At 36.4% G+C, this 72,089-nt stretch overlaps 1 protein-coding gene across 1 annotated transcript; it reads right to left on the bottom strand.

Moving 5' to 3' along the window:
• Positions 1-27,732: 27,732 nt before the first annotated feature.
• LOC308654920 (histone-binding protein RBBP4-like) lies at positions 27,733-36,099 on the bottom strand (the record flags this gene model as incomplete). Its single annotated transcript, XM_081304669.1, has 2 exons — positions 34,868-36,099; positions 27,733-27,797 (listed from the first exon to the last, which is right to left on the bottom strand). Exons 1-2 carry the CDS (start codon positions 36,090-36,092, stop codon positions 27,733-27,735), a joined length of 1,290 nt encoding a protein of 429 aa, XP_081160795.1. The 5' UTR covers positions 36,093-36,099.
• Between the last annotated feature and the right edge of the window lie 35,990 nt (positions 36,100-72,089).

Below are 72,089 nucleotides of genomic sequence, written 5' to 3' on the forward strand. Positions count from 1 at the left end.
GGTTGGTTCCATAGTTTAGCTATTGTAAATTGAGCTGCTATAAACATTGATTATGTATTTCTTCTTCTGTGAAGTGCCTGTTCAGTTCCTTTGTACATTTATTGATTGGGTTATTGGGGTTTTTGTATATAATCTTTTTTAAACTCCACTGTTGACAGTGACATGAAACTGCTGATCATGGTTTTTGAAAGGGATCTTATGTGCCATTGTCCAACCCAACTACATATCCAATTTTTAAACTGATCAATGTTTTTCACATATGACTGAATTCCGTTGAGAGTGAACACAATTTCCAAACCAATATTTTCTGACTTCAGAGAGCTCGGAGTATAAGAATTCCTCCAATATTAGTCTCACAGAAGCTTCTAGAAATTATTTCCCATCTTCTCAGTAAAGCTATTCAAAACAAGTGCAGTATAAAAATTAAAGAAGAAAAAAGTAAAGGAAAAGAAGTGAGACAAGACAGACCCTCGATGCAACAACCCTCAAACAACTGGATGTTAATGACCATGTGATCTTGGAAGAAAATTTTCCTAGTCAAAACTCTGATGAAACCATAGCTCACTGACCCCTTGATTTATGCCTTGGAGAGATGAACAGCTAAGCCATGCCCAGACTTCTGATTCATAGAAACTATAGAACCAAATCACCTAAGAAGTTTGATAAGTAAATATACACATTTCCACCTCAGACTATTTCTATCCTCTAAGACCTTTTTACTTTCCTAAAGCAACTCAATAAGACACTGCAGCACTTTAAAATCCACAGGAGAGCACGTCACCTTTTTCTCTCTATTAAGAGGCTACAACCCTAAGTAAAAGGAACGGACAGAGGAAAAGATAAAGAGCTAAATTTACTGCCTTAGACCTACCTTGTTTTGAGCCAGAGAGAGCCTGTCTAGTTCCACAAATAGAATGCCTCCAAAGGGGACAAAAAATGACATTATTCCTAGGGTTTAAACAAATGACTTTGCTACCATAACCCCCTCACTTTCTAGTGATTAAGAAAACTGTTTTACATTCTCAGACTTATCAGGAAATAAGTAGACTCAAAGGCCTTTGCATATCAGTCTTCCAGTCACACAAAACTAAAAACACTATGAAAACAAGACTGATGGTTGAAGTCACATAAACCATGGTACATCCAAACAATGGAATATTATTCAGTGCAAAACAGAAATGGTATTAAGCTATGAAAAGACATGGGGAAAACTTAAGTGCATATTATTAAGGCCAATCTGAAAAGATTACATACTATGAATTTCAACCAGATGACATTCTGAAAAATGTGAAACTACAGAAAAAGTACAAACTCAGTAGTTGCTATGGATTAGGAGAAAAAGAGAGATGAGTGGGGGAAGGGTATTCCAAGGATTTTTAAGACAATGGAAATATTACAGGTCAAGGACTGGGGATGTAGCTCAGCAGTAGAGCACTTGCCTAGGACACGTGAGGTACTGGTTTTGATTCCTAGCAACACTATAAAAAAATACTATTTTTATATCACAATGGTACATACCTGTCATTATACATGTGTTCAAACCCATAGAATATACAACACTAAAACCCAATCCTAATGCACACTATGGTCTTTGTGTGACGAGGATGAATCAATGTAGGTAACAAATGTACCAGTCTTGATGGGGAGGTTGATAGTTAAAGAGGCTGAACATCTGTGGGGCAGAGGACATACAGAACATCCTCACATCTTTTTCTCCAATTTTTACATACTGCTCTAACAAAATAAAGTATTAAGACAACGATAACAAAAAGGACTGGTCGGAGGAGTTGGACCAAGGACAAGTAACCTGGAAGTCTTTTTCCCAGGAAGCCAAGCCTCTCATTTTCCTCTTCTTGGGATATTCCTGTGGTCTGAAGCCTGCAGCAGAGAAAGCAGAGGAACAGCTAAGACTGCCTGGCTGTCCACTGAAGACATTATGAAAAACGATATTCTTGTTGGTACAATTTCTCCCTTTGGCTTAAAAAATTATTAAATCTCTTATTTAAATGACAATGGATAGAAATTGTTAATTTGTTTTTTGAGAATACCATGTGGATTGGAAAGGAGGGAGTAAATCGAATCTAAGATCATAACCTGATCCCTGCAAGAAACCAGGGCAGCCAGCACTGCCTGGTACATAAGATCCTCTAAACAACCAGAAAGGGCAGAAGAAATGCTGATTCCAGAAATGCCCACAGAGAATGTTCAGAGTGTGATCTAATCCCAACCAGCTGCACATTCTGCTTTCACCTCTCCCTAAAGAAACCTTCAGCAGGTATTGTGCAAGTATACCTATCTGTATTCCACTGACAGACACATGTCTCCACATTTTTCTGCTATTTTGTTCACATTTATCTTAAGAATCTTGGTCTCCCAGGGCCATCTGTGACCTCTTGGTCTTGATTCCAGCACTACCTTTCTTATCTGAGATTATAGATTTTGAGTGTATCTAGGTCATCCCTCCTTATCATATAATATCCTTGCCTCTGGCATGCACCTGCCTTTCTTGTAAAACAATCTTTCCTGCACCTTCTCTTAGGTCCTTTTCATATGCCCCCATTTTTAAATACATTCATGGCACGCATGTTAACTCCCTCTCCCTACCTCAATGCACACCCTTCAATGAACACTGTGAAAAAGCTCTTTTCTTACCTTGAAGCAAGAGCCTCAGAAGTTACACTGAGAAAAATTTCTGTTATATCAGTGTCTATTGCTGCAGGGATGTATATTCTTCAACTAATCTCTCTGATATCTGTTCTCTCAGCTAGCCCCAAAGAGATAAGCTGCTCTATTAACAACCAGGGCAGACTGTGTCCTCTTAGCCTTTTCCAAGCTGAATTATGTTCCCACTAATTAAATTGGGTTTCCTTTATTGGAGAACCTAAACTTGAACTTGAGACTACCTTCTAAACTTAAAATCATTCTTTTCCTTGAAAGCCATCAATCAGCTGGCCTTAAAACTAAAATGTCCCCCTCAGGCACCCACTTTTCCTCTTTAGCCCAAGGCTTACATGTGCCCCTAAGTCCTAATGGGAACCAAGTTTTTCTCTTGGAGGATTCCTCCAATGTAACATCATCTTTTCTCAGATGTTTCTGACAGTTCTTCAAATAGCCATTTGAAAACATTTCTAACTCTCCTCTATGTCTCCATTCTTACTAAGAAAGAAAAACTGCTTTGTGCTACTAATGCTCTAAAAAAGTATTAATTACTTATTAAAAATAGTCATGTACAGCCACATAAAATATTTTAAAACAACATACCAGATTAAACGTATAAAAATTATCTTTCAATAGGTAAAAGCAATAGACTTAGGTAAGATTATTGTTTCAAATAAGATCACTGAACAGTTCAAAGCCTTCTGGTCCAAGGCCACAGACAATATAAAGTATAAATTATCTAGTGAATGAAGACACCATGTACCAATACAGGTGTAAAAAAGCACTTATACCACTAGCCTGTCCATTGACCCAGCCTCTGCTGAAAATACCATGCAGTGAGAATAAGTTGGAACATGAAAATGTGCACCCCTGGCTGTATCCCTCGGGTGACCCCAAGGGTCACATCTCTGATAGCATTTCCTTCAAGATAAGACAGCTTCTGCTTTGTGAATGTGGAACACATGGAGAAAGTTAGAGATATGCACCCTAATAATAAAACAAATCCAATTATGTACCAGCAATTTTAATGCCTTTCCAAGATTGAAGCAGCTTGCTAAACCTCAGACAGTAAAGATCCAGGGAGCATGTTTATTTATTTATACCATGCCTCCCTCCAAATAGGATTTGAGGCAGCTCAGTGAGCATGTTAATAATGCTTATTCTCAAGACCCTATTTACTGTGTTGTGCTGCAGCAGATATCATTACCCCAGCTTGCTCTTAGAAAATCAGACTTTTGGGAGGGTTGTTTGTTTGTCTGTGGAATTTTCTGAAATTCATGAGGGACTTTTGAGGGCTGACATCCTCTTCTCCCACAGGACATGTGGAATCAGGAGAAGGAAAGAGCCCAAATGTTGGGTTAACACCACCCTGAAGGCTGAGGGCAAGATGGAACACACAAGGCTCTGGGATCCCCAGGGTAGTGGTGATGGCAGAAGTTCGTGCACTATGGAGGTCCTGGTCTGGAAATAGGGCATTGAGAATTATTGAGTTATTGTGCTCCTGAATCACAGAATGATGTCTGCCTGTTGAATTATGAAAGTTTTTTTCTGGATATTTGTGATTATGGCACTGTGGAGTTTGGAAACCTCTATTGTCTAGAAATAAATATTCACCATGCTTATGGGTGGAAATTCAGGTCAAGAGAAAAAAAAAAGCATTACTGAGGGCTCACTAGGTATCAAGCACTGTGCTAGGCATTTTGCATTTTAAAAAAATTCATATTTTTATTTACATAAAAACCTCTGTAAAAAATCTAAGATTGTAGTTATTTGTTCCCCTTTCATAGAGGAGGAAACTGATACAGAGAAGATAAGCTAATATCTCAAAGAAGAGGCAGCAGGAAGTAAAGCCTGCATCTATTTATGACCTTCATAGTCTTATATTTGTGCTGAAGAAGTTTCTGATCCCATACACTGTACTTAGCATATGAGGCACAGGGCACAAAGCTAATGTTTGCTTGCAAAAATGACACAAATATGTAAAACAACCAATTCATTAGATATTGACTGAGTGCCTACTATGTGCCAAATACCATAAATCAACCTAGGATAAATTCTACATTAAAATTACAATTAGAATGTAAATCAGCTTTAATCTATGAAAATGAAATTAGGCCAGCAGGGAGTCCATAAAATGAGCCTATTAAAATACATCCCATAAGAGGAAGAGCAAGCAGGAAAAATGAGGTGAAGGGACGATGAGATAATGTAATTTTAAAATTGGTTCCTGTTCTCCTGAAATACTTTTAAGATTTTATTGCAAAATTACCCAGTCATCAGGAATATGCCATTTTTTAAAGACTTTCCTCACTTGGGTCAGTGCATAAATAATAATACACGTTTAAAAATGCATGACTATTCATTAAACCATTGACCACTTCCAGCCTATTGAGTACATAAGTATTTTAAAAATTACTTTAATACATATTTACTCAATAGACCAGAAAAGTTCCTTTGGTACATGATGCGCATTTTAAAAGCTGCCTACATAAGAAGTTATCAGATCTGAGCCAGAGTCTGCTGCCAGCTACATAATACACATTTTAAAGAACAACCTAATTATGTGCTTACCCAAGAGAACAAAGTTAATACCAAGGGTCAATAATTACTACCTTTCTTTACTACCTTTTATTCTTCTCTGTCAAACAAAATTGGAGGGGAAAAGTTTATGTCTGCCCTCTCACCTATTTTCTCTTGACAACTAGTGTCCCAATGTTTTCCTTACCCACACCTTTAAAAAAAACAGAAGGAAAGAAAAAGAAAGCACAAGAGAGAGAATGTGGGGTAAGGAAGGAAGGACGAGGAAAGGCAAAATAAGAACACTATATGTAATCAAGTGCCTGGTTTATAGCAAACGTGGACAATCAAAGATCCATCCTTCTTCCTTCATGTGTACTGATAATTCAACCTATATACTCCCAAGTTTTGAAATTTTCTAGCCTCTTCTGTTTACCTTCCTTTTATAGAAAAATTATTTTCTTTCCTCTTTCGTCTTGGTAAAATATAATGGTACAGGTTCTTGCACAAAAACATAAATAACGTTTTATTAAGTCATTGAGTCTGTTTCCATTGAGAAGATGCAGGGTTTCTCAGCAGAATGTCCCTTCCTGTTCACACAAATATAAAATTTAAAAAAGCAGAATTTTCACCAGGGGCGGAGCTTGACTCACTAGTTTCTCTGCTCACTGTCCTCATATTGTTGCACCATCATTAGTGAAACACCTGGTAGGTGTACCGGATAGACCAAATGAACAATGTCCTCAGTTTCTCCGTAGGAATGCCTTTCTTCCTTAACTTCTGATGCTGAATAACTTCTTATTTAACTAAAATGAATATAGCCCATGGGAATTCCACTTAGTTTATGAGTATTATATGTCAACAGTATTACATGTTTGTCAGTACAGTTGGCTGCCATATACTCTGCTCATCAGCATTATCCTCTGTCACTCATATTAGTGATAGTAGACTTAATGGTGATGTATATTTTATTTCTAAAAATTCCTTTACTTCCTCATTTCTCCCTCATTACTTACTCCATTACATTCCATCAACAACAAAAACTTTATACATAAATCCTTTACAAGTTCTAATTAAGTTTTATGAATTGTTCTGTTATTCTAAATGTGCTTATTTCAGTCTAGTGAGATAAATTCACATTTGTTAAGGATGAATTATTAATACCAGAATCAAGTTTTTTTTTTAATTCATCACAGTAACTTCGTTCATCCTTTCTTCTTTTCATCATTTTAGTCATTTTTTCACACCTGAAGGATGCCCCATGGACTCAAAATCTGGTGGGAATTTCTTAAACATAATTGGCAGTTTTACTGAGGAGAAGTCTAGAAGAAGCTAAATAGGCAACAATGAAAGCAAAGTTTATTTACTATTAGCATGGTAATTTACATATAATTTTAAAAAACAATTCTAATACTAAACCTGTATGTCTAAACTCCCCTGTGAATATACTAATGAGGTATGTGACTCAACTTTGTGTACTCAAGTTTCTTTCTATCCCGTCGACAAGAATAACAAGTATAATTGAAAACAGGTTGTAGGTACAAAATCATTGTTATTGTAGGTATTGGTATAGACATAGCAACAAACTAGATATAACTAAAAACTAAGAACCACCATCATAAATCTAAACCAGCAAGATTCTGATGCCACACCTTTTCTTGCATTAGTTGTTTTGCTTTAGACGGATAGAAAACTCTACTAGAGAGTCAGGTCCATTTTCTCACTTAGTAATAGATCTAACATATAGATTAAAGGTTAGGACAAACTGGAAGGAAACTTTAAAGTCTCCAAGTTGTTTGATGTGTTGGCTATTTTTATAAGCTTCTGGGAAATACACCAATATCTGCTGGGGCAAGGGCATGCTTTTTTTGTTTTTTCCTGATAACTTAAAATTTTTTCACTTTTATCAAATTAACTTTGGCCATAATTTGATGCAGTTAAAAAAAGAAAACACACCAGACGAATTTTCTGTCACCATCTGAGTTGAGTTGATATTGTGACAGACTTTCCTGACTTCTACACCTAAAAATGCCTTCAAGAATAAGACAAAACTGAGTTGCAAACATATTTAAAAACACATAATCCACTCTCTGATTCTCTGCTTGCCTTCTCTACACAGGCTAGCTACCTGTAAAAAATGGTAATGGTACTAGATATCCTTGTCAATTTGGTCAGACTGATTTTAAGCTGGTCTCAAAGGTGAAGACCAGATGAAGATGCAAAGTTCAATATGTGTGGTTACAACTTCCCCAGGCAAATGACCTATTGACTAATTCACCAGTAAATTCCTATCAATAGTTCCAAATTCCACATAATCTCAAAGGACATTAAATTTATTCACTTCTGTTTTGCTTAACATCCACAGTAGATGAAGCAAAATTTCAAAACTTGATTAAATGAATAGTGATTGGTTGTAGAACCAACTCTTTTTTTTTTTGGTAAAATTTGTACAACACATTAAGTTCTGGAATTAATAGAATCATGTATGGCAATTTGCAAAGTTCAGAGGATTCTTTTGGGTCACGAAATGGTTAAAATTATTTGATTAAAATATTCCATAGGCTTGTATATACAGCTTCTAAAACAAAAGCTACTTCTCTATATATGTAGCATCTACTACTGTTTATTCATTGTTTTACATTCATTATTCCAAATCAGAACCTGTCAGAAAATGAGGACAAAGCCAGGCACTGTGGCCCAGGACTGTAACCCCAGCAATCTCGGCAGAGGCAGGAGATCACAAGTTCAAGAGCAGCCTCAGCAACTTAGCAAGACCCTAAGCAACTTAGTGAGACCCTGTTCTTAAAATTTTAAATATATTTTTTAAATGTCTGGAGGTGTAGCTTAGTGGTACTGGGTTAAATCCCCAGTACCAAAAGAAAATGAGAACAATAAGATTTTGAGATTTTACTGGAAGAAAGTAGAGATGACTGATTATGGGTTAATTGCCTCTGAGGATTTCTGGAGTTGCCACTTGTACATTTTCTTACTGCTGACAGGATCCCCAATACTGACAACTGGAATTGTCTTAAGCAAGATCATGCAATTTAGCTTTGCATCTTTTCTTCTAGACCCATAAGCATGGTCGTAATTGATTATCTTTTGCACAATTCTTAGGGTAGAATTTATAGATTAGTGGTCTGGGTTTCAAAGTCTCACAATGGGGTGGGAGGAATGGAAACTAAAGAGCAATTCAATTTGTTTTATGTCAAAGAAACTCTGAAAGAAATAGTAAAATGAAGAAAAAAATTCCCAGCTCATACTCCAAAATAGGGAAGGAGGGTGAATACATTAAGATTCAAAGGCTTGACATCAACCTCCTCCTCTGGCAGTCTAATAATGGGAAGGGCTCTGGTCTATAAATTATAATCCTATCTCCACCTCCATCCGGCTGTGTGATCTTAGGGCTAGGCTTTGCAACCTCCAAAATGATGGTTTGAAGTACTTGATCTATAAGGGGCATTTCAACTGTAAAATTCACTACTGTGACCCAAAAGAGGTGACTCAATCAAATTGTGAAGTAGGTAAAGGATCTGGCCTACAACCTCCCTACCAGTCTAGTTTCCTTCCTTTTAGCACATTTCCCCATGAAGCCTCTCCAATCTCCAGGTCTTGTCCTGGGTGAATATTTTCTCCACTGGAGCAGTCAAACTGTCTGGTAATTAATACAACATAGTTGACTAATAATAAAGATGTTAGCTGATAATGGCTAAATGAATGACCTTTCACAAGTAATAGCACTTTAAACATAAATGGATTCTCAAAGACTAAAAAATATCATGACCCAAAAGACTAAAATCATAATGATAGAATGAGAGGAAGTAGAGATAATCTTTAGTACATAAGTAATCATCTACCCTGCTCATCATAAAACTGTCCCGGTTGATTGTCCAGAGTGAGAAGTTCAAGGTAGAAAGAGTTCAAACAATATCATACCATAGTGGTTATTAGCACAGACTGAAAGCAGACAGATTTGGATTTAAGTTCCTGCTCTATCATTTTATAGCTCTTTGACTTTGGGCAGTTACAAACCTATCCAATCTAAAGTTTTCTTATCTATAAAATAGAATTCATAATGCCTATGTCCCAGGATTATTTTAAAGAAGACAGTATATCTAGCACATAGAATGCCCATAACAACTTCTAATTCTTTTCTGAGGATAGTGGTTTAAAAATAAAATAATATTTTTCTACTCCCATATAGAGACCCATAAAAGGATTTACTACTTTATAAAAATGAATATACAATATAAGAATTCTGAGTATAAAATAACACTAGCTCAATTTAAGAAAATCATTCTGATTATTTTGTAGAAACATTTAAATAATTGATTGAATGCTGCTTTATCTTGTAAAATCCATCCCTTCTACTGCTTCATTAATGATGAATACTTTTCCTAAGTCTTCAAAATTATCTGTGCTATCTAGATAATCTTTAAATAATGGAAATATATTTAATCAAAATGGAAAAGAGTGACCCCGGGCTATGAATCAAATAAATACAAATGAGAAACTAGTCCAAAACAGGAGCTCTCTCAATCTGTATACTTCATGAGCCCTTGGACCCTGTATTTTTTGAGTATCCTGTATCACTATTGTAATAATAATTTTCTATTTAAGTCTTTTAATGTTCTATTCCAATTTATAGCTTTTATTTTTAGTTTTTTAGATCTTGTCCTTGATGAAACATTGAGTAACTATGGGGCAATGGTCTAGGGAGAGTGCCTTCTACCAATAGGAGCCTAAAGAAAGGATCACACAGGGAGATCTGAGTGTGCATGGTAAGAGGGCTCTCTGCCCACCTCCAACTTTTCATCCTCAGGGTCTAGAGGGACCCCCACATAGTAACCCTAAGAAATAAGCCTAACCCTCTCTTCAGCTCCATGGCCAAGTGAGAATACTAAAACAGCAACTCTGTGTAAGACTGCCATTCCTTTCTTCTGCCTCAATGCTGACCATCCAGCACTCAAGACTATCCTGCCTTTTTATTAATGTTTATGTCTTCATCACAGGAACCCAGGATTTCCTGGTCATCCTTCCTATTTCTCCTAAGAAAAAAATGAAACACTCAAAGAATGACTTTCTCGTTCTTTAATACTCTACTCACCCACCAACCCACCTATTTTCTCTTTTTCTTCCTTCTTTGTCATTACTATGAATTAACTGTCCATGTTCCTAGCTAAGGTGAATATCTCTACTTTTCAAAATCTACCATCATCACTTGCCTGCTTGAGAAAATCAGTCTAGCTGATGTCACTTCTTGCTTTCTTTCACTATCAAGGTTAGTTTTACCAATGTATCTTTTCTTGGCCTCCACCACCCAACTGAAACTCCTCCCTTATTATCAACATGACTTCATCATTATTAAAACGAACAGTCAATTCACAAACTTCATCCCATTTAATGTCTCAGCAACATTTGATACATTTGGTCATTTTTTTCCTCCTTGAAATGGTTTCTAAAACTCCACACTCGCCTAACTTTCTCCCAGCTCACCAGGTCCTTCTGTCTGCCTGTGTGCTAGTTTCTTCACACCTTGACCAACCTCTTAATGACAGAGAAATCCCAGGGCTCAATCCATGGACCTCATCTTTCTCCTCTTTACTCCTACTTTATTGGTGATCTTATCCATTCCAATGCTTTAAAAGTGCACCTAGGCTGGTGACTTCCAAATTTGATCTCTAGCTAGACCTATCCTCTCAACTTCAAACTGCCACTCAATGTCTCCACGTGCATGTCTAACAGGCATCACAAGCATAACATATAACCCAACTGAACAGGAACTGATCCTTTTCCCCAAACCTTCTTCAACAGTTTTTCTTAATGGAAAGCACCTTCATTCTTCTAGTTGCTCAGGCCCAAAACCTTGAAGTAACATTTGACTCCTCTATTTCATTCTCACATATACACTAACATCTCGTCCTATCCAGAAACAAATTCTACCATCTCTATTTTCAAACTATACCCAGAGTCCAACCACTTCTCAAGACTCCCACTACTACCATTCTGGCCTGAGTCATCATTATATCTTGCCTAGATAATTGCAATAGCAAGGGGTCTTCTTGCTTCTTTGGGGAAATTATCACAGGGTTCCTAGGAAAACTTACAAGTTAGATCAATATCGTTTTTCTCAAGACTTTCCATATCTTCCATCTTACTCAATGTAAAAGCCAATGTTTTACAATGGTCTCCCTGGCCCTCTAGGATCTGGTTCTCTCTGAACTCTCTTACATTCTCTTCTCCTATAAATGTACTCCCCCATTCTCATGGTTTGCTGGAGATCTTGCTCCTCAGATTTTCCAGGTTCTCTTCCACACTAGTGTTTTCATTTGCTCCCTTCATGATCAGGAAAGTTCTACCCCAGATTTCCACATGATTATTTCCCTTCACCCTTTATACTCTGTCTTTTTTTCAGATGTTCTCTTCTCATAATATTTATCCTGTTCACCTTAAATTAAAATACAAAACGTGGCCTGGCACAAGCCTGTAATCCCAGCAGCTTGGGAGGCTGAGGCAGGATGATCATGAGTTCAAAGCCAGCCTCAGCAATTTAGCAAGGCCCTGAGCAACTCAGGGAGACCCTGTCTCTAAATAAAATACAAAATAGGTCTGGGGGTGTGTCTCAGTGGTTGAGTGCCCCTGAGTTCAATTCATGATTAAAAAAAAAATTAGAAACCTCAAACTTGCTTTTTTCTCTACTATCTCAGGTGCCTAAAGCAAATAAATTTTAAAAACTGAATAATTTGTAGACATTTAGAGAATAGCATATTCAATTATAGTATTCTTATAATAACAATGAATTCTATAATGCTTACCCATGTGCAAGCACTGTTTTAGTAACTGTATATATCTATTCATATAATTAATTTATTTATTTAATCTTCACAGTGAACTTGTAAAATAGGAAAGTCTAATGTCCACATTTCATAGATGAAGAAAATTTGAGCCCAGAGATGTTAATGATAGGGTTCAAGACACCCTACCTTGGCATTTGAGAAAACATCAGAAGACCATAGCTTCTCTCTCAACTTCCCATCACCCCTTATTGCCTAAAATTGGACATAAAACTTAGAATTCTCTGAATTTCCTCCCTGAAGCATGCCATAAAACCTATTTGGTCCTCCTTTCAGGGTGGGACCAAGACCATGAGAGGAGTCCACCCTACGCTCAGAAGAAAAGAGTCGTGGATACTGAGAAGAATCTGAACAAACAGACCTTGCTAAGATGCCCTTCGTTTATGAACCTTAGCTCATTCTTTCTTTGTTCCCTCATAATTCTCCACCTATCACCTGTTTCATCAAACAGCACAAAAAATACTCAGGTTTCCCTGTTTCTTTGGTTCTTTACTTCTGAAGGCCTCCATGTCATATAAAACTTACATTTAATAAAGTTTATATGCTTTTCTCTTGTAAATCTGTCTTTTGTTATACAGACTTCAACTATGAACTGAGTGATGAGAAAGATATTCTTTTTTCCCTGTAATAAAAGAAACTCTCAAGAGTACACTGAGAGTGTATAGGGAATCAACATTTGAACCTGGAATTCACACTAAATTGGAATTTATTCTCTAGGTTCTCTTTCTTCTGTCAAATTTGGTAAATAGGATCTTCTTGGCAAGAAAGTAACAGGAATTACAGATAATATATGCAAAGTATAAGAATGTTATGGTTTGTATCTTATATGTCCCCCAAAGGCCCATGTGTTGGAATGCCCAACCCAGGGCACTATTGGAAAGTAGTGGAATTTTTAGGAGGTGGGGACTAATGGAAGGAAGCTAGATCATTGGGGGTGTGCCCTTGAGAGGGATATTGGGACCTCAGTACTTCCTCCCTTACTTTCTCTCTCTAACCTTACTTCCTAGACACTGTGAGGTGATCATTTTTCCGCCATCATGTGTTTATCACCATCATTTTCTGATTTACCACAGGTCCAAAAGCAATGAGGCCCAACATGGACTGAAACCTCTGAAATCATGAGCCAAATCAATATTCCCCCTTTGACTTACCTCAGATATTTTTGTCATAACAATGGTAAATGAACACAAAGAACAACAGCACAGTATTTTAACCCTGGCCCATCAATACATGGAGGCAATAATTATCCAGCAACTGCTGAACATACAGAGTAAGATTTGGTACAAAGACTCTGAAAACACCTTTCTAAATAGAAGTGCTTCTTATTCAATCTCTCAATTGGTGCTTTGTTTGGCAGCATCATATTTAAAAGACTCCCTCAAAACAGTACAAATGACAATTAGTCTTTCCTGTCTGGAAGAAAAATTATTTGGCGTTTTTGTCTTGGTTGTTGTTTTCTTAGCTTAGCTTCTATATTGTGCGAACCTGTTTCAATGTACTCATGGACAAACAATGCAGGCATATTTGCTTTTCAAATCAAAGAGGGAAATCTTGATAAGCCACTCAGTATTTGTTTTATTTGTCCAAGACTCTAACCTTCTCTTCGTTTAAGCTTATAGAGCTCCAGTATGAAGAAATCTTTAAACCCCAGGCCTGCTGACTGGCATGAGCTCTGTTCTGCTTCCACAGAGGAGCCAGCAATAAAACTCCATACAGGGGCTCCGCAATGAAGTGGGTAGATTGATGTCCCTATTTTTGTTCCAGTGCCCCAAAATACTATCACAGCATGTGCAACCGTGTGGGAGTTCTACTGAATTTGTATTCTGGAAACAAACTAAAAGGTCAACATGCATGTATATTTATAATGGAACTTGTATTTGCTAATCGATGAGGGGAAATGTTTCTTCCTTTGTAGCAACTTCTCAAACTTTTATGCAGAAAGCCTGCAATCAGCCTTAGAAAGCTCTTGAAAATTATACTTGAATGTTTTCTAAGATGCTTAGAACAAAGGGTAGTCAAAGTAATAGTCTATTGACTTTACAATTTTAATACTAAGATTAAGATACAATATCCAAGTAGTAAGTTTTTCCTACATATTAAAGGGGAAATTTTTATCATGTAACTAGAGTAGAAAGCATTAAAAAGAATACTTGTTCTGAAACTATACTGTGACATAAATTCCTTAGATTGGCAAATGTTCTTTAGCTATATTTGGTCATGAACCGTGAGTGGAGTATGTCAGTTTTACAGGTGACAATAACTGTCAACCACATTTATCAGAATAGAAATGACACCTTTATACAATTTTCTCTATAAATAAGAATGGACAAAGTGGTCCTTGACCTCCAGCCCCTAATTCTATAGACTTTAAACTTATTATTTATTTTATCCTTGGCAAATTAGTTCTGAAAACATATGTTTGCATGACTCATACAGATATATAGAAAATTGTATTGATAATAAAAGCATTATTTTGTAATATAAAATGAGAGTTGCCCTCAAAACATCCATTTCATTTTTCAGGCTGTCATCTGATGATGATAGCTCCAGAATCCACATCCTTCATATCAAGTTAACCAAACAAAGCACCTGCCCCTGACACGGTTATGAAAATGCTGGACACACACCTTCTCTGCCTCTGTTCAATACACCACCCAGTTTGCTGTGTCCGTTACATCATCTTTCTTTCTCAGTCAACCCACTCTCATAGCCCTTTAAAAGTCTCACATTTAGAGTCTATTTTGCAGAGTTTAACTCTAATTTTCTGAATCTTCACAACACAGAACAGAATCCCTTAATGTCATTAATCACATAATCCTAGCCACACTCCCACTCCCAGGAACATCTGATTACCTTCATGATTTATGTCTTCTTGCAGAGCATAACCACAGAGTCGGCACTTCCTGTCCTGGCCTCAACCCCCTGCTATTTATTTTTTTCCTCAAATAGTACATTCAGTATTCAATATCATCAACTACTTACAAATAGTGCTCAGTAACTATGATTTGGAGTATACTAGGTTTTATTCTTTTCCTTATTACTGTTTTAGTTACTTTGGATTATAAATTCATGTCTCAGTTTAAAACGGGCTTTAGTTTCATACATTATTGCCTTGAAAATTCATTAGTGGTATAAAGTAACAACATATGAAGTTGGTGAAGAAAAATCAGAATGGGTGAATAGGAGGTAAAAATGAAAAGGTGATAGGAACAGCTCCAGTTAAGATAATGATAATACTAGAATGAATTTGAGAGACTTGACTTCAAACAAATATAACAAGAACAATGCTTAGCTTGCATGTATGTGTAAATATGAACAACCATGGACAAGGGGTACTGGGCAGAACAATAGGAACAGGAGGAGACTAAGCATGGGTGAAAGATAAATCAGAAAATGGGATTATTTTGAGGTCATACTTGCCAGGCACAATGATACTTTATCATGAGGAAAACATGATAAGTTTAAAGATTTTTCACTCAATAAGATGTTCTTTTTTATAGTGTAGCAAAAACACTTTGTTGTACCAAATGATGGGTTACTATTCAGAGAATGATACTTGAAATAACTTTTTGATAATGTATCAATATATATTGATTGCCCTAATTCTGTAGTTTCACCGAGTTGTTTTGGATAAATGAAAGAATTATTGATTCCAACTATTAAGTTGACAAAAATTACAAAAATACAAAAAAAAATGAGAAATTTTACTAACAGCATTTTCAGTGATTAGATAATTTAGGTACATTATTATTAGAATCCAGTTGGGAGACAGATTTATATAGTTTTTAAAAGGTTAGATCTTGCCATTCAACTAACCTGAGTCACAATTATTGTTCTGCCATTCATTAGCTGTGTGCCTTTGGCACCTCCCTGGGCCTCACTTTTCTCATCTGTAAAATGAGGATATCACCTATGCTACAGAGTTATTTTTTAAAGTTAATTGATGTGGTGCATGTAAAGTAGCTGTTACAAAAGTTAAATTATTAGTGATAATAGAAAGGTGGTAAAAATATCATATTTTAAGAGTAAGCCAGCAGAGCCATCCTCTAATTTGTACAGAGGGAAAGTTCCCAACAGGAAATATGGGCAGGGTCTTTATATAGAGGCATTCAGGGAGTATGCTACTCAAAATCACCACTTTCCATGTATCTTAAACTTCTGCTAATTTACATGAGGAACTGAAAGCAGGAGTGGAGATCCTGAGTGCCACAGTCTGGCTGGGCACAAAATCACGAGCCACCACACACCTTGCAGATTCAAACAGCAACTCTTTATTCTCGAACTGTCACCGGCACTCTACAAACAAGTTCTGGGGAAATCCACGCTTTGGGCAAAATTCACACACTCCACCAGGCTCTGAATCCCAAATACTCTCTGAATCCCTCTGGAACTCAAAGAGAACTCAACGGGAACTCAAGGAGCGGGCACACCTGAGGCAGCAGGATACGCCCTATTCCCAGCAGGGTACACCTTAAACCTGGAACTGCCCTAAACCCAAGGAGCCGGATACTCCCTAATCCCAGCAGGATACACCCTAAACCTGGATCCGCCCTGGTCCTTGAGCAAGGTCACCTTACTCAAGCATACATGCAATGTCACTGCAAATGACCTGGGTCCAAAGGAAAGCCCATTTCCACAATGGAGAGTCCTTCCTCTAAGCAACATGGAGTAGGCTGACAAAGAAATTGCCATGCGTCATTACTACTTGGCAATGGCTCTCAGCACCTGAGGTTTCAAATAATTCCTGAGAAGAAGAAAAGAAACCACTTATCATGAGCACTGACCTATGGGCAGTATACACATTTGAAATCACACACAGTCACATGCATGCATATCCATACATATATGTTCATATCTCAAAGCCCAATACCTACCCTCCATTGGAAGAACTAGGAACAGAGTTTTCCTGGGTAACTGCCACCTGGCAGAGGGGCAGCAAGAATGTGTGCATTAGCACTAGCATGTTAGTGACAGGGATGTGGGGAGGCAGGAGCATGTGAGTGTGCACATAGCATCACAGAGGTCTACAGATTGTACAATAATAGAAAGAAAAATTGGCTTCAGGAATCTTTTCTAATTCAAACAAAGGTCATATGGGTTAATGGTGAGTCTACTCTTGAGGCTAAATCTAGAATATGACACATACATGTACACGCAGAAGTGCGTGCGCGCGCGCGCGCACACACACACACACACACACACAGGAAGAAGAAGAACAGATTACAAGAAAAGCAATCAAATCAAGTACCAGCTGGCAAAATGGACTCAGTCTAGCATAAATGAAAGAAAGGGTGAAAGTAGAGCTGGCAAACTGGAAGCAAGAAACAAGGAGCAGAGAAGGAATGCTTGGGTGCCTCTGAAGAATACTGTGTCCTGCTGCTGCTTTCCTTGACTGCCCATGTCAAATCCCTGGGCAGCTGCTTACTACAAGATGACCCCAGACAAGCTGCTTAAACTGCAAGTGCCTTAACTTCCTCATCTGCAAAATGGAGAACAGGACACTACATTTGTCATAAGGTCTATGTGAATGCATGCATTAAATTAATACATGTGAAACACGTAAGGATCCTGAAGATTCAAGAAATGCTATTATCATCAGTGTTATTCACAAATGTTATAGACTCTCAAATCTATGGATTGCTCTCTATCAAAGCTGGTCCTCCTCTCTGGCTGATTTCTATGACATGAAAAATCAGTAAAAGCACCACCACATCCCTTCCAAATCTGTATGAACTAGGGGATCTTTAAGAAGGACCAGAGAGCACTGAAGAAGGACAGAGCCCAAGAGAATACTAGGTCCAACAGAATACTAGTGTCCAGCAACAACAACAACAACAACAAAACACTCCTGGCATTTTTCTTCTCTCCCATTTTCCAAGTCAGCAGGCAAAGGACCTTCTCCAAAACCATGAAGTCACTATCTAGGAATGTGGCCAGGTACAAAAAGGTGAGCACATGGTATGCAATTAAGAGTTGAATACAATATTATGAAATACTAATTAAGTATTAATACCAGAATGAATTAAGGAAATTGTCCATACCACCTAACATTTTCATTAAAATACAGTGCAAAATATTGCTCCTAAATTCTGCTTCTGGAACAGAACATTTTCTAGTAGTACTGTGATTAATTTTCTTAAAAGAAATAAAGGCCTTTGTTTGTTAAGGAGCATATATGGTCGTATTAATATATCCTACACTAAACCTAAACCAACATTTCCTAGTTCCTATTTAAGAAATCTGAAGCTATCCTAAATAACACAAGAAGTTTGTAGAACTCCTCCAAGCTATAATAAGCCTAAAATAGAAGCACAAGATTATGAGTAATAAACAAGTTTATTAGGACAAATGTGATTCACACCATAGCAAAAGCCCCATGATATCAAAAATAATGATGAGGCACCAAATATTTGAGTGGGGGTGCTGCAGCAGCTGTCACAGCAGCATGGGGTATCAATGCAAGCCACGGAGAAATCCTGTTTAAGTATAGTCACCGGGCCCACTGTGTACCTATGAGCTATGGCAGACACTTCAGAGAGCATCTTTAATGACTATTCAAATGAAGGTAGGATGATTAATTATATTATTTCTCATTTTTAAGTACCAAATATGAAGCCAATTCTACATAAATTCCTTTACCTTGCAGACTGAACAACAATCGCTCTTTATAATATACTCCTATAAATTATATAGGATTTCACCATAGAAACAGCATGGCTGTGCCTCTAATTTTGTTGTTCTTTCTTTGAGAGAGAGAGAGAGAGAGAGAGAGAGAGAGAGAGAGAAAGAAACAGGGCTAATACTACCATATGAAATCCTTCTAAGTAAAAGTGATGGGTGTCATAAGTGCTCAATGATTTTTTTTTTGTTTAGAAACAAATGTAGTATTCATAGGCTAGCAAAATGTTTAGCACAGAGTAGTTTTTCAATAAATATTTGTATGAGAAAATGAGAAGGAAGATAAAAAGAGTAGAAAAAGTTAAGGAAGATGAAAAGAAAAGGGAAAAGAGAAATCCAAAATGTTTCAGATTGGATTGCACTGGCTAGCAGAAAGTCCAGCTCTGTGTGTGTGTGTGTGTGTGTGTGTGTGTGAGAGAGAGAGAGAGAGAGAGAGAGAGAGAGAGAGAGAGAGAGAGAGAGAGAGATATGGAGAGGAAGAACAAGGTGTGTTGATGGAAAGGCCATAGTTGCTACTACATGATTCCTGTGAAAGAGGAAGATCCAGTAGTCCCCTAACTGGTTAGTTGCACAGTATCCTAGCTCCTGCTTTGTAATACTTAAGTGAAAGTTTGTGCATTATATGCTGATTCTTTTCCAAAAACCTTTCGCCAATTTGAAGCAGCATGTGGGTAAGATCCCAGATGTCAGTTCCAATTGTTTCCATTAGGCACTCATATTGACTTGATTTTACACCCAGGAAAAAATGAACAATTTCTGTCTCTTCAGTTAATTTCTACCATTTTAATTCTTACAATTTAAGAAACTTTCTGAATGCACAGACTTCAAGCTCTTGGGTAAGAAATATCTCTATATTTCTGTAAGATCTACTTTACCAATCTGCCTGTATTCTCCACTTCATTGTTTGCCACTAATCATAATGTTATTCCCAATCAGCATGTGTGTGTCCTTAATGTGCTGAACACTTGGGGTGACTGATATGGGTTATAGAATAGTGTACTAAAGTGAATATAGAAAAAAAAATGAGTGTCATAAGTCATTTGCTTCCATTATTCTAATGGCTTTTAAAACAATGAAATTATTTTTGATCAATGTATATTGAAAGTTTGTACAGTTTAGGAGCCATTTGATTTTCACATACTCTATATTTTAACATTTAACAATGTGACAGTCTTGAAATGGCACATTGTCAAGTTGAAAATCACTTTAGATATTCTGAGGTACTGAAATAAGTGTAGGGTAGACCATATACAATTATCTTTAGAATTATAGGGCAATGTTGGATCTCAAGGACTTAGATGACAATATCATGATCATATGACCCATATAACTTTTACATTACTTTTCTTAAAGTGTAAACTTTTCATGAAATGTATTTCATTCAAGCAATAAGTATGCAGATTAAATTGTTTAAAAATAATAAGATCCTGTAATCTAATTCCTTAGTATTTAGCCATCTTACACAACTCAAGTCTTTTAATTTTAATATGTCATTTCAAAGTGAGACTTGCCAACACACATCACTTTTTATGAATCCAAGAAATGAAATTTCCTGGGTTCACTAGTAAAGGGAACAAAAGACCTTCTTCTAGGAGGCAAAGCAAAGCAATATAAAGAAAACCTGTAAGAAAAGATCCAATAAGAGGATAGAGGAAAACTTAAGGTATGAGAAAGAATGGTGAAAGATTGAATTTGAAAATAATAAGGTCAAAATAAATGGAAGTATGTTATAAAATATATATGCACAGGTGACTTAGAAAAAAGTATAAGAACAAATGACTGCTAATCTACCAGTTTTATCTTCTGTGAACCACAGTGAAAACTTCTCATGCTGAACTCTGTGCATTACATTTGATATGCATCTGTCCAACCCTCAGAACGTCTCACAGCAAACTTAGTGCACACATATGAGAAGCCAGAACATTAGATCATTGGCAAACTGATCTTAATCTCATCCTCTCTTGCCCACAATTTCTGTATTCTTAAGCTAACATCTAATACAGATATTCCTCAACTTAAAAATGATCAAACATACAATGTTTTAATTTGATGAAGGTGAGAAAGTGAAGAGCTTTAAGAAGACTCTATACTTCTGGTTTTGAATTTTGATCATTTCCCAGGCTAGTAATATGCAGTGCAATTCTTTGATGCTGAATGGCAGCAGCAACAAGATGCAGCTCCCAGGCAACTGTGAATGTAAACAACAGAGACTCTATAGTGTACTGTGTTGCTAAGATATGATGTTTGGTAGGCAAGGTATATTTAGTGCATTTCACCTTGCAGTGTTTTCAATTTACAATAGGTTTATTGAGATGCAATTCTATCAAAAGTCAAATAGAATTTTTATAAGCCCCGTCAACATATATATTCCCCATACATTAGGATGAATTAATTCTGATAGGTATTTGTCACTTATGACACAGTCTTTCAATACTCCTCTTCAATCCCATCACATACCCTAAGAATGACTTCTTTTTTAAACTCCTTTGTATAGCCCTAAGACAAAGATGCTGTTGATTCAGTATCATAACATCCTGTCCTGTCCAATGTGCTCCTGCATGGCATCTCTCACTGAGTACCTGAAAAGGCAGTGTGTTCATTCATTCATTCATACCTAACTCAGAATCTGGATCCTAGGTCGAGCATCTCCTCTCTTCTCTTCATAGACAATTACTCATTTAAACATCATGTCATTTAAATGATATGAAACCTAGAACTTTTTCTTCTTTTACATGACCTAAAATCAACCTAGGTACATTTAATGTTTAGGGGTCTGATCAGTTCACCAACATATCCAACAGTTACTTCACTATCTCACCTCAAAAATCTTAACATCAATTCAACCATATATACCATAAGCATATATGCTTATTTTATAACATTAGTTTCTCTTCTGAAATGTGGTATTTCCTTGCTGCAGTCTGGCTGGGCACAATTCAGGAGCCACTTGTCAAAAGAAACTAACTTTATTTTTAGAACTAAAAACACCAAACAAAACTGCTCCTCAGGAAAAACCCCTCAGAGCCCAACTGCCACCACCGGCTTCCCACAAGCCTCTCACCCCCACACAACCCTCACCACCTCCCACAATCCTCCTGTTCTTGAGGCGGATTGGCTGGGTCGTGTGGGCGGAGCCAAAGAAGTCCCCCAATGAGCAGCTCCGTGGAGGAGCCAATCAGCTAGATGTTGCTGGGGCGCTGTGAGCCAATCATCAGCTGGTAGTCTGAAGGGCAGGGAAACAGCCCAATGAACATCACCGCAGAGGAGCCAATCAGCTAGATGTTGCTGGGGCTGCTGTGAGCCAATCATCAGCCGCAGCTGGAAGTTTGCTGGCAGCTGGAAGTTTGCTGGGGCCCCTTTGGCTGTGGCTCTCAACATTTCCTCATCTCTCCTCCTGAACATAGCCTGTTATCCTTTACTGTGTACCCTTACAATTTTCCATTATATTGATTCTCCAATCTCATCAGGTTCCAAAAGATATTGGCCCTTCTACTTTATAATTTTTTAAAGTTATAACTTTTAAAAGTTTTTTTTTTTAAATTTATCCCTTGACTTTTTATCATTGCAGATTTTACATCTCATGATTCTGTGCCCTGTTATCAGTATTCTCAGTATTTTGTCTTCACTTTCCTTTCCTAAATCCAACAAGACCCAACTTTGGGTGAACAAAAATGTATGCTTTCTTGGCAACTTCAATTCATAAAATATTCTACAACTAGGTAACCTATACAATTGAACTACAAATTTATGTTCATGAGTATAAGCTGAATACCCCTATAGTTCTTGAAAACACTAATAGTTCTTAACTCACTCTCATTTTTTACAAAAGATTCTTGTGGCCCTGAAATCTCAACTTGACCCATTCTTTCTGCCTGATTTCTTTTTCATAGAAATGATAAGAAAGGAATCCATCCCCCGCCCTCGAATTCTCAACCACAAAACCTGCAAAGCTACAAGCATCAAGAGCCATTCTTTTGTTTGTCTTCTATTTAACTCTCTTGATTTTATCTACTCTTCCTGTATTTCCAAACTTCTTTTCTAATTTTTTCTCATGAGCATTTACCCATATGTTTTAGTCAAGTCAGCTTTTTCATTACTGTGACAAAGGACCTGACTGGAACAACTGTAGAGGAGAAAAAGTTTCTTTAATGGCTCACAGTTTCAGAGTTCTCAATCCATAAAGAGAAGGCTCCATTCCTCAGGGCTCAAGGTAAGGTAGGACATCATAGTGGAAGAGTGTGGCTAAAGAGAAGCAGCTTACATGATGATCAGAAAACAGAGAGAGAAAGACTCCACTCTCTGGATACAAAATATATGCCCCCACAGCCACACCCCAAATGAACCACCTCCTCCAGCCACACATCACCTGCCTCGTTACCACTCAGTTAATCTCATCAGGGACTAATCCATTTATTAGGTTGAAGCCCAGGTATAATATAAGCCAATCATTTCTCCTCCAAACCTTCCTGTATTGTCACATGTGAGCTTTTGGGGATACCACATCTAAACCATAACTCCATAATCCTGATCCTTCCTTATTTTGTGATTACCAACCACTAAAATTATACCTTAGAATTCCACCAAAAATACTTTGATCATGTTCAGTGATGACTTATGTCATGTTAATGAACTTACATTCTTTCTCTTCTTCCATCATGTAATAATTCCCTCATACAGATGGCCACATTCTACTTTTGGCTTTTGTTGGCTTGTAATTTTTCAATTTTCCATTTTTAATCCTCACTGCATAATCTCAACCTAATTTACCAAATCCTTTTCTACCTCCAGTTCCTTAACCATCAGTATTCATTTCGCTATCGAACCTTGGTTCCCAATTTCTCTTCTCTTCTACACACTCATCCTGAGTGATCACATGTACACTTATGACCTCTACTATCTAGATGGGCTACATAATAATGATTAACAAATGTTTACCTAGAGGAAAGACATCACTATTGAACTCCTATTATAGCTATTTCTTGTACCTATTACTATAGATGTAGATGTCTCATAGGAATCTCATATATAACTTTCCCAAACTAAAATTTTGGAATAAAACAAAAATAAGTCAAGAAACAAAGAATAGATCATAGAGGCACAAGGAATTTCCAGACTGATGGTCAAAGAAATTTCTAGGATGAATCCAAGTGACAGATATGGAAAGCACAATTCTCATTCTAAATAAAAAGAAAAGAAGGCCCCTAACATTAAAATAAAGCTAGTAAAATTATAATGTGTTCAAAGAAACTTGGAAAAGTTCTCTTTGAGTAGAAATTAATTAACAATAGGTATATAGAAAACAAAAGAAAATGTCAATATTAGGCAAAATTTTGAATAAAAATGAATTGTAATCATAAAACATTCTTTGAGTCACATATGAATAATGGCCATGTTATAAAATATAAATATTTAATTCTGAAATAAGCAAAAACTGTAATATAGTTATGTTGAAAAATAATAAGAGGAACAGGACACCAGAAAATAATATATAAACTGAAAAATCAAGAAATAGTAGTATTAAAAGAATCAATCAACTACAAAGATGTGGACATGATTACTTCAAGCTACAGATACCTTTGTTTAAAGGATGGGGCAGGTGATTGCTATTTTAAAATATTAGCCTACTAACACTATTTTACTTTTTAAATAAATTTGTACTATTTTATTTTGATAAAATTTAAAATATTAATAAAAACTTTAAAATATATGTATTTTACTTTTGACTAGGTGCTAGAGGTGTAAGATGCAAACCATTGGCTTATAAGAAAAACTAAACTACCAGGAAAAGAAAGGAGTGATTGGTAAATAGAAGATGTAGTACATTGGTTCACATAAACAGAGTTGTTAGTTATCTGGATAGTTAGGAAAACTAGGATACATGAAAAAAGAATAAATGCTAACATTTTGAAGGTAGGTACCATGTATAATTTGCTTTAGTAATAGTAGTCTAAAATATTATGGAAAGAAATACTTTAGCAAAATACATGCAAGCTGATGAAAGAATCTTTAGAACAAACCTTAATGATGATGATGTAACCTCTAAAACAGTAAGTTACAACTTACTTTCTGATTATGCTCTGAAAGTGTCAGGATGAAGGATAAACTAAGAATGCCACATAAAATGCCCATTAAAGTTTAATTTAACTTGGAATCCTGCATTTTTGTTTGCTAAAGCTGACAACCCAAGAATAAGCCAATTGTTAAAGATCAGATGAACAAATACAAATGCAAACATTCCAATTAAAAGAAATAATAATAGCTGAAGATTTTTAATTCATTAAGAACCTGAAATTAAAATCAGAGTAACAAAAGTTCTAATATTAAAACCACGACATAAAAGATCCCCTTATCCTTCTTAAACAAAAATAATTGTTTGTTTTTGTAAAATAAATAATGTTAACATTTCTAACTGGATAAATACAATCATGAGACTACCTTCCTGACCCATATGCAAAGGAAATCAACCATCCTCCTGACAGACCTATCTAAGTTCCCAGTCAAGAGCAATTTATATCAGGAAGGAAACTATTATTCCCAAGCTAATTAAATGCTAAAACAGGGGTGAATAAATGATGGCCTACTGGCCTATTTTTGTTTTGTAGCAAGTTTTATTAGAACATAGCCATCCCCATTCCTTTATTTTCTTTGTCTGCTTTCATACTACAATGACAGAGTTGAATAAATGAAAAAGAATTGAAACCAAAAATGAAACCAAAAATGTTTACTAGCTGGTCCTTCACAGAAAACATTTACCAACCACTATTCTAAAAGTGACCTTGACCAGCAGGACCCAGCACAATCAGGCATGCAGAAATCCTAAATCCTAACACTAAGCCACTTTTTTAACAGGAACAACTTCAACCTGAATTTGTATCATACTGAAGTGACATCGGCGTTTCATTTAGTTAAGCAGTAATTAATAAGAACCATTTCTAGAAGAAGATATGTAGAAGATGGCAAAAGTGAGGTATGAAGTAAGTCCCATCCTCCTCACAACAAAGAAAGGAAGCAGCAAAAGAAAAGCAAACTTGGGAAGCTGGTGACAAAATAAATTCTCTAAGACTCAATAATACAAAGTCTGAGACCTGAAAAGACTAGAAGACAAGCTACAAGAATAGAAAATAAACTCAGTGTCCCCTAATACCAAACCTGAACCTAAGTGCTAGAAGGAAGAAGGGGCAACAGAGAAAGAGTGGAGGTGGAGCAGAAATTCTCTAAAATTCACCTACTATAAGATTTGGAAAGGAAGATAAAATTTAAAATGTGACAGTAATAGCAGGGTCTTTAAAATAGAGCAAACAGCTTAAAATCAAATCAATGAAAGAAAACTGAGCCAGAGGTCCACAGCCATCTGTGGAGCCCCCCCGCCAACCCAGTGGACCCCCACAAATCAGCAGAAAGTCTTCCCACACTCAGACAACTGCAAATCAAACTAGAAGGGCATTCTCTAGAGTTAGACCTCAAAAATCTGACCAGAAAGAATTTCTAGAAGAATCATTACTAGCTGAAAATGCTAAACCCCCCATTCTTCCCCATTACTGTAAACAAGGGGAATAGAATGCTGGTGTGGACCTGTACCAGAATGTGCACCTAACCCTGGCAGCCTCTGTGACCCAGGCAAGGGCAGAAAGCTCTGCATAGCGTCTGCTGACTTGACTCAAACAGAAACACAAGCAGCTTTGGCCCCAAATAGGAAAGCAGATTCACCAGGTCCTGACCATGGACATTGGGGGAAGACCCCACGAGAAAACTAGGGACAGTCTATAGGATCATGGGGCTGAACCACAGAGAAGCTGCCTAAATATCCAATGACACAGACCCACTGGATTGATCATTCAAATATAAACCAAGTAAAGATTCTTTAGTCATAAAAAAATTAATAACATGGACCTAAAAGACATCTATAGAATAGTTCATTCATCAGTGACTGGATTCACTTTCTTCCCAGCAACACATAGAGCATTTATCTAAAATAGACCATATTTTAGGAAATAAAGCAAATTTTAGTAAACACAAAAAAAGAGAGATAATACCTTGCATTCTATCACATCATAATGAAATAATATTAGAAATCAAAGATAAAATTCAAAAAACACTCTAATACATGGATATTAAATAATACACTTTTTTCGGGCTATGTAGAAAAGCAATTTATTTCATTATAAGCACTTACACAGTTAGTCATGGGAGTAATAGGCCTGCTGGTAAAACAGGTCACCCAAAATGCAGATGGTATCAAACTAGTGGTCAAGGACCAACTCCTTAAAAAAAAAAAAACTCTTATCAAGGATTAATTTAATTTTAAAAACATACAAGCTATCAATTCACTCTTCTCAACTTGACAGTATACCCGTGATACAACTGTTAGGTAAAAACATACATCTTTACAACTTGGTGGTCCCAACTTAAAAAAAAAATTCACATAAAGGTAAGGAATAATATGAAAACAGCTCAAGAAATACACTTGCAAAAATATATGGGAAAGGAGGAACATGTAGTTTTGACTTAACTGTAGAAATCAAGAGGAGACTGGTCTACATAGGAAAATGTGCATCCTGGAAAGTCAGGTGTGAAGATTTTAGAGTAGGAATCTATATGACTTGAATCTCCCCTAATTCATGAATAAAAATGACATCTTGTGGTATTTATACTTCATGGCTCAGACACCTACCTCCCTTGGCTCTATTCCTTACTCACTCTAGCTTTTACTTAAATGAGTCCAAAAAACTTGGGGATATAGCATAAGAAGAAAAATAACCACACATAATATTCCCCTTTCTGTAGCTACTTTAGACCCAGGTTTGTTACTAGAAAATTCCTGAAGAAAATTTAAATAAGTCTGGCTTTGCTGAATAAAGTATCCCAGTTGATATTTAAAAAACGCCCTCTATTGGGCTAATAGCAATTGTTGGTGGTACTTATATAGAGGGATAGCTGAACAAAGTCTGTGTCTCAAAACCAATGTTAAATCAATCAGGGTTGAGAGGGAAAAAAGGGGAGTCTAAAATCACAAGTGCAGACACATCTAGGATCCTTGTCCTTCAGGATCCACACTTCCTTCAGGATCTTCATCATTATAGATGTTCTCTGCTGCTAGGAGCCACAAGCATATATACGATGTATGGCACCTTTGGTTGTAAAGTGACGCCAGCTAGCCACTGAGATGATTATGTTAAAATTTACATTCATATGCAAACTGGACTCCCGCTGTTCACCTTGGCCTGCTACTGGACTCAAGTTACGGGACTTTACGGGACTGCTGGAGAGTTCCCATTGGTTGGGGAAGGATAGTAGGAGGGAATTCCGGAGGAGGTGGGAGGAGACGGGGGGTTCCGGTCGGCGCGCGGTTCCGGTCGGACACCCTCGTGGGAGGACCGGTTTTTGACTTGCTGGCGCTGAGAGTGTTAGCGGCTTTTTCAAAATAAAGTTTTGTTCCTGCTTGATTGGCTCGTGATTCTGTGCCCAGCCAAGACTGCGGCATTTGGCGGCCCGTGCGGGGAACGCCTGAAGCTTAGAGGTGAGTAAATTGCTCGCCCCTGAGGGAAGGCGACAGGATGGATGACCTTCTCAGAAAACAATGTGTTCTTGTTTTGATTTATTTTGTTTTCATTTCGAGCTCCCTAGCCCTAGAATTTTCTCAGGCGAACTGGAAAAAATGGTTGGCTCAAGGTTTGAAGTTATTCAGCCCTGAGAAAGAGAAAATTGATACAACCATTGTCTGCTCCGTCTTTGTTTCATTCTGCTTCGGCTTTGTTTTATCCTACCTTATTGGGTTAGGTTATAGTAGATTAGAATCCAATAAAAAACAAACCGAAAAACTGTTAAGTAAATTGTTAGAGGTCCAGACTATGGTAGAAAAAACGCTAGGTCAAGCAAAAGAGAAGGTCTCTCAAGCTAGTCAGACAGAGGAGAATTTAAAGAAAGCAAGCTTAGAGGACAAGCAGCCATCAGGTGGAGAATTACAACAGGAGGTTGCTACCAACTCCGTTCTATCACCAGAGGGCGTAACTCAGCCAACAGCTCCATCTACCGCTGAGCGGCCCTCAACTACCGTAGTTGATGGACGGAATTCTGAGGCAGGACCCCAAAGATTAGCATGCCCTGTACTTGAGCAGGCAGGAGGGCAACGAATTCACCGTGCTTTAGATTTCAAAACAATAAAGCAATTAAAGGAGGCTGTAACGACCTATGGGCCGCAAGCTCCCTTCACAATAAGCATGGTTGAATCTGTTACCAACTTGGACATGACACCAGCAGATTGGGCTAACATGTGTCGATCTGTGCTAAACGGAGGACAATATTTGTTATGGAAGGTTGCCAATGAGGAATTTTGCATGGAGACAGCTAGGCGAAATGCAGAAGCTGGGTACCCTCAAAGAAATATGGACATGCTTTTGGGGAAGGGACCTTATGAGGGTCAAAGACAACAAATTGAATATGACCCTGGTGTGTACGCACAAATTGCTGTAGATGCAGTTAGGGCATGGAAAACTTTACAGGGGCATGGAGACTTACAAGGTCAATTATCTAAGGTAATACAAGGAACTAATGAACCTTATGCTGAATTTGTAGATAGACTTATTCAGTCAGCCTCTAGGATATTTGGAAATACAGAACAGGTAATGCCATTTATAAAACAACTGGCTTATGACCAAGCAAATCGTTGCTGCAGAGAGGTCATTAGACCATGGAGACATGAGGATTTAAACACATATATTAAATTATGTAGAGACATTAATGAACAGGGGCAAGTCTTAGCAGCAGTACAACAGGCTTTAGATGCCAGGCCAAGAACATGCTATAATTGTAATCAAACAGGACATTTTAAAAGGAGTTGCCCCATAAGAGGAGGGTTTAACAAAGCTGGATATCAAAGGAATAGAATACCAGGTATTTGCCCACGATGCCGTAGAGGGAGACATTGGGCTAATGAATGCCGTTCTCAAACCACCATAGAGGGTATTCCGTTATCAAAAAACGGACAAGGACCAAGTGTTTACCCACGATATCGTGGAGAAAGGTATCAAGCTCCATTGCCAAAAAACGGACTAGAGGGCCCAATGCCCCGGGGCCCCAAACCACAAGTATATGGGGCAATGGAGGAACCCAACAGCCCCATCAAGGTAGTGCCCAGGACGCATTATCCATTAAATCCCTCATCAGACAAACTAGAGGGAGCGCAGGGCTGGACATCTGCGCCTCTGCCAGAGCAGTACTAACCCCAGAGATGGGAATTCAAATCATTCCCACAGGAGTAAAAGGACCTCTTCCCCAGGGAACAGTAGGCTTATTATTGGGACGCAGTTCTTCTACACTAAAAGGACTTATGATAAGTCCTGGGGTAATTGATCCCGATTATGAAGGTGAAATAAAAATTATAGCTAGTTCTCCAAGAGGTATATCAGTAATTTCACCAGGAGATAGAATAGCACAGTTATTAATAATACCCAGCCTGCATGATAAATTTTCCAGTTGTAATGTAGAAAGAGGTTCCAAGGGATTAGGCTCCACAGGTGTAGATTGGGCTATGCTGTCTTTAAATTTAGATTCTCGCCCAATGCTAAAATTAAAAATTCAAGGACATGACTTTAATGGGCTGCTGGACACAGGAGCTGACCTCAGCATCATATCTCGTCAAGAATGGCCAAAACATTGGCCATTACAACAAGCCACTCAAACGCTTCGAGGCCTAGGAGTGGCAACAAATCCCCATAGAAGTGCTATGGTATTAGATTGGAGGGATCCTGAAGGATGTGAAGGAACTATACAGCCCTATGTATTGGATCATCTTCCTGTAAATTTATGGGGACGAGATGTCCTAGATCAATTAGGATTGACATTAACAAATAACATCAATCCTAACGCGCCCACTACTAGGGCTAAACAAGGCTTTAGGAAAGAAAAAAGATTAAGAGAACAAGAACAAGGTATGACAGCACCTATTCAAATAGATCAAGAAATAAATAGACATGAATTGGGTTTTCAGAAAGGGCCACTGAGACAATCAAAATTACTTGGAAATCAGAAAGACCAGTGTGGGTTCCTCAGTGGCCCTTGACTAAAGAAAAGATACAAGTAGCCCATGACTTGGTCAGACAACAGTTAGCGGAAGGACATATACAACCTTCCGTATCCCCCTATAATACTCCCATTTTTGTCATTAAAAAGAAATCTGGTAAATGGAGATTATTACAAGATTTAAGAGCCATTAATAATGAGATGGTTATTATGGGACCTGCTCAATCAGGGATTCCTCAATTGTCTGCTTTACCAAAAACCTGGCATGTTTTAGTTATAGATATTAAAGATTGTTTCTTTTCAATTCCAATTCATCCCGAGGATAGTCCACATTTTGCATTTACTATCCCTGCACTGAATCATGAAGGTCCTGATCAGAGATATGAATGGAAAGTACTCCCTCAAGGGATGGCTAACAGCCCAACTATGTGTCAAATTTATGTTAATAAAGCAATCCAGCCACTTAGAAACCAAAATCCTGAACTACAAATATTTCACTATATGGATGATGTGTTACTGGCACATAAAGATAAAAACACATTACTAGAATGTTATGCCACACTTACAAATTTATTGAAAAATTATAATCTAGAGATAGCAATAGATAAAGTACAATTAAATCTTCCAATTAATTATTTAGGAGTTCTATTATCCTCAACCATGGTCCGTCCACCAAAAATTCAAATACGAGTAGATCAACTCAAATCACTTAATGACTTTCAAAAGTTATTGGGAGACATAAATTGGATAAGGCCTTATCTAGGCATACCAACAGGAGAGTTAGGACCTTTATTTGATATTCTAAAAGGTCCATCAGATCCAAATTCACCCCGCATGTTAACGCCTGAAGCAAGAAAAGTATTAAAAATCATTGAAACATATATGGAAAATATGCATTTGGATAGAATTGATATAAGTTTGCCTTTATTATTTATTGTACTACCAACAAAAAATATTCCTACAGGAGTATTTTGGCAAGAAGGTCCATTATTGTGGATACATTTATCTTATTCCCCTAACACTATTCTTACTAGATATCCTGAGGCTGTAGGACAATTAATACTCAAAGGAATAAAAGCAGCTAAGGGAGTGTTTGGGATTTCTCCCAATAAAATTATTACTCCATATACTATGGATCAAATTGATGAGTTAGCTAATGAGTTAAATACTTGGGCAATAATCCTGTGTAAAACTAGTGTTTCATTTGATAATCACTTACCATCTAATCCTTTGTTGTCTTTTTGGTCTAAGCATCCTGTAGTTTTTCCAAAAATGACAAGAAAAACCCCTATCATAAATGCTCCAAATATATTCACTGATGGGTCAAACAATGGTACAGCAGCAGTAGTTACTCCTGATCAAACTTTTACATTTTTAGTACCCAAACAATCAGCTCAAAAGGTAGAGCTTAATGCAGTATTACAAGCTTTTATGATGTTTAAAGATTCTGTATTTAATTTATTTTCTGATAGTCAGTATGTAGTTAATGCTATTAATTCCCTTGAAGATGCTGGTAGGATTTCCCCTTCCTCTACTGTTTTCTCTTTGTTTTCCGCTATACAAAGTCTAATCTGGGACCGAAAAGATCCATTCTTCATAGGTCATATCAGGGCACATACAGGATTGCCTGGAGCCCTTAGTATGGGCAATGAACTAGCAGATAAATCTACACATGACATACATATTTTCTCCACAATAGAAGAAGCTATAAATTTTCATAAAAGGTTCCATGTCAATGCTAATACTTTACAAAAGCGTTTTAAAATAACTAAAGAACAGGCCAGACATATAATAAAACAATGTCAAAATTGTGTGACATTTTTACCACAAGTTAATCTTGGAGTCAATCCTAGAGGACTAATACCTAACCATATTTGGCAGATGGACGTCACACACTTGCCAGAATTTGGAAAATTAAAATATTTACATGTTACAGTTGATACCTCTTCCGGATTTTTGATGGGCTCCCTTCATGCCGGAGAAAAAACTAAAGATGTTATAGCTCATTGCTTACAAAATTTTGCCACTGTGGGCGTTCCAAAACAGTTAAAAACGGACAACGGTCCTGGTTATACTTCCTCCTCTTTTAAACAATTTTGCTCATCATTTGGTATTACTCACATAACAGGAATTCCATACAATCCACAAGGACAAGGCATAGTTGAAAGAGCTCATCAAACTATTAAAATGTACTTATTAAAACAAAAGGAGGGAATTGGAAAGGGGTATATATCCCCCAAAGATAAACTTAAAATAACCCTTTTTACTCTAAACTTTTTAAATTTAGATTCATCGGGACTTAGTGCTGCGGAAAGACATTTGTACCCCAAAAATGTACATAAGCCTAAGGTACTTTGGAAAGATATTCTAACAGGACAATGGAAAGGCCCGGATCCAGTGATAGTCTGGAATCGGGGCGCTGTCTGTGTTTTCCCACAGGATGAACAGCAACCGATTTGGATTCCAGAGAGATTAACTAAAACAATTTCTACAGAAAAAGAAGATGATTTGACTCAAATCCATAACAGCTGACATCCAGAGCTCCAGCTTGGCTATTCTTACATCTGCGACAGTGATTAACCAAGGTTTTTTTTTTTCAGTATCTATTTTATTATTGCATTTTTCCACATCATAAAGTTCTATTTTATTTTTGAGCTCATACAAACCTAGGTTAATGTTTTTCTGATCAGTTTTATTTTTTGACTGTGTTTTATTTTTTATTTATTTATTTATTTATTTATTTATTTTTTTTTTTTTTTTGACTGTGGAGTTTTTAAACATTGCAATGGAGATTTCACCTAAGTATAGTTACAAGGCCTTTATTTACTATTGTCTTATGTGTTGTATGTTGTGTGCACACTTCTGTTTTGTGTTGTATGTCTGTATGTGTGTATGTCCATATTTCTTATATGAGGAGCGCTCATGAAAAAATGGATCCGAATTTTTTCTTTATTCACGTGATTTATATGGTTTAATTTAAATTAGGTGAACAGCTGTTTATGATTGTTGTTAAAGATGGTTAACAGATCTGTTTGTTTACTAATTTAAATTTGGTAAACGGCTGTTAAGGATTGTTTTTAAAGGAGTTTAACAGATCTGTTTGTTTACTTTCACCTTTTCTTTTTATTATATTTAATAATTCTGTTCAGGATAATGTCTCTTTACCATCATTGCCAGAATTTCCATCTCCATCCCAATTCCAGTGAAGACTGAGATAAAATCATCTGGTGCACCGAATTGTGGTACTGCTGGCATATTTTTGCTGATGGTGTCACCAGTGATGCAATTTCCTTGCCAGCTCACCCCATGTTTATTGTGGTAATACTGGCATATCTTTGCTGATGGTGTCACCAGTGACGCAATTTTTCCAAAGGAGCCGTCAATTGGCTTGGTGTCGTGGCATTTCTGTATCCTCCTCCCTTCTACTAGTGATGGTCTAAATTTGGGGGCCAACAGAGGTGAGGCAAAGAACCTCACCCCCCCACTGGCACCAAGGCTAAATTTGGGGGCCAACAGAGGTGAGGCAAGAACCTCACCCCCCCACTGGTGCATAGGCCTATCCACAAGCATGGCTGAATGCTGGACCGGTAGTCAGCGACGGGTTGCTCTGATTACAGTGGATTCAACCTAAGACAGGAAGCTGACGCCTAAAGGTCAGTTCTCCCATGACGGGTAAGAACCATATGTTAAATTGGACAACCTACCAGGCACGGTCCCTAGCCACATTGCTTGTTGCTTAATTAAACAGAAGGGGGCAGATGCTAGGAGCCACAAGCATATATACGATGTATGGCACCTTTGGTTGTAAAGTGACGCCAGCTAGCCACTGAGATGATTATGTTAAAATTTACATTCATATGCAAACTGGACTCCCGCTGTTCACCTTGGCCTGCTACTGGACTCAAGTTACGGGACTTTACGGGACTGCTGGAGAGTTCCCATTGGTTGGGGAAGGATAGTAGGAGGGAATTCCGGAGGAGGTGGGAGGAGACGGGGGGGTTCCGGTCGGCGCGCGGTTCCGGTCGGACACCCTCGTGGGAGGACCGGTTTTTGACTTGCTGGCGCTGAGAGTGTTAGCGGCTTTTTCAAAATAAAGTTTTGTTCCTGCTTGATTGGCTCGTGATTCTGTGCCCAGCCAAGACTGCGGCACTCTGCCATCTGCCACACTTGCATGATATTGTCTTCTGATACAGAACAAATCACCCAATGTTCATTGGGATTCCAGGAGAAATCAGATATCTTGGCAGTGTGATCACCATGAATAAACAATACTTCTGGTGGGCCATCTTCTGCATCTTCTGGGGATTGTTCTTCTCCAATTTTACTTAAATCCCAGACATTCAGTCTACAATCAGTACCACTAGAAGCCAGAATAGTCTCATTGTGAGGTGACCATTGAACCTGAAATATTTCATCCTTATGTGATTCAAAGGAATGCAACTTAAGTTTCAGACTTCTCAGATCCCACAAGGCAACAGTCTTATCAGCTGATCCTGTGGCAAGTATGAACTCACTATAAGGATTGAAAGAGAGGCAGTTCACTTCAGCAGTGTGAGCATCTACTGAGTGGCTTGGTTTAGAAGTATTGTTTGAACGAATATCCCAAATCATAAGTTTCTGATCATCAGCAACTGACCCAAACAGGGACTTGTGGAGCAGATGCCAGGAAACATCTTCTACTTCTGCTGTATGCCCTATAAAGATGGTCTTCGCATCAACCACTTTTCCTTCCTTTGGGATGACACTGATATCCCATAGGCAGATGGTATGGTCATCTAAAGCACTAAGTAAGTGCCCACTGAGATTTGGGTTCCAAGAAAGCCCATACCCTTCCTTCTGATGTCCACGGAGAGGCAAGTCTGGGTTGCACTCTCCAGAAGCGTCTGGTTTAGAAGGATGTTTTGTATAGTCAAAAACAAGAACATCACTGGATGGAGTCTTTATTGCAATGATGCAAGGGTTCTGGGGCATATAACGAGCCCTATTTACTTCTCCTTCATGGTTGATCTTGATTTCTATTTCAATTTTCCCACTAACTGAGCCAAAACCTCCTAATTCTCCTTTCTCACCGTCGTAGTGTGATACATCAAATTGAGCGTCATCATTAGGGAGCTGTACACTGGCTATCACAAGGTGGTTTTGCTCATCTGATGTGGGTGTCCCCAGGACAAGTCGATGAATGCTGAAATCTTTTCCTTCTGGTCTGGTTACATCTGGAAGCCACTGTGCTGTTAGGCTGGGCCACTCCAGAGCATGGGTCATCAACAAATCATAAAGAAAAAGGGTGTTCTTTTTCCATATTTTGTACTCCTCATTGATCACACGTTCTTCCACTGCATCGTCAAAGGCTGCTTCCTTGTCAGCCATGGCGGCAGGAGAGTAAATAATACACTTTTAAATGATGCATGGATAGCAGAAGAAATCAGTGAGAATTTAAAAAAAAAATTCATAGAAATTAATAATAATAGTGATACAACATACCAAAATCTTGATCAGTATAAAGGCAGATTGAAGAGGAAGGTTTATAATATTGAGCTTATATATTAAAAGAATAGGATACCAAATAAATAATCTAACATTACACCTTAAGTCTCTAAATAAAGAAGAACAACTTAATACCAAAATTAACAGAAAAAAATAATTAAAAACAGAGCTAAACTTAATGAACTTGAGATTTAAAAAATAACACAAAAGATCAATGGAACAAAGAGTGGAAAAAAATTGATAAAATTTTATACAAGGTAAACAAAAGAAAGAGGGGAGAAAATTCAAACAAAATCTGAGATGAAAAAGGAAATACCACCACATACACTACTTAAATCCAAGGGATCATGAAACTATTTTGAAAATTAATACTTAAATAAACAAGAAAATCTTGAAAATCTTGACAAATTCCTAGAGACATATGACCTACCCAATTAGAACCATAAAGGTATAGAAAATTTAAACAAATCAATATCAAGTAATGAAAATGAAGCAGCTTTCAAAAGCCTCCCAACAAAGAAAATCCAAGTACCAGATGAATTCTCAATCAAGTTCTACCAGACATTCAAAGGAGAACTAATGTCAATCCTCCTCAAATTACTCATAAAATATAAAAGAGGGTAACTTAACCAAACTCATTCTATGAAGCCAGTATCACCCTGATACTAAAATCAGACAAGACATATCAAGGAAATAAAATTTATGATCAATATCCTTGATGAAAATAGATGCAAAAATTCTTAATAAAATATTGGAAAACCACATGCAAAAACACATTTAAAAGATACTGAACCATGATCAACTGGGTTTTATCCCAGGGATGTAAGGTTGTTTTACATAGAAATCAATAAATGTGATTCATCACATAAATATACTTAAGGATGAATTACATGATTATCTTAATAGATACAGAAAAAGCATTTGACAAATACAGTATGAAGCATCATGTTTAAAACATGTTTAGAACACCAGAAAATCTAAGGATAGAAGGAAATTACCTCAATATTGTAAAAGCAAATGACATATCCAAAGCCAACATCATTCTCAGTGGAAAAAAAAACTTTTCACTCCTGTCCAAAATAGTCCTTGAAACTCTAAGGAGAGCAATCAGGCAAGTTAATGAAATTAAACAGATATGAATAGGAAAAAATCTCAAATTATCTCTGTTTGCTGATGACATAATCTTATATTTAGAAGACACAAAAAACTCAACCAGACATCTCTAGAGCTCATGTGTGAATTCAGCAAAATAGCAGGAGAGAAGATCAACACTCATAAATCAATCACATTTCTGTATTCCAATGATAAATCAGCTGAAAAATAAATTAGGCTAACTATCCCATTCACAAAAAATCTCCAAAAAATAAAATAAAATACTTTAGAATCGATCTAACAAAAGTGATGGAGGATCTCTACAATGAAAACTATAGAACACTAAAGAAAGAAACTGAAGAAGACTGAAAAGATGGAAAGATCTTTCATGTTCTTGGATAGGCGGAATTAATATTATCAAAATGGCCATCCTACCAAAAGTGCTATACTGATTCAACACAATTCCCATCAAAATTTCAATAATGTTCTCCACAGAAAGAAATAGAAAAATCAGTTATGAAATCCATTTGGAAAAATAATAGTCCCAGAAGAGCCAATGCAACCCTCAGCAAGAAAATCAAAGCAGGAAGCATCACAATACCAGCCCTCAAATTATGCTTCAGAGCTATAGTAACAAAACCATTATGGTATTGGCACCAAAACTGGCATGAAGACCAATGGAATAGAAGACACAGAGACAAACCCACATACCCACATAAATACAGTTATCTCATACTAGACGATGGTGCCCAAAACATATGTTGAAGAAAAGATAGCTTTTTTTTTTTTTTTTGGTAGAAGGGATTGAACTAAGGGGCACTTGACCACTGAGCCACATTCCCAGCCCTATTTTGTATTTTATTTAGACACAGAGTCTCACTGAGTTGCTTAGTGCCTCACTTTTGCTGAGGCTGACTTTGAACTCAAGATTCTCCTGCCTCCTCCCAAGCAACTGGGATTACAGGTGTGCCCCACTGCATCCAGCTAAAAGATAGCCCTTTTATCAGATGGTTCTGGGAAAAGTGGAAATTCATATTTAGTGAAATTTAACTCCTATCTCTCATCTTGCACAAAACTCAGCTCAAAGTGGATCAAAGACCTGACAATTAGACCATAAACCCTGCAAATGCTAGAAGAAAATTTAGGCCCAACACTCCAACATGTTTGCATAAAAACTGAGTCCCTTAACAAGACTTCTAAAGAACAAGAAATAAAATTTTAAAAATCAGTAAGTGAAATGGCATCAAATTAAAAAGCCTCTTTACAAAAAAGTATACAATCAAGAGCATGAAAAGAGACTACAAAATGGGAAAAAAATTGCCATCTTCATTTCAAATAAGGTATTATTTCCAGGATATACAAAGAACTCAAAATCTTCACACACACACACACACACACACACACACACACACACACTAAAAAAAAACAATAACTTAGTCAATAAATGTGCAAAGGAATTGAACAGACACTTCTCAAATGAAGAAATATGAACAGCCAACAAATATATGAAAAAATATTCAATATCACTAGCAATTAGGGAAATGAAAATTAAAACTACATTGAGATTTCATCTCACTCCAGTCAGAATAGCAATTATCAAGAATACAAGTAACAAGGGCTGGGGATGTGGCTCAAGCATTAGTGTGCTCGCCTGGCATGCGTGCGGCCCGGGTTCGATCCTCAGCACCACATACCAACAAAGATGTTGTGTCTGCTGAGAACTAAAAAAAATAAATAAATTTTAAAAAAAAATTCTCTCTCTCTCTCCCCTCTCACTCTCTAAAAAAAAATAATAATAATACAAGTAACAATAAAGGTTGGGAAACGTGGGGAAAATGTACCCTCATACATTGTTGATGGTACTGCAAATTGAAGCAACCACTATGGAAAGCAGTATGGAGATTTCTCAAAAAACTAAAAATAGAGCCATCATATGACCCAGATACCCCACTCCTCAGTATATATCCAAAGGTTTTAAAATCAGCGTACTACAGTGACACAGCCACATCAATGTTTATGGCAGCACAATATACTGCTATGGAGCCAAACTAGGTAACCTTCAACAGAAAAAATGGATAAAGAAAATGTGGTTTATATACACAATAGAGTATTACTCAGCCATAAAGAAAAATGATTTTATGTCATTTGCCAGTAAAGGAATGGAACTGGTGACTCTCATGTAAAATAAGTTAGTCTCAAAAAGCCAAAGGTTGAATGTCTTCTCTGATATGCAGAAACTAATGCAAAATAAGATAGGGGGACATATAAAATAAAAGAATGATCAGTGGAGTAGCCAAAGGAGAATGAAGGGAAGGGAGGGATGAGGGTAGGGAAAGACAGTGGAATGAATCTGACCTAACTTTCCTTTGTACATATATGAATATACCACAGTGAATCTTACCATTGTGTATATCCACAAGACTCTAAAAATAATTTTTAAAACTATAAGTAACTAGGAAAACGATCAATAAAGTAGAGGGAAGGGAACAGGGGGAGGGAAGAGGGAATGGAAAGGGAAAGTATGGGGACTGAATTAGAGCAAATTATAGTCCATGATTTTATAATTATGTCAAAATGAATCCTAATGTTATATATAACTAAAAAGAATGAGTAAAAAAATAAATAAAATATTTTTTTAAATGTAAGTTGGCTAGATCGTGACAGATGCGGGTAGGAAGAGTGACCTAGCTGCTTTCTGATTTTGGTGGAGAAGTGTGTTGATTCCACCAATAATATGATTGGAACTGCTTATCCACAGATCAATTTCTATTTGTTAAAATAAATAAAAGTACTTCTACAAAAAAATAAATTAACAAATAAAAATAAAGACCATTTCCAGGCTGAAGGTAGTTAATATTTAGATCATTTTTTCTTCAAACACTGTTTTTTCTTATTGTTAATGTCCCCCATTTAAGTGTTAGGTTTTTATTCAAAATGTAATCAACTGGATCATATGTATTCTCCTCAAGTCTTCAATTGGTCTCACTTGGGAAAAAAACCCTGCTTGTTCAATTTATGCTTATTTCACTCATCTGGACATACAGCTGATGCAGAAATGTGCATATTTTGGACTGATGTGGCTCAGTGGTAGAGCATGAATGAGGCACTGGTTTCAATTTTCAGCATTGCATATAAATAAATAAAGTTCATTGACAACTAAAAAATATTATTAAAAAAAGAAATATGCATATTTGGTCTTAAAATGAAAACTAGAGATAAGATTTGGGAAATTAACTTTGTAAATTCAACATATTTCAATAACAGTAAGTATCTTATTATATCAAAGTTTTTGTAATTTATATTTTTAGCTTTTTGGTTTATTGAACTTTTCTGAAAAAGTTAACCTTGAAACTAAAAGTTATAAAGCTTCTTATAGGATAAAAATTACTCATCTTTTCAAAAATAATGTTTTAAAAGTCTGTTCATTAAAATGTCATAGGTAATGAAATCTGTTTTATACCAAGTAGCACAGATGCAGATGCTTTTTAAATTTTTCTATACAATAAAGATGGATTTTTTTAACATATAGTTAACATGGGCTTACTTCCTTATTAAAATATGCTGAGAGAATCTGTTAAGCTTAAAACTAACTTCTTTAAGTTTAATAGTTCAGTCACTTAAAATTATTTTATGGAGACAAACCTTTTTTGAGAAAACGAAATGTACCTAACTTTTCTCCCTGTAAATAAGATACATACACTTGTCAAAAATGTATTAATATTAAAAACTTGTGTTTTAAATAAACTTGTTTTAAAATGTTAATGTTTTACTCGTATAAAAATCTATAAGATATATTCAGCAGCAAAGTGTACAATTCAATGTTTTTTCCTATATTCTCAGCATTATGCATTAATTGCCACAATCTAATTTGAGAACATTTTTATCCCCCTCCTCAACATATTCACATAGTCACACACCTATTGGCAGTTATTCCTTGGTCCTCTCCATCCCCTGCCTTAGGCAAGCACTAATCTGACTTTCAATATCTACATATTTACCTCATCTTGATATTTTAAATAAATGGAAATACACAATATATTTCCTTTTGTGTCTATCTCTTAGCAAGTTTCATCCATTTTGTAAGATGTATCAGTATCATTCTTTTGGCTGAAAAATATCCCCTCCAGCAACATATGAGGGTTCCACGTTCTCCACAATACTTCTCTGTTTCATTATAGACGTCTTTGGAAATAGAGCCCTATGTATTGCATCTTGATGTGCATTTTTCTAACGACTAATTTTTATTTAGATCCTATACCCATATTTTACTTGGGTTTTGGGCTCTTTTTGAGTTATATGACAAGTGTCTTATCAGAGAGAACATGCAAAGATTTTTCTCCCATCTTTTGGATTGTCTTCATTTAATGTAGTTAAATTATATGTTTTCGTTTTTCTTTGCTTTATCAGTGTGCCTTTGGTACTAATAAACCAGTGCCTAGTCCAAGGTCATGAAGATTTACTCTTAGTTTTTCTTCTAATATTTTTATATCTTTAGTTCTTGTAGTTAGTTCTATAATGCATTTTGTGTTATTGTATATGGTGTGAGATAGGAGTCCATCTTTATTCTTCTGCATGTGTATATCCAGTATTAAAGCACTATTTGCTTAATGATTATACTCATCCCCATTGAATTGTCCTGAAACCCTTGTCAAAAATCAATTGACCAGCCAGGCACAGTGGTGCACTCTTTTAATCCCAGCAGCTCAGGAGGCTAAGACAGAAATATTGCAAGTTCAAAGCCAACCTCAGCAACTTAGCGAGACCTGTTTCAAAATAAAAAATAAAAGGGGGCTAGGGATGTGGTTAAGTGGTTAAGCAGTTAAACATCTCTAGGTTTGATCCCCAGTACAATAAACAAAATAATCAATTGATCAATTCACCATAAATAGGAGGGTTTATTTCTGGGATCATTGAATTTTATTAAATGTCTACTCTTAACATCTTTACCACAATGTCTTGTTCAGAATAGTTTTGTTTTGGGCTAAGTTTTGAAATCAGAAGTATGAATACTCCCATTTTATATTGTTGTTTTGCCTATTCTAGGTTCTCTTTCATTTTAATAAGAATGTTAGGTTCATGTTGGAGTACAGCTTTCATTCTACATTTAGTGACTGGGAGGGATAAAGGAGATCATTATGGTTTGGATAAGTGTCACCCAATGTTCCATGTGCAGAAGGGCACATGTGGGCAGCTTCCTCCACATACACTCCGAGTGTCTTGTCCTTACTGCCTTGCCACAGGCCCTTAGGTAAATGACCATCCACTGAAATCTCTGAAGCTGTGAGCCAAAATAAACTTTATCTCCTAATAAGCTATTTCAGGGTTTTGTCCTAGCAATGCAAAGCTGACAAACACAAAGACTGAATACTGTCTATGTCATTACTATTGTAACTTGGGGCTGGGAAGGTTGAGAAATTGCAGCCATCCCCTCCAGAGGGGAAACCATAGCACCTGATTAGGAGCTGAAGAAAAAGAAAACCTCACCCCAGCAAGGTGGCTCATGCCTGTAATCCCAGCAGCTCTGGAGGAGGAGGCAGGAGGATCAGGAGTTCAAAGCCAGTGTCAGCAAAAACAAGGTGCTGAGCAATTTGGTGAGACCCTGTCTCTAAAATAAAATACAAAATAGGTTTGGGTATGTAGCTCATGGTTGAGTGCCTAAGTTCAATCCCTCGATAACAGCTTCAGCATCACAGGGCTGGGGTGAATGTGGAGAGTGGTACAAAGGAATGAATCATAAGTCAAAAGTCAACTACTTCTGATCTAATTGAGACTTAGCAGCTTTCCTTGATGTTTTTCTTCATTCTCTGTATGCCTCAGGACAATGTAAAGATTTTACATGTTTATATCTTTAATTCTCACCAGTTAACTTATTGTTTCCTAATGACAGAGAGTCCTGCTAAGTTCTTTACTTCACCCTTCTAGAAGTTCCTGTCTCACTTTGCACAAACTTTTTAAAATCTACTCATTATACACCACTGAGTTGAAGAGTAGCAGATTTTCCCCCCATTTTTCAAATAAGGTGAGAGGTTAAATATAGAAATGGAAATGGCACACCTGAAAATATAACATATGTCTCCCAATCAACTGATTTTATCAGTTTAAACTGCCTCTGCATTGTAATCGTCTGAAGAAGAAGTTCACAGAACTTAATTTGTCTTCTAAAATACACTGATTCCACAATCCTTTCTTTGTTTTGTCATATCAGTCTTCAGGAGGCTTAAAAAGACTGCTGACCTCATCAGGTAAAAATTTTATAAAATGTTAGTAAGCTCTAATACTTAACTATCTTTAGGGAGACTCATTCTTTTTTTAATTTTTATTCTAATTTGTTATATATGACAGCAGAATACTTTGCTATTCATATTACACATATAGAGCACAATTTTTCATATCTCTGCTTATATACAAAGAATATTCACACCATTTGTATCTTCTCTATACATGTACTTAAGGTAGTGATGTCCATCTCATCCCACCACCTTTTTTTTAACCCCCTTGCCTTTTCCCTCCCCTTCCCTCCCTTTTGCCCTATCTAGAGTTCCCATGCTCCCCCTTCCAACCTCACTATGAATCAATCTCCTTATAGTAGAGAAAACATTTGGCATTTGGTTTTTTGGGATTGGGTAACTTAGCGTTATATTCTCCAACTCCATCCATTTACCTGCAAAGTCCATGATTTTATACTCTTTTATTGCTGAGTAATATTCCATTGTGTATATATAACACATTTTCTTTATCCATTTATCAAAAAAAAAAAAAAAAGTTCATCCATTGAAGGGCATCTAGGTTGGTTCCGCAGTTTAGCTATTGTGAATTGTGCTGCAATAAACAATGATGTAGCTGTGTCCCTGTAGTATACTGTTTTTAAGTCCTTTGTGTATACACCAAAGAGTGGGATAGCTGTTCCATTCCCAGTTTTCCAAGGAAACTCCATACTGCTTTCCATATTGGCTGCACCATTTTGCAGTCCCACCGGCAATATATGGGCCAACACTTACCGTTGTTTGTATTCTGAATAGCTGCCATTCTGACTAGAGATGAAATCTTAGTGTATTTTTTATTGCATTTCTCAATAGCTAGAGACGATGAACAATTTTTCATATATTTGTTGATTGATTGTGTATCACCTTATATACAAAGAATATTCACACTATTCATATCTGAGAAGTGTCTGTTCAGTTCCTTGGCCCATTTATCACTATTTGTTATTTTGGTGTTAAGCTTTTTGAGTTTTATATATATATACACCCTAGAGATTAGTGCTCTGATGTGCGAGTGGTAAAGATTTGCTCCCAAGCTGTAGGCTCTCTATTCACCTCACTGATTGTTTCTCTTGCTTAAAAGAAGCTTTTTAAGTTGAATCAATCCCATTTATTAATTCTTGATTTTAATTCTGTGTTATAGGAGTCTTGTTAACAAAGTAGGGGCCTAATCAGATGATGGAGATTTGGGCCTACTTTTTCTCCTGTTAGTTGCAGTGTCTCTGGTTTAATTCCTAGGTCCTTGACCCACTTTGAGTTTTTTACATGATGAGAGATAGGGTTTTAATTTCACTCTCTTGCATATGGATTTCCAGTTTTCCCAGCACCATTTGTTGAAGAGGTTATCTTTTCTCCAGTGCATGTTTTTGACAGTTTTGTCTAATATAAGATAACTGTAATTATGTGGGTTAGTCTCTGTGTCCTCTATTCTGTATCATTGGCCTACATGTCTATTTTGGTGCCAATACTATGCTGTTTTGTGACTATCATTCTGTAGTATTGTTTAAGATCTGGTATAGTGATGCCACTTGCTTCACTCTTCCTGCTAAAGATTGCTTTAACTATTCTGGGTCTCTTATTTTTCCACATAAATTTTATGTCTGCTTTTTCTATTTCTATGAGGAATGTTATTGGGATTTTGTTTGGAATTGCATTAAATCTGTAAAATGCTCTTAGTAGTATGGTCATTTTGACAATATTAATTCTGCCTATCCAAGAACAAGGGAGATCTTTCCATATTCTAAGATCTTCTTTAATTTCTTTCTTTGGCATTCTGTGGTTTTCATTGTAGAGGTCTTTTACCTCTTTTGTTAGGTTGATTCACAAGTTTTTTTTTTTTTTGAGGCTATTGTAAATGGGGTAGTTTTCCTCATTTCCCTTTCAGAGAATTTGTCACTGGTATACAGAAATGCCCTTGATTTATGGGTGTTGATTTTGTGTCCTGCTACTTTGCTGAATTCATTTACTAGTTCTAGAAGTTTTCTGGTGGAATGTTTTGGATCTTCTGGGTAAAGAATCATATCATCATCAAATAGTGCTAACTTGAGTTCTTCTTTTTCTATCTGTATCCCTTTAATTCTTTCATCTGTCAAATTTCTTTCGCCAGTGATTCAAGAACTATGGTAAACAGAAATGGTGAAAGAGGGCATCTCTGTCTTGTTCCAGTTTTTAGAGGAAATGCTTTCAATTTGTCTCCATTTAGAATGATATTGGCCTGGGGCTTAGCACAGATAGATTTTACAATGTTGTGATATGTCCCTGTTATCCCTAGTTTTCCTAGTGTTTTGAACATGCAGTGCTGCTGTATTTTGTTGAATGCTTTTTCTGTGTCTATTGAGATGATCATATGGTTCTTATCTTTAAGTTTATTTATTTAAGTCTGTGATGAATTCATTTATTGATTTCTGTATGTTGAACCAACCTTGCATCCCTGGGATGAACCCCACATGATTGTGGTGCACTATCTCTTTGATATGTTTTTGTATTTGATTTGCTATCAGAATTTTTGCATTTATGTTCATTAGAGATATTGGTCTGACATTTTCTTTCTTTGATGTGTCTTTTCCTAGTTTTGGAATCAGGGTGATGTTGGCCTCATAGAATGAGTTTGGAAGTGCTGCCTCTTTTTCTATTTCCTGAAATAAATTGAAGAGTATTGATTTTTTCTCTCTAAAGGTCTTTTAGAATTTGGCTGTGTATCCATCTTGTCTCAGCTTTTCTTGGTTGGTAGGCTTCTGATGGTGTCTTGTATTTCGTAGCTTGAAATTGACCTGTTTAAATTGTGTATATCATTCCTGATTCAATTTGGACAAATCATATGACTTTAGAAATTTGTCGATGCCTTCGATATTTTCTATTTTATTGGAGTACAAGTTTTCAAAATAATTTCTAATTATCTTCTTATTTCTGTAGTGTCTGTTGTGATATTTCCTTTCTCACTACATATGTTAGTAATTTGAGTTCTCTCTCTCCTTCTTTCTCTTCATTAGCATGGCTAAGGGTCTGTCAATTTTACTTATTTTTTTCAAAGAATCAACTTTTTGTCAATTATTTCAAACATTTCTTTTGTTTCAACTTTATTGATTTCAGCTCAGATTTTAATTATTTCCTGTCTTCTACTGCTTTTGGTGTTGATTTGTTCTTCTTTTTCTAGGGCTTTGGGAGGTAATGTTAAGTCATTTACTTGTTGATTTTTTTCTTCTTTTAAGGAATGAACTCCATGCAATGAACTTTCCTCTTAGTACTGCCTTCACAGTGTCCAAGAGATTGATATATTTTATCTCTGTTCTCATTCACCACTAAGAAATTTTTATCTCCTCCTTAATGGCTTTTGCAACCCAGTGTTCATTCAGTAGCATATTATTTAGTTTCCAGGTGTTTGAGTAGCCTTTATTTTTTATTTTATCATTGATTTCAAATTTCATTCCATTATGAACTGATAGAATGCAGGGTACTGTCTCTACTTTTTTTTATATTTGTTAAGAGTTGCTTTATGGCATAATATATGGTCTATTTTAGAGACGGATCCTTGTGCTGCTGAGAAGAAAGTGTATTCTCTCGTTAAAGGATGAAATATTCTATATATGTCAGTTAAGTCTAAGTTATTGATTGTATTATTGAGTTTTATGGTTTCTTTGTTCAGCTTTTGTTTGGATGATTTATCCAGTGGCAAAAGAGGTGTGCTAAAGTCACACATAATTGTTGTGTTGTGGTCAATTTGACTCTTGAACTTGAGAAGAGTTTGTTCGATGAGCATAGATGCTCTATTGTTTCAGGCATATAAATTTATTATTATATCTTGTTGATGAATGCTTCCCTTAATCAGTATGAAATGTCCTTCTTTATCCCTTTTGATTAACTTTGGCTTGAAGTCTACTTTATTGGCTATGAGGATGGAGATCCCTGATTGCTTCTGCTATCCATGAGAGTGGTATGATTTTTCCCAACCTTTCACCTTCAGTCTGTGGATGTCTTTTCCTAGGAGATGAGTCTCTTCGAGGCAGCATATTGTTGGATCTTTTTTTTAATCCAATCTGCCAGTCTATGTCTTTTGATTGGTGAGTTTAGGCCATTAACATTCAGGGTTATTATTGAGACATGATTTATATTTCCAGCCATTTTGGTTTGGTTTTTTGTTTGGTTGGTTTTGGTTTTTTTGTTTGTTTATTTAAATTGACTTGGTTTCTCCTTTGATTAGTTTTTTTCTTTTAGTGTAATACCTCCCCCTCTGCCGATATTCATTGTTGATTTTCAATTCCTCTTCATGGAATATTTTGCTGAGAATGTTTATAGTACAGGTTTTGAGTTGTAAATTCTTTTAACTTTTGTTTATCATGGAAGCTTTTTATTTCATCATCAAATCTAAAGCTTAATTTTGCTGGATATAAGATTCTTGATTGGCATCCATTTTCTTTCAGAGCTTGATATATGTTGTTCCAGTATATTCTTCTTTCAGTTTCTGGGTTGAAATATCTGCTCATAATCTAATGGGTTTCCCCCTATTTTTAATCTGATTTCTTTCTCTCTTAGCTTTTAATATTCTCTCCTTATTCTGTATGTTAGGCATTTTCATTATAATACGACTTGGTGTGGATCTTTTGTGATTTTGTACATTTGGTGTTCTGTAAGCCTCTTTGATTTGGTTTTCCAATTTGTTCTTCATGTTTGGAAAATTTTCTGATATTATTTCATTGAATAGATTGCTCATTCCTTTGGTTTGGAACTCTATCCCCTCCTCTATCCCAATAACTCTTAAATTTGGTCTGTTTATATTATCCCATATTTCTTGAGTGTTCTGCTTGTGGTTTCTTATCATTTTCACTGTGTTGTATACATTCTTTTCAAGATTATATATTTTGTCTTCACTACCTGAGGTCCTGTCTTCCAAGTGGTCTAATCTGTTGGTGATGTTTTTAATTAAACTTTTATTTTGGTTTATTGTTCTTTCATTTCAAGGATTTCTGATTGGGGTTTTGTTTGGTTGGTTAGTTTGGTTTGTTTGTTTTTAGTTGTTTGGTTGGTTGGGTTGTTATTGCTTTGTTTTGTTTTGTTTTTTGGATCTCTATCTCCCTATTGAAGTAATCTTCTGCTTCCTGTATTTGTTTATGTAGTTCTTTGTCAAAATGATCTCTTGCTGCCTGTATTTCCTCTCTTATATCATCATTTAATTCACAGAACATTTTAATTATGTACATTCTGAACTCCTTCTCTGTCATTTCTTCTCTGTTCTTGCCCTGGATTCTAATAATGTGGTATTTTGACACGTTTAGGGCACTTTCTTCCCTTGTCTTTTCATATTGCTTGTGTGTCTTCCCTTCCTAGCACTGTGGACCTGAGATGTTAGTGTTTTTACCCTATAGGTTTATAATGTCCCTGTAGGGATCCAATACTTCTCCTTTGAGGTATAGGACGATGTTATCAGATCCCAATATAACAGTATACACCCTAAAAACAAATGTTTGCTATTAAGACATTTACAGTTTGGTCACAATACAGAAATAGTGAATTCAATTATTATCTACAATATATTCAGTAGGTTTGTAAAAGGGTTTACAGTTTCTGATGGTAGACAAAGAACTGGGGGTGAGGTGTAGGATGATATTCTGAGGAGCTAAGAGGTGAGGATACAGAGTTGTTATATCTTAGGAAGTGTAAAGACAAATCTAGAGAGGATTAGTAGCAGGAGAAGGGAGAGGTAGATAAGTAATTTTAGTTAGACAAGTAAGTGGGAAGACACTAGATTACATAAAATAAACACACATATACATTGAGAAAAATAAAAAATGTTAAAATATAGTAGAAATTGGTGAGAAAAAAGAATTTATATATATTATATAATATGTACATATAATATATACATATAATATAATATGTATATATTATATATATATATAAATATATATATATGTATATATATATATGTACATATATATATATATATACATATATATATATATATATATATATTTTCACAGCTGTAATATACTATTCAGACATCCCAGTCCTCAAAATCCTAATTCATGCAAAGTACTTGGTTTCACATATTTTGGGGACGTGAGGGCAGGAGAATATAGAGGGAAAAGGGGGAAAAAGTTTGAAGGAAGAAATAGGATTGTTTTGGTTGGAAATTATTGTCTTTCCTGCTTCCCTTCTAATCTAATAGGTGGGGTCATCTGTTGTTAGCTGGTATCTCTGCCCTCAGGATGCTGAAGTTAACCAGAGTGTCACTGTGCCAGGGTAGTTGCTGCTGGTGAGAAGGGGGAGTTAGAAACTGGGTACTTGGCCAGCCAGAGTTCCAAAAGAGAGTTTCCCCACACTGAAGATGGTGATGAAGGTGGCCCAAGATGGAGGTTCCTGCTTTCAATGGTGGGCTGTCTGGTCATGTGGGGGGAGAGCTGAGCAATGGCATTGGAGGATGAGTTCAGAGACAAACTCGTGCATGTGGCTATCTGCTGACTTTAGAGCCTGTGTGAAGTTCCCAGGTGCAGGCAGGCTACTACACATAGGGAACTATCTCCGCTGCTGCAGAGTCCCAAGATGGTGGCAACCAGGGGAACCCCACGTTGGTACATGGGGATCCACACAGGCGTGGTAGCTGGAGTTCCTGCATGTGGAAAGCTGCCAGGTGTCCTGTGTGGGAGTAGCGACAGTGATTTCTGCTCATGTGGACATCGAAAGTCCTGCGGGGGTGTTGATGGTCCTGCTCTGGTACCTGGTAGTCTTGCATGGGTGAGTAGTTGGGAGACCTACTCTGACGCTGAGGCATGGAGCCCTGGAGGGGCACAGTGGCTGTGATTCCCATATGAGAGCAGGAATTTTGCTTACAGAGAAGCAGTATTCTCACAGCTTGAGTCCCAGGTCTTGGAATGACACAGAATGCTGCCTCCCTTTGGCCCACAACCTTGTATCCTTGAGACTCATTCTTAATAAATTAAAAGCCAGAAAAAGATATCTTGATGGTCACAGACTAAGTTTAAATTGGAGGTAAACTTTCAAGTAATTTTCTGTTGGTTCATGTTACACAAATGAAAGATAGCAATAACATAAAAACACAAGTGCATAAGATAGCTAACTTGTAGGAAAACCTGCCAGTTAAACAAAAACAAATTACACACATACACAAACATTAGTTTATAGTGTCTGATGAGTTTGTATTTTTCCTCATTATCTCAAAACCTACTTTATGGTTATTCCAATCTTAATGTGGAAACTACGTGCATCTTTACTTAGGTTTGATTCAAAGACTACAGTTTCACCTGTGTAATTTGGGGCATCCTCAAGGGAGTAAAAAGAGATTTTCCAATGCAGTCAGTCTGTCTTCCTTTATACTAGGAAATCACTCACATGTGGGTGGTTTTCTATTCTGTATAGGCATACAGATTGCTCCTCAAGTAAGGTACAATTACTACCTCTATAACTGAATCGTTCTCCTGAATGCTTCAACCCCTCTATCAGTCACTGTGACAGCACTTCACAGCAATACACCAGAAGAGATTGAAGACAAAGACAACTGCTCTGTCCACAAGTCAGATGTGATTATAACTCTGCACTTCAGTGTTTAGACGACAGGCAGTGTGTATCATCATCTTTATCACAATGTTGGATCAGATGGGCTATTCACTGTTCTTGTCCTTCATTATCTGGGAAAAGCCTAGAAGAGTTAACACAGAGGCCAAAACAGATTGTGTGTTAACATTCTTCCACTGAAAACTAAAGGTGAAGAACAGAAATGAAAAACAACCAGTTGAAGTTTGGAGCCCCACTTCATTTGCAATTAAACATCAGAGACCTACCACCATTGCCTGAGGCCCTGGGTTCAATCCCCAGTACCAAACACACACACACACACACACACACACACACACACAGAGAGAGAGAGAGAGAGAGAGAGAGAGAGAGAGAGAGAGACCTACCACTGTTTTATATTACTTACTTAAATATAAAATCTAGAAAGAAATTTGGGGATGGGGATAATCTTAGTGCCCTTAATTTTGTTTCCCTCTTTTGTCAAATTTAGTTTGAGATTTGAAATAATGAGATATAGTAGGAAGCTATCTTCTCAAGTTGAAATTTCCAGAGAAAGAGTAACAAAATACTAAAAAAGATCTTGTCTGAACCCTACTTGATTATGTAAAAGTCCCAAAAAGAGAATATTAAGCCAGTAGAGGACATAAATGGAGACCTTAAGGTCATGTAAGTCAGTGCCATTCCTATATACTGGGAGTCTTCACTGTGTCATCAACACAGGTGTTTAAGAAAGCATGGTTGTATTGAGAGCTCAAATAATCTTTTTATCATAAAAGTCCTAAAGACATTGTATGATGGCAGTGTAAGATAATTAGTTGACCATACATTTTATACAACTACTTGGCTTTCAAAAGTAATAGTATTAAATGAACAATGTGACATTTTGCATGTCTTAATAATTTTAAGTCAATTAAATTTTTGTCCTTATTTTCATCAATAATTAACTATTATGATTTAGATATTAGGAGTCCCCCAAAAGCTCCTGTGTAAGACAAGGCAAGAGAGTTTAGAGATGAAATGATTGGGTTACAAGAGATTGGGCCTAATCAGTGCATTAATCTACTGATAGGAATTAACTTGGTGGTAACTGTAGACAGGTGATGATTGGCGCACAGCAGCCCCACAAACTTCTAGCTGCCAACTGATTGGCTCCTCTGCAGTGATGCTCATTGGGCTGTTTCCCTGCCCTTTCAGACCATGGAGCTGCTCATTGGGGGACTTTTTTGGCTCCACCCACGCGACCCAGCCAATCGGCCTCAAAAGCAGGAGGAGTGGGGGAGGTGGAGAGGCTTGTGGGAAGCCAGTGGTGGCAGTTGGGCTCTGAAGGTTTTTCCTGAGGAGCTGTTTTGTTTGGCGTTATCTTCTTCGGTTGTATTATAGTTATAGTAGAAATATTCAAGTAAAAGAGAAGGTCTCTCGAGATAGACAGAGAAAAAAACTCAAGTAAAAAAGAAGGTCTCTCAAACTAGTCAGACAGAGGAAAGAATTCAAGTAAAAGAGAAGGCCTCTCAAGCTAATCAGACAGAGAAAGAAAGTGTAAAGCATAAAAAGCCATCAGGGGAAAAGTTACAACAGGAGACTTCTACTAATACCTTTCTATCACCAGAGGGCGTAAGTGTCCAACCAACAGCGCCACCTCTAAAGGAGACTGCTACTAACAACTTTCTATCACCAGAGGACATAAATGTCCAACTAACAAGGCCACCTCCATATGCTGGGAGGCCCCCAAACCCTGCAGTTGATAGTTGGGATCCTGAGACAGGATCTCAAGTATTAACATGCCCTGTATTTGAGGCAGGAGGGCAGCGAATTCACCATGCTTTAAATTTCAAAACGGTGAAGCAGCTAAAAGAGGCTGTAACAACCTATGGTCCTCAAGCACCCTTCACTGTAAGCTTGGTTGAATCCATTAACAACTTGAACATGACGCCAGCAGATTGGGCTAATATGTGTAAAGCTGTGCTAAATGGAGGAAAATACCTGTTATGGAATGTTGCCAATGAGAAATTTTGCAAGGAGATGGCTAGGCAAAATGCAGCAGCTGGTTATCCTCAGAGAAATCGAGATATGTTGTTAGGAAAGGGACCTTATGAGGATCAGGAGCAATAAATTGCATATGATCCTGCCGTATACACACAAATTGCTGCAGAGGCAGTTAGGGCATGGAAGACTTTACAAGGACATGGAGGTTTACAAGGTCAATTATCTAAGGTAATACAAGGAGCTAATGAATCTTACGCTGAATTTGTAGATAGGCTTATTCAAACAGTTACCAGAGTTTTGGGGAATATGGAACAAGAAATGCCATTAATAAAACAACTGGTTTATGAGCAAGCGAATTGTTGGTACAGAGAAGTCATTAGACCATGGAAACATGAAGATTTAAACACATATTAAATTATGTAGAGACATTAATGAACAAGAGCAAGTCGTGGCAGCTGCAGTAAAACAGGCTTTAGATGCCAGAGACATTAATGAACAAGGGCAAGTCGTGGCAGCTGCAGTAAAACAGGCTTTAGATGCCAGGCCAAGAACATGCTACAATTGTGAACAAACAGGAAATTTTACAAGGAATTGCCCCATAGGAGGAGGGTTTAACAAAACTAGGTATCAAAGGAGTAGAATACCGGGTATTTGCCCACGATGCCATAGAGGGAAACATTGGGCTAATGAATGCCATTATCAAACCACCATAGAGGGTACTCCATTATCAAAAAATGAACAAGGACCAGGTGTTTATCCACGATATCCTGGAGAAAGGCATTGGGCTCCATTGCCAAAAAATGGACGGGGGGCCCAATGCTCCGGGTTCCAAAACCACAAATATATGGAGCACTGGAGGAACCCAGCAACCCCATCAGGGTAGTGCCCAGAACACATTGTCCATTAGATACCTCATCAGACAAACCAGAGGGAGCGCAGGGTTGGACATCTGTGTCTCCACCAGAGCAGTATTAACTCCAGAGATGGGAGTTCAAATCATTCCCACAAGGGTAAAAGGACCTCTTCCCAAAGGAACAGTAGGCTTATTATTGGGACGCAGCTCTTCTACTCTAAAAGGACTTATGATAAGTCCTGGGGTAATTGACCCCGATTATGAAGGTGAAATAAAAATTATAGCCAGTTCTCCAAAAGGTATATCAGTAATTTCACCAGGAGAAAGAATAACACAGTTACTAATAATACCCAGTCTACATGATAAATTTTCCAGTCGTACTGTAGAAAGAGGTTCCAAGGGATTAGGCTCCATAGGTGTAGATTAGGCTATGCTTTCTTTAAATTTAGATTCTCGCCCCATGCTAAAACTAAATATTCAAGGACATGAATTTAATGGGCTACTGGATACAGGTGCAGACCTTAGCATCATCTCTCATCAAGAATGGCCAAAACATTGGCCATTACAACAAGCCATTCAAATGCTTCGAGGCCTAGGAGTGGCGACTAATACCCATAGAAGTGCAATGGTATAGAAGCCCAACTATGTGTCAAATTTATGTTAACAACGTAATCCAGCCACTTAGAAATCAAAATCCTGAACTATAAATAGTTCACTATATGGATGATGTATTATTAGCACACAAAGATAAAAACACATTGCTAGAATGTTATGCCACACTTACAAACTTATTAAAAATTATAATCTAGAGATAGCAATAGATAAAGTACAATTAAATTTTCCAATTAATTATTTAAGAGTTCTATTATCCTCAACCATGGTCTGTCCACCAAAAATTCAAATACGAGTAGATCAACTCAAATCACTTAACAACTTTCAAAAGTTATTAGGAGACATAAATTGAATAAGGCCTTATCTAGGTATACCAACAGGAGAGTTAGGACCTTTATTTGATATCCTAAAAGGTCCATCAGGTCCAAATTCACCCCGCATGTTAACGCCTGAAGCAAGAAAGGCATTAAAAATCATTGAAACATATATGGAAAATATGCATTTGGATAGAATTGACATAAGTTTGCCTTTATTATTTATTGTACTACCAACAAAAAATATTCCTACAGGAGTATTTTGGCAAGAAGGTCCATTATTATGGATACATTTATCTTATTCTCCTAACACTATTCTTACTAGGTATCCTGAGGCTGTAGGATAATTAATACTCAAAGAAATAAAAGCAGCAAAGGGAGTGTTTGGAATTTCTCCCAATAAAATTATTACTCCATATACTATGAATCAAATTGATGAGTTAGCTAATGAGTTAAATACTTGGGCAATAATCATGTGCAAATCTAATGTTTCATTTGATAACAACTTACCATCTAATCCTTTATTGTCTTTTTGGTCATTGCATCCTGTAATTTTTCCAAAAATGACAAAAAAAACACCTATCATGAATGCTCCAGATATATTCACTGATGGGTCAAATAATGGTACAGCAGCAATAGTTACACCTGATCAAACATTTACATTTTTAGTACCCAAACAAACAGCTCAAAAGGTAGAGCTTAATGCAGTATTACAAGCTTTTGTGATGTTTAGAGATTCTGTATTTAATTTATTTTCCGATAGTCAGTATATAGTTAATGCTATAGTATCCCTTGAAGATGCTGATAGGATTTCCCCTTCCTCTACCGTTTTCTCTTTGCTTTCCACTATACAAAGTCTAATCTGGGACAGACAAGATCCATTCTTTATAGGACATATCAGGGCACATACAGGATTGCCTGGAGCCCTTAGTTTGGGCAATGATTTAGCAGATAAAACTACAGATGACATACATATTTTCTCTATAGTAGAAGAAGCTATAAATTTTCATAAAAAGTTCCATGTCAATGCTAATACTTTACAAAAGCGTTTTAAAATAACTAAAGAACAAGCTAGACAAATAATAAAACAATGTCAAAATTGTGTGACCTTTTTACCACAAATTAATCTTGGAGTCAATCCTAGAGGACTGATACCTAACCATATTTGGCAGATGGACGTCACACACTTGCCATAATTTGGAAAATTAAAATATTTGCATGTTACAGTTGATACTTCTTCTGGATTTTTGATGGGCTCCCTTCATGCCAGAGAAAAAAGTAAAGATATTATAGCTCGCTGCTTACAAAATTTTGCCACTGTGGGCGTTCCAAAACAGTTAAAAACAGATAATGCCCCTGGTTATACTTCTACCTATTTTAAACAATTTTGCTCATCATTTGGCATTACTCATATAACAGGAATCCCATACAATCCACAGGGACAAGGCATAGTTGAAAGAGCTCATCAAACTATTAAAATGTACTTATTAAAGCAAAAAGAAGGAATTGGGAAGGGGTATATATTTCCCAAAGATAAATTTAAAATAACCCTTTTTATTCTAAAATTTTTAAATTTGGATTCATCAGGGCTTAGTGCTGTGGAAAGGCATATGTGTCCAAAAAATTTACATAAGCCCAAGGTACTTTGGAAGGATATTCTAACGGGACAATGGAAAGGTCCTGACCCAGTAATTGTCTGGAGTCGGGGGTCTGTTTATGTGTTTCCACAGGGAGAACAGCAGCCGATTTGGATTCCAGAAAGATTAACTAAAGCGATTGCTACAGACCAAAAAGAAGATGATTTGGCTCAAATCCATAACAAGTGATATCCAAAACTCCAGTTTGGCTATTCTTACATCTGCAACAGAACCAGGATGCTTTTTTCAATATCTATTTTATTATTACCCTTTCCCACATCATGAAGTTCTATTTTGTTTTTTGAGCTCATACAGACCTAGGTTAATATTTTTCTGATCAGTTCTATTTTTTGACTATAGAGTTTTTAAATGTTGCAATGGAGATTTCACCTGTAAAAAATTATAAGGCCTTTACTATTATGTGTTGTGTGCACACTTGTGTTTTATGTTGTATGTTTGTATGTACGTATGTCCATATATTTTATATGATGAGCGCTCATGAAAAAATGGATCCAAATTTTTTTTTTATTCACGTGATTTAACTGGTTTAATTTAAATTGGGTAAACAGCTGTTGAGGATTTTTTTAATATGTGAACAAAAAAGGAGGTTAACAGATCTGTTTGTTTACTTTCACCTTTCCTTTTCATTATATTTAATAATTCTGTTCAAGATAATGTAAATTGTTAAGAAAATTGTTTTCTTTTAGTGCCTTCTGGAATGTTACATAATTTTTTCTTTAGCCATTATTGCCAGAATTCCTATCTTCATCCCAGTGCCAGTGAAGACAAAGATAAAAACCAATCTACAGCTTCTGCAATAGCCATCACTGAAATGCTTGCAGAACTTGCCTGGACTATGTATCACTTGTATGCATTGTGAACTCACTTGTATGCATTGTGAACTATCTGTTGGTGCAGCGACTTGTGGTAGTGTTGGGGTATTTATGCTAATGGTGTCATCAGTGGTACAATTTTTCCAAAAGGAGCCATCACCGAACTGCTTGCAGAACTTGCCTGGACTATGAATTACTTGTATGCATTGTGAACTCATCTGTATGCATTGTGAACTATCTGTTGGTGCAGCGACTTGTGGTAGTGTTGGGGTATTTTTGCTGATGATGTCATCGGTGGTACAATTTTTCCAAAAGGAGCCATCAATTGGCTTGGTGTATCTTCCTCCCTTCTGCTTGTCATGGTCGTTCAGCTAAAATTTGGGGGCCACCAGAGGTGAGGCAAAGAACCTCACCCCCCCTCTGGTACAAAGACATATCCACAGGTGTGGCTGTATCCTGGACCAGTAGTCAGTGACGGGTAAGATCCAATTGCAATGGTACCAACCTAAGACAGGAGGCTGATTCTTTGAGGTCAGCTCATCCGATAATGGGTAAGGACCATATATACTATTGGAAAACCTAAGGCAGGCATGGTCCCTAAGACACATGCTTGTTGTTTAAACAGAGACGGGGAGATGTTGAGAGCCACAGCCAAAGGGGCCCCAGCAAACTTCCAGCTTCCAGCAAACTTCCAGCTGCCAGCTGATGATTGGCTCACAGCGGCCCCACCAACTTCTAGCTGCCAACTGATTGGCTCCTCTGCGGTGATGCTCATTGGGCTGTTTCCCTGCCCTTTCAGACCACGGAGCTGCTCATTAGGGGACTTTTTTGGCTCCGCCCATGCAACCCAGCCAATCGGCCTCAAGAGCAGGAGCAGTGGGGGAGGTGGAGAGGCTTGTGGGAAGCCGGTGGTGGCAGTTGTGCTCTGAAGGTTTTTCCTGAGGAGCTGTTTTGTTTGGCGTGTGTGGTTCTAAAAATAAAGTTTGTTTCTTTTGACAAGTGGCTCCTGAATTGTGCCCAGCCAGACTGCGGCAGGGTGGATAACGGGAGATGTACCCTTGGGGTTTATATTTTGTCCATGAAAAGAGCTTCTCTCTCTGATTCCTGGTTCCATGTTCCCAGCTATTTGTCTCCATTACACTCCTCTGCTATGATGTTCTGCCTCACCTCAGGCCCCAAGTATGAAGTCAGCCATCTATGAGAAAGACCACTGAAACCATGAGCCCCAAAATAAACTTTTCCTCCTGTAATTGCTCTTGTCAGATCTTTTGGTGAGAGCAGTAAAAATCTGACTAAAACATTAACCATATATCATCTACTTTGCTCAAACTCAAAAGCCTGAGTCATCTTGTTTTTCCTATTGCCTTTGTACCCACATCTAATCCATTAGGAAGTCCTGAGAATTCTACATTTACTATCGTTCCAAATCCAACATATGTCACCACCCAGCTACCTTCAAAAGTGTTAGGTTATTCCAGGAACTTCCTACTCCTTTCTCCTTGCTTCCACATTTTTTTTTTCACTTCAGGCAATTTTTCACACAGTAACCACAGTAGCATTTTTTTAAATATTTTTTTAGTTGTTGATAGACCTTTATCTTATTTATCTATTTATATGTGGTGCTGAGAATCAAACCCAATGCCTCACACATGCCAGGCAAGTGCGCTACCACTGAGCCACAGCCACAGCCCCACAGTGAATATTTTAAAACAAAATTAAATCACATAACTCCTTTCTCTAAACCTACTCATGTCTTTTCTCCCTTTAAGAAATTTCAAGCTCCTAATCATTAACTGAGTATTTTGTATAGTTTAATCTCAACCATCACTCTATCCAAGCCACACTAGCTCCTCTTTGAACATGGCCTTTGCACTAATGAAATAATATTAATGATTTACAAATTAAATAACACAATTAATTAATAGTGATATTATATTGAGTCCTTCTTTTTGATATTCCCTTTGAACATCAAGTAGTATCTCTTCAGGAATGAATGACAAATATTGGTGTTAGCTCATATTGTGTATATGTATACACATGTACATCATATGTGTGTGTGCCATGAGCTAATACCAATATACATGTGTAAATATGTTCATGGAGAAACATATATTTTTTCACATATGCAATGCCAATATATGTGTGTGTATATAGTGAGAGAGACAGAAAGAGACAAACAGAGACAGGGAAATGGGGGATATAAGTTACAGATAGCTCAAGCAATTATGGAGACTTAGAAGTCCCATTATTCATTATATTCAATATAGAGAATCAATAAAACTAGTGGTGTAGTTTGAAGACCTGAGAGACAGAGGGCCAGTGGTGTAGATCCCAATCTATCTGAAGCCCTGAGAACCAGGTCTACTGAGTGTAAGAAAAGATTAATGTTCTAATTCATATAATAGGAGTCCAGCAGAAAGCAAATCCCCCTCCCTCCACCATCTTGTTCCATGCATCCCTTATACAGATTGAATGATTCCCACCCACGCTGGGGGAAGGCCATCTCTTTTATTTAGTCCTCCAGCTTGTATGCTAATTTCTCCTAGCAACACCCAGAGATAATGATTTATCAAGTATTTGGTAATCCCATCAAGTTGACACATAAGATTATGCATCACATAACATAATGAAAATATAAATGAGATACTTACATATTAAAGAAATCATCAAATAGAAACACTAAATGTTATGAAATCAAATTTAATACAGATTTCTTCAAACTAATTGACGTCAAATTGAATCACATTTTTTTCAGAATGATTTAATGTATAACTTTGTATCTGATCAACTGAGTAACATTCAAAACAAGTGCTTTTTTAAAGTTATTTAAATCCAACAATCATGAAGTTTTTTGCTTAATAAGCAATAAAGTACTTAACATAAAATATGAATGTTCATTTTATTCTTATACTGATAAAAGAACTTAAATGTTTTAAAAATATCTATTACACTCTCTCTCTCTCTCTCTCTCTCTCCCTCCCTCTCTCTCACACTCTCTCTTTAAAAAAAAAAAAAAAAATATCTATTACACATTATCTGAGCAAATCCTTTGAAGTACAATGGGATTTTCATGCATAAGAAAAAAATGATTCTTTCATAAGTATTAAACAGAAGTTAACTTAAAGTTTACTTCATGTTATGTGTGAATATAGTGTTTAACATAGGTTTTACATACTCAGTAGTTTTTAATCTGTGAACTTTTTACCAAAACAGTAAACTGTGTATGTTTCTAATAGTTCTGTTCCCACTCATGGCAGGGATGGATATGATCAAAATATATTATTTGCATGTATGAATTTATCACAATGAACCCATCAGTCTGTATAGTAAAAATGCACAAATAAAAAAGATTTAAATGGTTTCTTTAATTCAAATGAAATAATTTATTTAAAAAATTTAGTACATAATATTTCTTAGGGGAGCAATAATTCCAGAACTGATAAGTATTAGGGAGATTTAGAGACACTCAATCCAGATTAAAATAAAGTTGCTGCCCTGTCCTTTTCTGCAGTTTATGTCTCTGACAGCAAACATAATTAAAGCTACATAGAGAGAGAAATTGCCAGTTGTTCTGAATCGTTGAAACTTGACAACCAAGAAAATAATGCAGAGCTTTTCCTACTCCAAGCACTGATTCCACCCATAGTCCCCTTTCTTTCTATGTCACTCTTAACAGCAGATATAAATACAGGCCAAGAATGAATCCATAGCAAAGACTAGAAAAAGAGACACCATTAGGGAGTTTTAACGGATTATAACTTACATCCATGCAACCACCTAACATGCATAGCATTCTCCACAACTCTGAGCTGCTGCCACTTGCTTTGCTCCATTCAACCCCACAGTCTCTCCATCTCACTCCCTTCTGTAAAGTGAATGTCCGTTCAGATATCAGAAAGGTTAGAATTGATAGATCCACAACTGCTTCTTTCTAAAGCCATAGAAATGTTTAAGAGATCGCCTGCCCCTTGGCCTTACTAACAACAGGTGGATATAAGGGAGAAGATAGATACAGTTAGAAAAAGCTGTTTTAATTTGTTATTAATCAATACACCTTACCCAAGAATGTCCTAAAGGGTCATTTTGAATCAAATATTCTTGATTTGATTCACTCACATATCCTTCTGTGTACCAGGATATGGTGTCTTTATAAGAAGTAAATAGAGTTATCAAAATAGACCCAGACATGTTGTTGCTCTTCCATATGAATAATGTATACTTAGTACAGCTGTAAGATTGGGATACTCCTGAGATGTTTCCATTGGCTGCATAATGCCTTGGCAGTATCTTAAAAAGCAGCCCAGAAGCCATGAGTGTGTACTCACCTTACGCTCAGAAGTGGGCTGTTGGCCAGTGCTTCCTTTAGAGACCTGGCAGCTCCAATGGGTTTGCTCACAACTCTGCCCCTCTTAGAATCACATACTCATAAGCTCAATTATTATTAAAGTCCCTAAGTATAATTAATTCCCAACATCATGCTGTCTTATCACCTTTTGGAGCACAAAAAGACACGCTCATAAAAACACAATATAGAAGGTCTGAATAGTCCATAATATTATAATTAGACATATAAGAACTAAAATTAAGTCATTTTTATTTTCATGTTCTAAAGATATGCATAGCTACATTTTCCCCATTAGTGAATTATATAATTCCAAATATTGCCTTTTTCAAATCAATTCCAACCATTGTTTTATTTAATTTTATTTACTTTGTATCTTTGTCTGTGGTGGATAAAAGAAGAAAGATTTAACTTCTATACTTGGGTCTTTCACTTTTTTACCATATAACCATACATAGGGAGGGGAGGGGGGATAGTATGGGAGGGGAGGGGGGATAGTAGGGGATAGGAAAGGTAGCAGAATACAACAGTTACGAATAGGGCATTATGTAAAATTGTGGATGTGTAACCGACGTGATTCTGCAATCTGCATTTGGGGTAAAATTGGGGGTTCATAACCCACTTCAATCTAATGTATGAAATATGATATGTCAAGAGCTTTGTAATGTTGTGAAAAACCAATAAAAAAATTAAAAAAAAATAACCATACATAAATCACCTATCTTTCTTAGTTTCATTTTCGTCTACCAAATGGAAATAACTACACTTGTATTATTACACACAATATAAAACTAAATGCTGAATAAATGTAAGGTGTTTACACTGAGTTAAAATGTGTTTGAATGAACATATGCTTATAAAACATGCATTTTTAGTGAAAATATATGTTAATAAAAGGAATGTTTTATCAAGAAAGTTGGCTCATAACCAAAGATTCATGCTCTATATAACCAACAACAGGTGGTTGGAGAAATATCCCAGACAGAAATCACATACTCTTATGATGGTTAATTTTATGTGGCAACTTGCCTAGACCATGATTCCCAGATGTTTGATCAATTATGAATGTTTCTGTGAAGATGTTTTGGAATGAATTAATATTTAAATCCATGGATTTCAGGTAAAGCAGACTACCCTCTATAATGTAGATGGGCACCATCCAGTCAGTTGAAGGCCTGAATAAAGGACAGACCTCCCCAGAGTAAAAGGGAATTCTCCCAGTCCTCCAGCATAAAAGCCTTCCCACTGTTTTTGGATTTGTATCTCCATAATTAAGTGAGCCAATTGTTTAAAATCAGTCTCTGTCTCCCTCCCCACCACCATTTTTCTTTTCTTCCTATGAATAACAAATTTGTACTCACAAAAAAAAAGTCTTGGGATTAAAAATTAGTATATATTTATCTAGAACCCAAATCCATTATTTTTCAAATATATACAGATTTAGATATTATAGATTTATACATAGGAGAGACAGAGAGGTGTGTGTGTGTGTGTGTGTGTGTGTGTGGTGTAAATACCTACACATCCTTGTAGTTGTGTTTTAATGGAGAACCCTGACTAATATACTCCCTCATATCTATGTGGGGGCCTGTGACTAAATCTGGCCAATGGAACATAAGGAAAATGGATTATGTCATTTCTACAGTGAGGTATTTAACTGTCTGCTATGCTTTCTCCACCTTTTCTGCCCATCCTGTGGCAAATTTGTGAGCCACACATACAGACAGCATGTGGTGCCAGAGTTGAATGCAGCTTGAATACTGGCCCAATGAATATCTACATTGGATTTTGTGCACATAAGAAACAATTTTTTTTGTTTTGGGCAACTGAGATTTTGGAATTGTTTGCTACAGCAGCTGGAACTTTGTTTATTCTGATGAATATAGTCATATTTTGTTATGTATGAATTGAACAAAAAAGGAAAAGTAGTGTATAATTTGGAGAGCAAAAACGAAAAATAAGCAGTTCTAACACCTGGAAACCGATCCTCACAGTTGGGTCATGGTGTTCTTTTAAAATATGCTTTCTCAGAGAACACCAACATCGGAGGATGCACTCTGTGACCATGGTGGATCAGGACAACAAGACCATCATGTGACATTTCTGAACACAAACAACTATAAACTTTGTCCAAAACAGGAAAACAATCAAACATTCTGGCTTGGGTAACATCAGTGAATGTTGTTATAACTTTAGCTTCACACTAGTCTTTTTTTCGTAGAAAGGATTTATTAAGATACCTAATCATAGCATTATCCCCGCTTCCTGACAGCATCTAATCCAGAGCAAAGCCCATCTTGTTAAACATTCCCCAAAATTACCTAACACAAACCAAAATTCTGTAATGAGCCCTTTTTTAACACTCGTGCTGTGATGCCCTGTGGTTTCCTGTGGCCAGGTGTGTGGTCTGTCTCATTCCCTCATTATGAGAAGCATAAATCCAAATCATTCAACTACAGGTGTGTTCCTGATGGTGTTTGACTGGAGGGCATTGATATAGGCAATAATTTTCCCTCAGATGATACAGGAATTGGATGAAATTATTTCTTTTTGACTATAACTGCCTTTGGTCATGCTGATTTTCAGAGTAGGCAGATGAATCCAGTTTTGCTCTAAACCACATAATGAGACTCCATCATCAACAACAACATTATGTTTGCATTTAATTGCTGCTTTTTAAAAACTTGCTAGTTCTGATTTTTTATCTTGGAAAGTTTCCCAATATTTATTAAAAGTTCGTTACATTACTATTCAATCTTCTTTTGTTGAAAAATTTATAGTGGACTATGTAGAAAATTAAGATTTATATTTTAACAAACTAGCTTCTTAATTTAGTTATCTTCTAGAAGCTGAGACAATATTACTTTCCAAGAAACTTTGCAATGTCAAACTTGAAATGAGAAATTTGGGGAAAAGCTAGCAAAGGTTTGAAAGATAATAAGTTTGGTCTTCAGATAAATATATATTAGTATTTATCTCAAAAACATCATTTATGTAAGCAGGAACAAGAGAGATACACTAGGTAAAATAAGGAGATTATTGGGCCCTTCACTTTGAATTACAGCTCTGTCACCTTCTGGTTATGTAGAAACTTAGGAATCTCATCCTGTTTCCCTAGGTGCATTTTAATGCTACCCAAAATAGAAGCTTGTGGTTTTGTTGTGAGGACTAGAAAAAAATGCATGTAACACACCTATTACATTGTTGGTATTAAATAAATGGTAGGAATGATTGGGCCACAGAAAGATGCTTACATATATATAAAAAGCATTTTATTCTTCTTCTAAAAAGTTTCTGATATTCTTATAACCTATATCCTCAAATTAATGTGTGACTAGAAATTACCTGTTCAACTTTTTAATAATGTGTCTTAGGACAACTGGAAAATCCTTTGAGAAATTGGATCTGCACCTCACATCATGTATCAGGATAAAATTCAAAAAGATCTAATGTAGAAATTATATTTTATATAAACTAAATATAATTTAATATTAATAAAATATAATTTAATATAATAATGAAGACATGTATGAATGCCTGCCACCAGAAATTTTTCCCAATCTCAATATTCAGTTGTAAGTCAAGAAAAAAAATCAACAACTAATTCTAATATATTCTTTAGATGCAAAAAAAATATGAATTTAAGAACTAGAAAAAATATTTATAACTGCACAAAATAAGGCTAGGCATTTAAAAAAAAAGCAACATACTATATGAAGAGCTCCAAACCCTTCAAAAATATCAATAATGCAATAGAAATATGGACAAAGACTATGAATAGGTAACTCACAGAATGAAACTTAAATGACCCTTGAAAATAAGAAAAAATGATCAACCTCGCTTAATAAAAGAATTTCAAAATAATACCATAAGAAAACAGATTGATAGGTGAAAAATCTAAAATCTAGAAATCTATAAGTTCGACAGTAAAATATATTAGGGAAAATGTTAGGAACAGAATTTTCATAAATTTCTGGTAAGAATTCAGACTAGAAAAATCATTTAGACAATTTAGCAATAAATTAAAAATGCAGATGCATTTACAATTTGACCTTTTATATCTAGGAATTTTTCCCTAGTATACACTAGGAAAAGTACAAAATAATTTGTAAACAAGTCCACAAATGACTTTATTAAAAAAAATCAAAATTTCAGCAGGAGACTATTAAACTATGATACATTCATATGACAGAATACTATACAATAAAAACAAGATCAAAATGGATCCCTGTGTACAAATATGACATTATGTCCAATACATATTAATAAAAATAGCAGAGTACAGGAGAATATATTTATTAAGCCTCCTCTTGTATGGCTATGTGTTTATTTACTTATATTTATAAAAATAAAATAAAAACCCTCAACATATAGTTACCCACAGTGATAAGGGGGAACAGAAAAGAGGGACCAGGAATGGAAATTAGATGTTTCTGAATCTACTTCAGTTTTTATTTTGGAATCGTGAAATTGCTTTATTTACTCAAAATAAAAAGGATAGAACACTAGCCCACACTATTAACAGAAGCTGGAAGATTTATTTCTCAGTGTTAACTTTGGCTAACATTTGAACTTTTAATGTTTGAAGCCTCTCTCTCCTCCAACCTGACCTGCATTTGGACCCTATTCTCCTTAGTTCTGCTGCAGAGCTTCTGTGCTTTTGAAAACCAGGAGAAGGTATGTCCTAGGAGACTGACAAATTTTCCTTCCAAATACAAAACATGAATTCTAGGCACCAATGCACCTATGTTCAGCAGAACCATAAGTCAAATAACACAAACTCCTGGCTGAATCCTTGAGATAGAAAGGGGAGATTTTCTACAGGAACAAACATGAAGCCCAATTCAACGCTTTTGTGCATCTCACGTTCATATGTGACAATAATAAACGCATCTTGAGAAGGTAGCACTTGTTAAGTTGCAAGAACACAGCATGTAGAACTACCACACACAGGTTTGAATCCCTATTCTGTCATATGCTAGCATTGTGACCTGGGGCAAATAGCCTACTCTTTCTCATTCCTGGGCTTCTCTATAAAAAAGTGAAAATAATGAATGATTCTTGCTTTGGCCAAATTATGGAGTGGTTTTAAGGATCCAAGCAAGATAGACTTTTGAAGATATTTTATAAATTAAAAAGCATTGAAACAAATTTAAGAGTCTGAATACCACATAAACAAAGTGAAGTAAGAAATCAGTGTGTGGTAGAGTTACTAAAAAATTTCATGAAAGGGGCTGGGGCTATGGCTCAGCGGTAGTGCACGTGCCTGGAATGTGTGAGGCACCGGGTTCTAGTCTCAGCACCACATATAAATAAATAAATAAATAAATAAATAGATTTAGTAACAATTAAAAAAAATAAAAATTTAAAAATTTCATGAAAGGGGGCTGGAGATGTAGCTCAGTGGTAGAGCACTTGCCTAGCATGCACAAGACCCTAGGTTCAATCTTCAGCACCATAAAAAAATAATAAAGAAAGGAATAGAAATTCAAGGTTGATAGAAATTAGACAGAAATAAAAGAGAATATTTGGTAAAGAAACACAAAAGCAAGAACAAATATAACACTACTAAAGAGCATGCCAGCTGCTACAAAGGGCTTTTGTACCTACCCCTCTGGCCAGTCACATGATGAGGGCCTCTCCTGGGATGGCCTTTTGGGATAGGGTGGATAACTAAGGTAAAAAGGCATTCTTTGACTTAGGAAATTTCCTGCAGTGGAATGAAGCAGTAAGAAATCGGTCTTCAAGGAACAGAGACTCTTAGCAGTCTAGTCCAATATTCATCCACCTCAGACCCACAATATCTAGCCTAGAGTCCAGTATTCTGAACCCGAATTTAATGTTTCATTTCCAGTTGTGTCTGTATGTATGTCTGTGTGTGAGAGAGAGAGTATGTGTATGAACACAAATTTTAAGACATTGACTCAATATGAACAACCAGTAATCAAAAACATCTTATTTTTTCCACTAGAAAATGAATGACGATAAGAAGTTCTATATTACCAAAATGGAACATAAGCATTCATTTAGTTCTTTACCAACATATTCTTTGTCAATAATAAAAACAAACAGAAATGATATTAATTATAAAATAATAAGGGAAAAAACATTTTAACTGTACTTGCTAGTGTAAGAATAAGGAAAGAAAGGGGAAAATATGATTTCTTTCCTTCCTTCAGGCGTTTCACAAATCCAGAGAGGCAACAGTTGGCCCAGCTTGCTGTTTGATTACCACAAGAAAGTAAGAGGTATGAAAGATTTTTTTGCTGTTATTTTTACAGCCTGTTCTCTGACTTTGTTTTACACAGATGCTTCATCAGCATGTATATCAACACATAACTACTTCTTACTCAATTCTAATAAAAATAAATGACATCCAGCAGTCTAGCTCTCTTTTCCAGGACAGATAAGGCCCAGAAATCAGCTTTCATCAGAAAAATGTTATACAAATCTTCACATTGGCCTATTTGTTAGGTTTCCGTCCTGACGTGTTTCTGCTCATGATCCACTTTCTTACAAACCAAAAGTGACGACTAATGCTCAAGCAGAGGAATGGGAGACAATGTCACTTGCAGAGACCCCAGTAAAATTTTAAAGAAACTATTGTTAGTTATTGTTTTAACACTCATGAACTTACCTGTTGTCACACGACTATGAATGACAGATGCTTCATTTTCTTTTAAGGATTATCTATATTTATTCATTGTAGTGCCGCCCTCATTTGAGGTGGTTTCATAAAGAAAAAAGTAAGTCAATAGTCCAGATTCCAGGAGAGATCTCTGAATTGTGGGAATCAAGCATTGGACCACACTCATCCTGACAGATTAGCTGAAATGACCACAGAAACTTAGCTACCATTGTTTTCCATTATATAAAATATCTGTGATCTTATTTTAGTTGCTGATGTACATCCATATTAGTACACATTAAATTTGGAACTACTACATTATATAAGCATCAATTTATATATATTCCCAAATATGCTAAATATTAATTCCTTCTAAAAATTATCTTACCTATACCTTAGGCAAAAGAAATGAGTACAAATAAACAAGTAAATGGATCAAAATGGTGTAAAGACATTCTTCATTTTGAAGATGATTAGAACACGCCATTTGACAGCTCACACCTATACACACCACTGCACTATATGCCTTTGAATATACTTAAGCAGACATGCAATGTGTATCTGTTCCCTTTAAAAGTGAAACAAAATTGCTCTGTATAGTAAAGGAAACAAGTGACTTAAGCTCTATTTTGAGTCCTTTTAAATTTATTTTTATTGGTAAATTGATAAATTATAATTATCCATAATATATGTATTAATTGTGCAATATTCATACAAACACATAATTTGATGACTCTCATTCCCTAGGACCTTCCATTTCCCTCCCATCCTCCTTCCCTTTATTTGTATTTTTAGTAGGAAAGAAGAGCAGTTACCGATAAATGATTTGAGGACAACGTTAGCAAGAAATTGCACTGGAATTTAATCATAGACTGTTGTCTTTTAGATATACCATCATTTTACAGATGAGGAAAATAAGACCAAGTGAACTCGAATGACTTGTGTTTGGTCATTCATCTATTCAATTGATACATCAGAACAAGAACCTAAGTTGTCTCTCTGTCTCACTAAAATCATCCACCCATACACATGGCAATTAGAGGTCATAACTCTGCTAGTATCCCTGACTCCATTCCAGGATAAAAGCTGTTTGTCCTTCCAGCCTCTCTTAATGGTTAAAGGCCTGAGTCCCCAAGTTTAAGTAAGCTTAGTCATATTCAGGTGGTGTTAAGGCACTACCTTTTAAAAATGTATATTCTACCTGGATGTGGAAAAGAACAAATTATAAATAATAAGATCCCTCCTAGCCCACTTACAATACTGATACTGCTGTCCCAGTAAGGATCCCTGTATGTGTAGATATTTAAGGTACCTGACATTTTAATATTACCTGATTACAGGAAGACTAATAAGAAAATAGAATCTGTGTGTCATGCTTTGTAATTCACAAGTTATTTCATATACATTTATCTTACAAAACTACCCAATATGGAATTTAACTTCTATTCATCCTTTGGTTATCAATTTAGGTGCTGCTTCCAGTGGGAACCTCCCTGATCTTTCTAGATCAAATCCAGCACTTAATTCCCTTCTCTGCCATCTTCATCCAAACTCTATAGAATTAGAATTTCTTCTTTACTCACCAGTGCATACCCACAGCCACGCAGAGTACCTGGCACACATTAAATACTAACTAAATATTTTTTAATGACTGAACAAATGAATAAATAAATGAACATAAGAAATATTCCAATAACTTGGGAGTGAAGGAGAAAAGAAGTTTAGAAGATTAAGAGATTACTATAAAGACAGCTGTCTAGGCTAAGGGCCAGATATTCTACAGTTCATTCTTTCTTCCATTTCTGCACCAACAAATTGTCTAAAATATTGATGCATTATCATAATAGCTTCTGTAGCTGCAGGTGTAATAGTAGCCAAGATGAGAACAGGGCAGGAATGTTGATGTCTTTTTTTTTTAACATCTGGGTCCATCTGTGAAATGCTTTAAAACAAGAAACTGCCTGAAAGCTTCCTTTTTAGCTAATGGTGCTGTTGCTATTCAATAGGAACACAGTTTGTGTGGGGTACCTTTTGGGAAATAGCCATATACATTAGCTCACTGTATCAAACATATAGGACACACCAAAATAGAAGAAAGATGGCAGAGATTATCTCCTTCCTATGACTTTGTAAACCTCACATAAGAGCCTGAAGGCCTGGAAAGTGACAGATAGGGGATTTAATCTTTCACAGAATAATCACAAACATAGTTAAAACAACTACACCCTGAAGGCCCATATTGAGGCATAATGGGAAGTAAAAGTCACATGGCTCTGGTCAGAATGTGGCTTTTTCAATCCCAGGATAGCTGATCAATAAAATAATTTTGGCACCACTTAGGCTAGAACAAAATAGCTAACAAAAAAAGTGGACTATAACTAGCATCCAAATTTCTACATCAAATAAATGATACTATTTTCCCACATTTTCTTACCTCCTCCACTCCGTCCCTCTCTCTGTTTAAGCCCTCGTAAAAAACGTTTGTCATCCCTGAAAGCCCAAATGGCTGACTTTAAAAATATATGTTTATAAAATACTCACACTATGCTCTGCCTCTTAGACTCCCTTGAAATAAAGCAGCCATAATCCCTGTGACAGTTGCCACCATTAATGCCGATCATAAAAGCTGGTAAAGAGGCAAAGAAGCTGATTTACCATGCATCGCTATGCTTGTATGTCTTCTTTCTAATAAAAATCAGGGAAATTATTACTTTCTGAAAGCTTAGCACTTCAACATTTGTATTATGAACCTCCTCTACTGTAAGATTTTAGTTCTTCCCATGCTGTTTTTTTTCCCCCCCAAGGAGCTGCCAATGTAAATGTGCCACACTTGAGTCCCATGGCATACTGAGCTGCAAGAGCATATGTCCTACATCCACAGTGGAAAATTCAGTGTTTAGGGAGCAATGAAGCGAACTATAACTCAGGCTTAGAGATAAATGCTATTTGAGACCCCAGTTCCGTTTATGGATATAATATAATTTGAAAAGCTTAGCTATCTTTCTGGTAAAAATTTTTCTCTCAAGATTTAGATTTAAAAAGTATTGCACCAACTTTTGATATGAATATCTTATTATTTTCTCTTTTTTTTTATCTAACACATTAATATACATGAAGTCAAATAACAAAGTATACAGTCATAAGGTGAACCAAATGCTGGCATCACTGATATATAAATCTGTACAAGATGTAGGACTCCAAAAATATATGGTATTAATTTGATTTAACTTTATACTTTCACTTTACTCAAAATTATAGTCTATAAATACTAAGACCTGTAAAATGAGCTTTTGACATGGCAATATTACAATTTGCAAAATTAGTTTCCAGAGATTTATTCAATGAAAGTGATTCGTGGACATCCCATACACACACACACACACACACACACACACACACACACCTTCCTATCATGTATACACATATGTGCCTTGAAGAAAGTTTATTAAAAAACCAGAGGTCCAAACCAATATTTCAATTTATACTATTTGAACTCAATCATAAAATTCCCCCCTCAAAAAAAAACCCAAAATCATAAATTCAACAATTTGCTAATTTTTATTCTTTCCTTTAATAGGTATAGATTGAGTACTTACTAGGTAGAAGTCAATTCGCCAGGTGTTAGGAATACAGTGAAGAACAAAACACATACATCCATTCTTTCACATTTTTTTTCAGGGTAGAAATTTACTCCTACAATTTATTTCCAAGAGAGAAGACAAACGAAAACCAAAGTTCCTTAACTATCTTTAAGTAGCATATAATATCATGGGCTGAAGCACACCCTCACATTCAGAGA

This window comes from Spermophilus citellus (assembly GCF_964194105.1).
Source record: "Spermophilus citellus genome assembly, chromosome: 8".
Classification (NCBI taxonomy): Eukaryota; Metazoa; Chordata; class Mammalia; order Rodentia; family Sciuridae; genus Spermophilus; species Spermophilus citellus.